This window comes from Telopea speciosissima, chromosome 6 (genome assembly GCF_018873765.1).
Source record: "Telopea speciosissima isolate NSW1024214 ecotype Mountain lineage chromosome 6, Tspe_v1, whole genome shotgun sequence".
Lineage (NCBI taxonomy): Eukaryota > Viridiplantae > Streptophyta > Magnoliopsida > Proteales > Proteaceae > Telopea > Telopea speciosissima.
The window spans coordinates 2,909,404-2,981,492 of NC_057921.1; the positions used below are offsets into that span (position 1 = coordinate 2,909,404).

The window sequence follows — 72,089 nt, forward strand, 5'->3', positions numbered from 1 at the left end:
TTGGTGCAGGAATCATCTCAAGAATTTTCCCATAAGAATTAGGGCAAATACAAGAAAAGAGTAACATCTCTTTCCATCATCCCATAGAAAGAGGAAACCATTCCATAACCGAATGCACAGCGGAAAGAGATCGATTCAGGTTTCTTTCGCATTCCAAGATTATCAAACCATACAAGACTAACCACAAAAGAGTTAGTTAGATTTTCTAACCTGAAGAGCCTCAAGTGTTGCTCCTCCTTCAGATAGTTGTTCTTCCGCCAATGAGCACACAAAGAAAGATGTTCTTGAACCTTCTTGATGCAACCAAGATTCCTCAAGCCAATGCAACAATCTTCTCCAAGGATGTAAATCCAAATCTTGAAAACAACCTAGGGTTTCACCAAACTTGAATTCTCAAAACTCAAATTGAGCAAGAGAACAAAGAGAGAGAGAGAGAGAGAAAATCAGCAAAGGGGAGGGGAGAACAGACAAACCGAGCCAAGAAGTTTGGCCGGCATCTCCTCTCTTGTGTTTATATGGGTGTGGGCTCTAAGAGCCCCTCTTGCAATCCATGTGAGAGTCGGACTCTCTCCCTCTCTCTCTCTCTCTCTCTCTCTCTCTCTCTCTCTCTCTCTCTCTCTCTCTCTCTCTCACACACACACACACACACACACACACGCACACCACTTGATCCCTATACCACAAGACGGTATGACTATAGTGTATACATATGCTCCACTTTTCCACCAGGATCAGTGATGTAGTATCTAAGGCTAACTCATTCACAACGATAATTCAATAGATCGAAAGAGAAACAGTAAAATATTAACAATATCAAAGTTTGCGAAAGCTACATTGTAATATATATATAGTTTATCCAAAATGTTTACAAGTTCTTCCAATTAGGACGTATGTATTAAATACTACTTAATTAATACATCATTCATGAAAGGAAGCAAAAGAATACATGAAGTATCAAAAGATGACCACCCGGCCAAAAATACTGTTCCCATGGGAACAAACATCGTAGTAGCAGTTTGGCCCATGCTCCTCAACCTCAAGAGTCCACCAGTCATCACTACTACCCTTAGGAATCACATATTCTGAACCACCCGGCTCCTACACACTTGCAACAACATCTAAAAGAAGATTTCCTCGAGGAATGAGCTTCACTAAGCCCAATGAGTAATCAGATTATACACACAAACACATATATATGTAAATGCACAGATATCATGATGAGTGAATGCATTAGTTAATTTTCCACCTAACATCACATCGTAAGTTAGGTATAGTGCTACTGCAACACCCTAGGTAGCATCCCTGACTCCAATCCCTCACACAGATGGTAGCCCGACGATGACAAACCCTAGTTGCGCTAGGAGCCTACCGGTCCAGGTATCTAAATCGGCCTCGATAATCCTAGTACCTCGATCGGTCTTACTGGTTTACCCAACAAGCCCCCAATGTTTAATCCTACTACCACGGTTTAGGTCCTAAATTGGGATCGCCGCTCCTAGTACCTCGATCGGTCCTGTTGGTTTCCCCAGGAGGATTATCCAACACATGAACCCCTATTGGCAAGGGTCGTAGCACTGCGTCTAAGTCATCCTAACTAGCATACAACTAAATGCATATTAGAGTACGCATATATGTAGGCCAGAGGTTGAGTCTATAGTACCTCGCTCAGTCTCAGTATCCTCTTGCCCCCTCTAGCTTATACATGCATATATAATTTTATTATCACATGGCGATCCCAAGTCTAACGCATACTTATGGCACTTGGATCCCATTGATCACATCCATCTCACAATCACCATTCATTTCAACAACTCATCACATAACTATCATCCATTCACTATTTACATGCATATCTGAACTAATATACATATTCGCATTCATAATCACACCATAGCAGTTTGAATGTAAACATAACTCCTAAGCATCCAACGTTCAACATGATAGCATCCTACATAGCTAGCTTTAGACTAACATTCATATGGGACATGAAATTCCAATTAGACAAGCATAGTGATTATACATCATTGACATATTAAGCATAGGAAATGCATGAATGGCATTCACATATTATGAGTGTGAAACATTCCAAAAATAAGGTCAAGTATCCAATTTCCTCATCTGGTGTTTTCAATCGATTATCCGATTCATGGCCCAAAACCCTAGATACTGGTAGGTTCTCATGTGTATTTAAGTACCCTAGGCATGAGCACAAACATGAATTAATTAATGTTTAAACCCCCACTAGAGAGGGAGTCTTCAAAAGATTCCAAATTCTAAAATTGGTTACTGGCAAATACATTTTACCCTGTCCGGCAGATGCAAATATTGTTAGAGTTTGTATGTGTTAGAGTTTATATGTTGTAAGGGTATTTTAGGGACTAGTTAGTTTACTAGTTGCCTTATATTGTAATTCTCTTTTTTTTTCCTTTTACCTCCCTAGGGAGGAATATGTAATTTGTTCTATTCTCATTAGTGGAGTAATATAGGTGTGTGAGAGACATTCTCTCTAACACACAATTTTCCACCATATTCTCTTTCTCTCCAATTCTTCATCTTCATCTTCTTCTTCTTTTATTCTCTTTCTATCTTCTTCTTCTTTCTTACCTTACATCCATTACCTAAATCTCAACTTGGTATCAGAGCATTCTCTGATTTTGATTTAAGAGTCATTCTACCAGCTCTCTTTCTTCTCTCCCTCTCTTTGGAACCCTAGGTTACAAAGGGGTTCCAAGGAAGGGGCTGCTATGTGAAAAAACTTTGAAGGAATCATGCCATATGTCTAGATGAAGACTATGGAAGCACCAACAAAGGTATTTAGGTGAAGATTTGACTATTTGAATCTCAAATCAATAAAGGAATGTTCAGACTGGGTTACCGCCAGCTCCTGATTGTATAGCTTGTCTCTTCTTCACCCTACATTTGTTTAAGCCCAATCTTGGTTCATTGGAGTCGCCCTAGGCTCCTCTTTCAAGCCCCCAAAAGCCTGATTGTAAAGGGAGAAAGATCAAGACTTGCAACTCATGTTTATGCTGCTGCTAAAGTACTGCCAACATCTCCTTCCTTTCTTTTGATTCTCCTCTATTCCAACATATTTTGCAATAGGGGTAGGCTTGTTAGAATCGCCCAGAGGCATCCTTTAAGGTTCTTAGGGACTCGGCTAGTGATATGGAATGGTTGTAGAACATAGTTCTTTTCTTTACAGCTTCACAGGTACCGCAAGCTTCTGGTTTACCTCTTTGTTTTATCTATACAGCCTTGTGGTGTGCTGCATGGTTGTTGTTGGTTGAAGGAGTACTTTATTAGAGTGTTTTTTATTATTATGGAGTGAAGCTAAGGTGAACATAGTACATTTGATTCAACTATTTTTAAGAAACTATTGCTTGTTTCCTTACTCGTGGTGGAATTGATTGCTGATTTATTTCTGTAATTGGGTTGAGTGTGGTCTCCCCATTTGAGTTGAATACTTTTCTTTTGAAGTGTGACTGCTTTATGTTGATAAGGAAAGTGGTTTGAGCTTCTCCAGTTGTGGTGTTGCATTTCTTTGATCTTTGAGTTATTCACTTTGTTTGACTATTGGACTATGTTCTTTCTTGGGTTGAGAATATCCTCCCCATTTGACTGGGTATTACTTTCATCTTGTCAGTGTGTTGTTTAGAGAAGTGAATCAACAAAGGTTGTTTGGAGCTTTCTTGATAAGCATTTGTCTCTGTTTGGGTACAGTGTGTACTCCCCATTGGATTTAAGTATCATTTCCTTTTCTTTGTTCATTCCTACATTATGTCAGCTCTTGGAGGAAGAGGGCAGGGTCCACCCCAAGGAAATGACAGAGATAGGTTCCGCTGTGACCACTATTGGAAGTTTGGACACACACGAGAGAGATGTTGGGCACTTCAAGGCTATCCCCCTAGTATACCAGGCAGCAGGAGAGGGGGAGCCAGAGCATGCACCTTGTTGACTGAGAATACACCTATTCGACCTCCATATGGACTATAGACAGACACTGGTGCACTTTTAGCTTCTTCAACTTCCACTTTATAGGCCTCTACATTTGGCCCTTCTACTACCTCTAGGTGGGTCATTGACTTTGGAGCCACTAACCACATGACCAACATATCTCAATATTATGACTCTTACTCAACCTATTATGGTCAAGAAAAGGTTAGAGTTGTTGATGTTCCTATTCTTCTATTTCTGGTAAAGGCATTGTCTGTGTCACTTCTTCTCTCTCTCTTGACTCTGTTCTATATGTTCCTCAGCTTCATACTAATCTCTTATCTGTGAGCCATCTAACCAAATCCTTGAATTGTTCTGTTACTTTTTTTCCGTCTCATTGTGTTTTTTAGGATTTGGTGACAAAGAGGGTAATTGGCAGAGGAAGTGAGGAAAAGGGACTCTACCTTCTTGATATAGGACCATCTCTTGTTACGACTACTCAGTCCTATGTATGTGGGCGTAATGACAATAGTAATGACTCTGTGATGTTGTGGCATCAGCGTTTGGGTCACCCTTCTTTTGGTATTATGAGGGCAAAATTACGTCACTTGTTTTCTTCCATTCCTTCTTCCCATGTATTTAAGTCTGAACCCTGTTTATTTGCCAAACATTATTGTTTGAGTTAAAAAATTACCACAAGCGTACGGCTCAATCGTAGCTACGGGTCGAACACAAGGAGATATACGTCACTCTATTTAACTAACATAAAAGTAATGCAAAGTGAACCAAATTAAAGTGTTAAATTAAATTAACTAAACTAATGAAAATTAATGCATCCTAACTCATAAGCATCTAACAAAATTAAGGGATTAAATTGACGTCCTAACACATGAGCATCTAACCTATCAAACTAACGCAAATTGGAAGGAATAAAAACAAACTATAAAACTAATACAAATTGAAAGTAATGAAAATGCAGCCACACATCCACAACCACATAAACAAAATAACCACATAAAAAAAAGAAATAAAAGAAATAGCTGGAGAAGAAGAAGAAGAAAGAAAGAATGAGATAGAGGAGAGGGAGAATGAGATTGAGAGTTTAGAGAATGCAAACCTAGATGTGCTTGAACCGGATTAATTGAAGAAGCTTGAATGAATACTTGCATGAACTTACCATGGCCTCCTCTTCTAAATCTCCAAGTCTTGTCATCAACATAGGAGCTTAGACTAGGAAGCTTTAAACTAAAACTATTACAACCATATTGAAGACATTAAAGCATAAACTAATCCTATTACAACCATTAACTAATCTTATGAAAGCAAAATTAAGAATTTGAAAGAACTAATCTTATGAAATCAAACTAAGAACTAAAGCCAAAAATAGGAGAAGAAGAGAAAATTTCACTAAGTGAATGAGCAATATTACAAAGGAGAGGGTAGGGATATTTATAGGGGGAAGAGAGGAGAAGAGAGAAGAAGGAAGTGTAGGAGAAATATTTCCTAAGAAAAGATAATATTCTCTTCTCCTTCCTCTTTACAATGCCTTGAATCCTAAGAAAAAGAAAAAAATAGAAAGAAGAAAATACAAAAAATCCTAGCTACATAAACCTTCTATTTCTAGAAAAGTAAATTTCTAATTTTAACTTGTGCTTCCTTTTCTTTGTAGGTGTCTTCTCCAAGCAATGAGATCAAGGCATCTTTGACCTTTCAACCTTCCATAGATGAGAGAATATCTTTCAAAATAAATCTATCCCAAGTAGAATTCCAAAAGTGCCCTTGAAAAGTTGGAGGAGAGAGAGAGCAAGGGTGATGACTAGGATTCCACTCACAATTAATGAAATGTCAAATCTGTCCTTCAAAAAATGTAGAGAATGGGATGCTTATATGGGTCTCACTGTTGTATTCCTTACGAAAAATAACCCAAAATAGACCCAAATTTTGTCCAATTTGGAGTTCGGGAGCCCAAGATATCTCAAGTTGAAGTTGGACTGCTCAGAGCCTTCCAAATGGAATCTTTCGGCTGACAGAAAGATAACTTCTAATAATTGAGCTAAGGCCCCTGGAATCCGAACTTCCGCTTTACTTTGTCCCCGGCTGACTATCAATAATTACAAATAAACCCTTATCCACGGAAATGGTTGTAACTTCTTCGTTTCAATTCGGAATCAAGTGCCGTTTGAACCGTTGCGAAGCTGACTTGACGGGCTACGCATCCATACTATTAACACCTCAAAATTATGCTAAGGGGTCTACTGTAATCACATTCAAATTTGATTGATTGACGTGATTCTTTCAGTGCTCAATCCAAACTTGATTTTCTTGACTCCTGGGCGCTTCCGGCTATTCTTAGCATCTTTTGCTCCATTTTCACAAGAATTCACCTAAAACCTGAAAAGCACAAGAAAGCACTGAAATAACTCTGTCCAATGTGGTAAAATGTATGCTTTATGCCCTAAGATTTCACACATAAATGTGCTCATCAGATTCCCCCACACTTGAACGTTACTTGTCCTCAAGTAAAGCAAAAGAAAAACTAATCTAGAATGCAAAAAATCTCAACTCACTTTCGTAGGAATCATAGTTGCACTTAGCATGTGCAACAAGCCTTTGAACCCCTAGGTTACCCCTAGTGGACGAGTTGTGTCTCATGGGTGTTTGCAGTGAATATACACCCAAAATTCAATTGTAAATGAATGCTGCAAATTTTAATCATGGCATAAGTAGGACAGTGCACATAATCCCAAAAAGTGCTCAACTAAAGATTAAGGAGCCAAAGGTTCCCCCACACTTGAATTTTATCACCCATATCAATTCAAGTAACAAGCATGCATCAAGATTAAGGGATCTCCTCATATCTTCTAAACACTACTCACCTTCAGGTAAACCACTCATAGCATCGATGGAACTAAAGACTTAGGCTTTGAGTATTTTTTACTATACTTTTTTCCAGGCATTAAGACAAAAGCTTTTTTTCTTTCTCAACAACAAACTCTATTTCTACTCCACTACTGTTCCCTGAATGACATGGTGGAGCATACACTAGACACCCAAATACTTGGTAGCTTCGTTTTTTGCATATATCCATAAGACATTGAGACATTGATGCAAGAGTTTTTTTTTTTGAGTTTCCTTCCAAGGAATTTCGATCAAGTCACCCTGCTTCATGAGGCACAGTGCCCTGTCTAGTCCCAAGGAATTCCACTTTTCTTTCTTGTTCCTTTCTTCTTTTTTTTTTCTTTTTTTTTTTCATTAACTTTCATGCCTTGCCTTGCCACAAACAAATTGGTCTCAACTACTAGCCAAAAGATCAAGGGGTCCATAAAATACATAGAGAAATCTAGCCATCAAATGAAATAATGCTCATATTTTCCAACTCAATCCCTCTCACCGGATACAAACCAACTATCATCCTTGAAAAGGGATTTTTTTATTATTTCGCATGCTAGGGCACCTAATTCCCTCTTTCTCTCGCTTTGCAATCAAAGAGATGTATGCACAAATTCAAACTATTGCCACAATCAAAATTCAGCAATTAACCCCCCCACACTTAATTCATGCAATGTCCTCAATGCATGCAGAAAAGAAAGAATAAGGACAAGGGATGAGATGAGGGGGCTTACCAGATATAATCAATAAAGAGGATCATGAAGAGTCATGACCTCTACAAGAAGTACTAGGGTAAGCAACAGAAACCTCAATCCATGGTCGGTAAATGTATAAAGAGCTTCAAAATCAAAAAATACTCGACCACGAATTTTAGTAAAGTGAGACAGAAGATGGAAGTTAAGCACAACATGAAAATCTGCCCACATGGGACAGTAGAAAATGAAGGCAGTGAATAATAATCCATGTAGACAAATCCTCACATTCCCTCCCATGGTCAATATAAAATGCATGTCATTATCACAAAAACCAACCAAGAATGGATCGCAATAAACATCAAAAGGAACATGAATATCAGTAACCCCATCAAGATAATTATAAAAAATGGGAGGTTTACTCAAATCAATCCTAGCATTAAAACTATCCGCTCTTTGCATAACTTGGGTTGCCAAATAAGGATCATGATAATCTGCTTCAAAAGCATCATGACTAACATTGTCTTCCTCAATAAAATCATCAAGCCTAGGAAGTTTGGACCAATCAACATACGGGGCAATAATGGGAGAATCAAATATGAAGGGTTGAGGAATGGAGGTGGATAGGGGTTCAAGGGGCTCCAATGGTGGTTGGATGCTCCAGACCTCAGATAAGGTGGTATCATCAACACCTTCCAATTCCTCCGTACAGCCCTTAAATCTCGAATCAAAATCAAAAAAGAAAGTCTCATCATCTGGAAATTTCTGAAGCACATGTACCTCTTCATCCATATCAGGATGCCTGCCCAACCTGAACACATTAAAATCCACAAAAGTATTACTAAAAGAGAGCTTCATAAGACCATTCCTGCAATTGATTAAAGTATTACTGGTAGCAAGGAAAGGTCTACCCAGAATAATAGGGATTTGGTCCTTGAAGTTGGCAATAGGTTGGGTATCTAAAACAATAAAATCCACAGGAAAAATCAATTTCCCAACCTTCAACAGGACATCCTCAATCATTCCCTTAGGAACTTCTTGTAGAGGTCATGACTCTTCAAGCTGAAGAGTGATTTTGGTGGGTTTCAGCTCTCCCAATCCCAATTGTTGGTAGACATGGTAAGGTAATAGATTCACACTTGCACCAAGGTCCAATAAGGCATGATCAATGGTGGTGGTGCCTATAGTGCAAGAAATGGTGGGGCTTTCAGGATCCTTATGTTTGGCTGCTACTAGCTATGAGATGAGAGAACTAATGTTAGCAGTCAAGAATGCCTTTTTGGGCACATTGGTGGTCCGTTTTTGGGTGCATAAGTCTTTGAGGACTTTAGCATAAGCGGGGACCTGAGCTATGGCATCCAGTAAAGGAATATTCACCTGAACCTGTTTAAAAATATCCAAAATTTTCTCCACCGAAGGAGACTTTTTACAAACCAACCTATTTGGGAAAGGAGCAGGTGGGGTATAAACTCTCTCAGGGGTGGTCCTTTTTTCTTTCTCAACAGAATCATCTTTGGTTTCCTCAACCAAATCATCTGGAATCTCTTCAGGTTCATCAGATGAACTAGGAACAGTAGGCACTTCAATGGCCTCATCAGAAGGGGGAGAGTTAACAGGAGTATGAGATGGTAAAGACTGAGGTATACTAGCCTGTTGATACTCACGGCCACTCCTTAAAGCATATATTGCATTGACCTGGCTAGAAGGCCCTTGATGTTGTTGGCCTTGTGCAACATTGAGTGGAGGAGCTTGGGTACCTTGCTGAGTGTGAACCTGATGCCTAGGATTTGGCTCAGGTTGGCTAGGTAACTTTCTTGTTTCCCTCTCATGTACGATGGTAACAAGCTGGGTGAGTTGTCTCTCTATATTATTTTGAGCTGTCATGAGATGGGTTATCTTGTTTTCCATCTCACTCATTCTTGTTGCCTCTCCTGTATTGAAAAACCCTGGGGGTGGCTGATAAGGAGCAAGGAGAGGTGGCCTAGCAGAATTAATAGAAGGTCCTACATGAGAACGAAGGGGGAAGGAGTTAGGAGATATTCCATGGCTTTGTGGTGCATAGTTGGGCCTTGGGACACCAAGCTAGCCTTGATGGTTAAAGTTGGATGGGCCTGCTTGGCCCCCTTGATTCCAGGAGAAATTGGGATGATTTCTCCATCCTAGATTGTAAGTGTTACTATGTGGATTGTTTTGGTAAAGGGCACTTACATTCTTGGTGTTGGAATTACCCACAAAGGTATTGGGGCATTCCTCCATAAGATGTCCAGGGGTATGGCACCAACTGCATATTGACCCATGGTTGACCTGGTTAACCGATATAGGCTCTTTAAGAACTATGGACTCCAACCTTTTTATGAGGCTATCAAGTTTGGCCTCTTTTGCTGTCATACCCTCAATAAGATATCCCTTAATGGTTCTTTCAACCTCTCGGGAAGATTCCCACTCCCTTGTCTTATCAGCCAAGTTGGTTAAGAATGTCCATGCATCATTCTCCTCAGAAAAAGAAGTAAAGCCTGCTGGCACAAGTAAAGCCTGCTGGACACATGGACTCTACAAGTTGCTTGGTCTGATAACCAATACCCTCATAAATAATTTGGCATAGCTGCCACAAGTCGAAAACCATGGTGAGGGCATTCTAAGAGGAGGTCCTTAAATCTTTCCATGAATTTAGAAAATGACTCATGTGGTTTCTGCCTGAACTAGAGTATGTCACTCTTGAGTTTATTAGTCTTGTAAAGAGGAAAAATTTTTCTCAAGAAGACTGGTAAATTGATCCCATGTGGTAATGGAATTAGTAGGCATTCCATAGAGCCACTTCTTGGCCAGGTCTTTCAGGGCAAAGGGTATAAACCTAAGCCTAACTGCATCATCAGTCAAATTCTGGACCTTAATTAGAACACAGACCTCCTCAAATTCCGTAAGGAAAAGATATGCATCCTCATTAGCCATCCCATGGAAATGGGGTAGCATGCTAATAAAGTTGGTCTTGAGTTCATAGGTATTCCCTGTAACAACAGGCAGACTAATGCATGAGGGTTGTGCAGCCCTGGTAGGGTAGAACCTATCCTTAAGAGTCTTGGGTTGTTGGTCACCTATGGTCAAAGGTGGGGTCAAAGGTGGTAGAGAAGGTGGTCTTCTAATAAGACGATTACTTGAATCACAAATCCACACCTTAGCCACCTAAACAAATATGAGGTCTCCTTTAGAAAAATTAAAGAAAAATAAAAGACTTAAAAAAATTACTAAAAATAAGAGGGAGCCCAAGGTAGATAGTGCATCTATCCCTCAAAAATCGAAACAATGGTTTAAAAGCTGTAAGGATGCCATATAGGTTGACAACAAGGGAACCCGTATAGTCTTCTATAGCCACCTACGGGCGACTCCAATGTGGATTCTGATGTAGAGTGGAGGTCTACTATACGTTTATGTTTTCAACGCTCTCACTATGTCGCTTTCCTGTTATCAAGAGTGGTCACCTCCAAAGATAAATCACATGCCAATCCACCCAACCAAGTCAAGATATAGGGTCATAGGTAACTTAATCCTATGAGGGACACCAAAAGATGAAGGGTTGAAGCATATGAAGGACTTTAGATTGGGCGCACACTATTTGAAACAGAAGAGAAACAAGAAGAGGTTTTCAAAAACTGATTTTTTTTGTTATTTTTTTTTTTAGAAAAAGAAGAGAAAATAATAAACTAAAACACTTCGAACTACTTAAAAATCAGAAAAATAAAATGGACAATAATCTCCCCGGCAACGGCGCCAAAAACTTGTTTGAGTTAAAAAATTACCACAAGCGTACGGGTCAATCGTAGCTACGGGTCGAACACGAGGAGAAATACGCCACTCTATTTAACTAACTTAAAAGTAATGCAAAGTGAACCAGATTAAAGTGTTAAATTAAACTAACTAAACTAATGAAAATTAATGCATCCTAACTCATAAGCATCTAACAAAATTAAGGGATTAAATTGACATCCTAACACATGAGCATCTAACCTATCAAACTAATGCAAATTGGAAGGAATAAAAACAAACTATAAAACTAACGCAAATTGAAAGTAATGAAAGTACATCCACACATCCACAACCACATAAACAAAATAACCACATAAAAAAAAGAAATAAAAGAAATAGAGGGAGAAGAAGAAGAAGAAAGAAAGAATGAGATAGAGGAGAGAGAGAATGAGATTGAGAGTTTAGAGAATGCAAACCTAGATGTGCTTGAACCAGATTAATTGAAGAAGCTTGAATGAATACTTGCATGAACTTACCATGGCCTCCTCTTCTAAATCTCCAAGTCTTGTCATCAACATAGGAGCTTAGACTAGGAAGCTTTAAACTAAAACTATTACAACCATATTGAAGACATTAAAGCATAAACTAATCCTATTACAACCATTAACTAATCTTATGAAAGCAAAATTAAGAATTTGAAAGAACTAATCTTATGAAATCAAACTAAGAGATTAAGGGTTTGGAGAATGAAAACCTGGATGTGCTTGAAAAGGACTGAAATTGCTCCCTCTTCTAAATCTCCAAGTCTTGTCATCAACTTAGAAACTTAGGCTAGAAAGCTTGAAACTAAACTAGAATTATTATAACCATAATGAAAACATTTAAGCAAAACCTATTACAACTATTAAACTAGACTTATGAAATCAAAACTAAGAACTTGAAAGAACTAATCTTATGAAATCAAAACTAAAAACTAGAAAGAACTAATCTTATGAAATCAAAACTAAAAACTAGAAAGCCAAAAATCATAATTTAGTAGAAAAAGACGAGAAGAAATTCCACTAAGTGAATGAACAATATTACAAAGCAGAGGGTAGGGGTATTTATAGGGGGAAGAGAGGAGAAGAGAGAAGAGGGAAGTGTAGGAGAAATATTCCCTAAGAAAAGAGAATATTCTCTTCTCCTTCCTCTTTTACAATGCCTTGAATCCTAAGAAAAAGAAAAAAATAGAAAGAAGAAAATACAAAAAATCCTAGCTATATAAACCTTCTATTTCTAGAAAAGTAAATTTCTAATTCTAACTTGTGCTTCCTTTTCTTTGTAGGTGTCTTCTCCAAGCAATGAGATCAAGGCATCTTTGACCTTTCAACCTTCCATAGATGAGAGAATATCTTTCAAAATAAATCTATCCCAAGTAGAATTCCAAAAGTGCCCTTGAAAAGTTGGAGGAGAGAGAGAGCAAGGGTGATGACTAGGATTCCACTCACAATTAATGAAATGTCAAATCTGTCCTTCAAAAAATGTGGAGCATGGGATGCTTATATGGGCCTCACTGTTGTATTCCTTATGAAAAATCACCCAAATTTTTAATAGACCCAAATTTCGTCCAATTTGGAGTTCGGGAGCCCAAGATATCTCAAGTTGAAGTTGGACTGCTCAGAGCCTTCCAAATGGAATATTTCGGCTGACAGAAAGATAACTTTTGATAATTGAGCTAAGGCCCCTGGAATCCGAACTTCCGCTTTATTTTGTCCTCGATTGACTGTCAATAATTACAAATAAACCCCTATCCACGGAAACAGCCGTAACTTCTTCGTTTCAACTCGGAATCAAGTGCCGTTTGAGCCGTTGCGAAGCTGACTTGACGGCCTACGCATCCATATTATTAACACCTCAAAATTATGCTAAGGGGACTACTGTAATCACATTCAAATTTGATTGATTGGCATGATTCTTTCAGTACTCAATCCAAACTTTATTTTCTCGACTCCTGGGCGCTTCCGGCTATTCTTAGCATCTTTTGCTCCATTTTCACAAGAATTCACCTAAAACCTGAAAAGCACAAGAAAGCACCGAAGTAACTCTGTCTAATGTGGTAAAATGTATGCTTTATGCCCTAAGATTTCACACATAAATGTGCTCATCAATTATCATTCTCCTTATCCTTATCATGATCATAGATCTGATTTTCCTTTCCATGTTGTGCACTTTGATGTTTGGGACCCTCTCCCGCTACCTCTTTGTCTGGCTATCATTATTTTGTTTCTTTTGTTGATGACTATACCCGGTCTACTTGGATCTACTTGATGAAACTAAAATGTGATGTTTATGCCTTTAAAAATTTTTATCAACTCATTTATACCCAGTTTCGTACTCGCATTCAAATTGTTCATTCTAATAAAGGGGGCTTCAACAGTTTTTTACTGATCATGCCATTATCCATCAAGTTGCTTGTGTTGACACCCCTCAATAGAATGAGGTGGCTAAAAAAAAAAATCGCCATCTGTTGGAAGTCACTAGGAGCCTCCTATTTGGCATGCATGTTCCCAAGCCTTTTTAGTCTGCAACCCTTCTTACTGCTACCTTTTTAATTAATCGCATGCCCTTTAAACTTCTTAGCTCCAAATCCCCTTTAGACTTGTTGTTTCCTCAGACTTCTGCTTTCTCTCTTTCTCCTAAGGTGTTTGGGTGTGTCTACTATGTCCATATCAATAAATGTGCTCAGACCAAGCTTGACCCCAAGGCACTCAAATGTATTTTCCTTGGATATTCCTCCTCTACCAAGGGGTATAAGTGCTACCATCCCTCTTCCTGAAGGATATTTCTCTCCAAAGATGTTACCTTCTTTGAATTTATCTTCTTCTCATCATCCTCTTCAGGGGGAGAATAGTGGAAATAAAGAGGCTATTTCTATCCTTTTCCATCCACCTTACCTACTTCTCCATTTCTGTTTGATATTGGGAAACACAAAGAAGGGGTTGTTGTTGATACGAGCAACGACAATGAGGTTGTTATGGAAACTGGTTCTAGTAATGAAAAGAGTGGTTCTGGTAATGAGAAGGATTACTACATTCAGTACAAAAAAGGCGAAGGCTTGAAGAGTACAAGAAAGAGTACCTGCCCAGAGCCCTCTTTGGATCCTCATCCTGAGCTCCACCATCCTCATTCAGGTGATATCCCTTCTTCTCCTTCTGATTTAGACCTTCCGATTGTTGTTAGAAAGGAAAGAGAGCTTATACTAACCCTATTTCCCAGTTTGTTTCTTATGATGCTCTCTCTCCCACAAGTCTTGCTTTCACTGTTGCTCTTTCTTCTGATTCCATCCCCAAGAATCTCAATGAAGCTATCTCTAACCTACAGTGGAAGCAAGGCATGTCTGAGGAAATGATGGCTCTTGAGAAGAATGGTACTTAGAAATTAGTAGATCCTCCTAGGGGTAGAGTCCCAGTCGGATGCAGGTGGGTCTATACAATCAAGTATAGGTCTGATGGTGCAGTTGAGAGGTACAAGGCAAGGTTGGTAGCCAAAGGGTATAGTCAAGTGTATGGGATTGATTTTCAGGAAACATTTGCTTCTGTAGCTTTACATAATTCTATTTGTGTTCTATTATCATTGGCAGCCAATAGGGATTGGCCTCTATTCTAGTTGGATGTGAAGAATGCATTCCTCCATGGTGACTTAGAGGAGGAAGTATACATGCAGCATCCTCCTGGATTCAAGTTCCCTTCAGTTGAAGACAAGGTGTGTCTCCTCAAGAAAGCTTTATACGGTCTCAAACAGTCTCCAAAAGCATGGTTTGAAAGATTTAGGCAGGCTATTCTAAAGAATGGATACTCTCAAAGTCAAGCTAACCACACCTTATCTACCCGGAGTAGTAATGGTACCATTACAACCCTTATTGTCTATGTTGATGACATTATTGTGACTGGTAATGATAGTGTTGAGTTAGCTAGACTAAAGTCCTACTTGGCTCAACAATTTGAGATTAAAGATTTGGGTCCTTTGAAGTATTTTTTTTGGGAATTGAAGGGTCAAGGTCCAAGAAGGTATCAACATATATCAAAGAAAGTTTGTTCTTGACTTGTTGAAAGAGACAGGGATGTTGGGCTGCAAATCAGCGAGTTCTCCTATAGAGCAAAATCAAAACTTGGAGAAGATTGTGGTTTCTTTCTTGTTGATGCAGGGAAGTACTAGAGATTAGTGGGGAAACTCATCTACCTATCTATGACTCGCCCAAATATTTCTTATGCAGTGGGAGTTGTGAGTCAGTTTATGCATGCCCCCAAGAGTGGGCACTTGAATGTTGTATACTGTATACTTAAATACTTAAAGTCCTCCCTAGGGAAGGGACTATTGTATGCCAGGCATGATCACCTGAGGATGTAGGGCTTTACAGATGCTGATTGAGTTGGATCCATCTCAGATAGAAGATCTACTTCTGGTTAGTGCACATTTGTTGGTGGTAATTTGGTTACATGGAGAAGCAAGAAACAACCTGTTGTAGCTAGATCTAGTCCAAAGGAAGAATTCAGGGCAATGATACATGGAGTTTGTGAACTTATATGGCTGAAGCGATTAGTTTAAGAGTTGGGGTTTGCTGCAAATGATCCTATGTGGCTCTATTGTGACAACAAGGCAGCTATAAGTATTGCTCACAATCCGGTACAACACGATAGAACTAAGCACATCAAAGTGAACCGGCATTTCATCAAGGAGGAAATAGACTCTGGCTGTATTTGCACTCCTTTTGTGAAGACAGGTGATCAATTGGCGGAAATCTTTACCAAAGGGCTTTCTTCTCTCTAGTTTGGTACCCTATTATGCAGGCTGGGAATGCATGATACTTATTCTCCAGCTTGAGGGGGAGTGTTAGAGTTTATATGTTGTAAGGGTATTTTAGGGACTAGTTAGTTTACTAGTTGCCTTGTAATTCTCTTTTTTTCCCCTTTTACCTCCCTAGGGAGGAGTATGTAATTTTTTCTACTCTCATTAGTGGAGTAATATAGGTGTGTGAGAGACATTCTCTCTAACACACAACTTTCCACCGAATTCTCTTTCTCTCCATTTCTTCATCTTCATCTTCTTCTTCTTCTTCTTCTTCTTCTCTTCTTCTTCTATCTTCTTCTTCTTTCTTACCTTACATCCATTACCTAAATCTCAAGAAACATTCCAAAAATAAGGCCAGGTATCCAATTTTCTCATTTTGTGTTTTCGATCGATTATCCAATTCACAGCCCGAAACCCTAGATACCTATAGATTCTCGTGTGTATTTAAGTGCCCTAGGCATGAGCACAAACATGAATTAATTAATGTTTAAACCCCCACTAGAGAGGGAGTCTTCAAAAGATCCCAAACTCTGAATTGGTTACTGGCAGGTACATTTTACCCTATCCAACAGATGCAAAAATACCTTGCATCTGCTAGAGACTCATTTGCCGGTAAAACACCTGAGAGTGTCTGGTAGTTACAAATGTCCGTGTTCGGTAGATGCACTCCTAAGTTCCATCTGTCAGTGAACCCAGTTTGTAACTGTCAGTGTCTGCTGAGTTCACAAATGTTGATTTGGTTTTGTGATCTTGGACTTTTGACTCAAATAAGGCATACCCCTGGGTCTTGGGTGGTTCCCTAACCATGAGGATCACCTCAATCTAGGGTTTTGCTCATTCAAATCCCCTTGAATTCCTAGGTCTTTGATTTACATTGGTTTTATCATCAAGGGATAGAAGGATGAATGCATTAGGATGCTAATAGAGTTAGGGAAACTCACTTAGAGATCCAAATGTGACTTACACATAGCCCTATGTGTGACATTCCCAAACTAATAGAAAATCCCCAAAATTACTTGTTCTCAACCGAGGGTTTCCATAAATGGGTTTAGTAGTAAGTGTAAAGGAGGATGGGGATCATGAGGGTTTATTTAGCCTCTCATAAATGGTATCAACACCTTCCATTAATGGCTCTCTCACTTAGGTTGGTGAAGTTCCATTAATGGTAGGACATTCCCCAAACCTAAACCCAAAATGAAATTAATAGAGGGAGAGAGAGATAGGAATGGAGTCGAAGATACTCACCAAAGTAAGGTGAGCTTGTTTTGTGCTCTACCTCCCCTTCTTCTCTTCTTTACTCCCTAAATTTATTTAGTTCTCTCAAATGAGGGAAATGGCCAAATAGTGAAATGTTTTCCACTTTAGAGCACATGGGCACTAAGGCCTATTTGGTTATGTGCCTAACAGTATTCACAACATTTCTCATTACGTCACCCATTAGCCCTTATAGATTTATATGCTAAGTACCACTTAGGGTGGCATGACCCTAATACACGTAGTCTAGGTTAGCATCAAGTAGGGGTAGACCCTACTAAGGGTTAGGTGGGGCCCACATCCATTTATTATAGTTTATTTGTATTTGTAAGTTACTAGTTATACTCAGAATATATATACTAAGTGAATTGCAGCTCAACTAACCGAAGTCTTCATTCGGAACTCCGAAGAACTTTCTCATCTCGATGCATGCTTCGCAAAGACACCAAGTGTCGATGTTGCAAGTTACTGGATTCCTTCTTTAGTACTCTTCACTTCGGGGACTAGTGATTGGAGGGAAGTCAATGAATTTACCGTCAACAAATCTTCCCCACTCTTGACTGAGGAATCTCTCTTCGACAGGCTTTCCCGTTCTCGGGTCAATAATCTTATGTGTTGGCTTAATTGTTAGCTTGAATAGCTTGTTGGCGTAGGGAGCATCCTAAGCTATGCTACAATACACACACAAGTTCAAATTAGTACAATATATCCATGTTCACCCTTCTTTCCAACCAAGAGAAAAATATGAGGAAAGCAATATCCAAACGCCACACATTCAGAGCAAACTGGGCTGGGGCTAACTTGTAGAAATAGAAAAACAAGGTGAAGAAGGTGGAAGGGCAGGCGGAGACTGGCGTCAAGGTGATCCAAGTAGAGGCACATCTCATCCCAGCTCCTAAAATTGGCCCTCTCCCCTTCCCTTGCCGCCCTAATTCCAAAAGAGTAAGGAATGTTGTACATGTCTCTAATCCCAACCAGGTCTGCCTCCTTGATGGAACAAGGGAGGTCCCTAGCCGCCACCTCAAGGACGGGGTCCGCACAAGCTGCAGTTGTAGCGCATGCCTCAGTGAAATTCTCCCCCTCATCCCCCTCGACAATAGGAAGGGCAGGGGACTGCGCTGAAACAGAAGTATGCAACTCATTAGACGAATCCAACTGAGACTGCTCCGAGTCAGAACTCGTGGTTGAATCCTGTAAGGAGACCTCGGTGGCCAGAGGGGCCGAACTACCAGAAGCCATGAAATAAATAAAAGGCAAAGCGACTTACTGATCACTTGGGCCGAGCAGAGCAGAATGGCCATACCACCAGTGACCAACTGAGCACACCAGAAAAAAGCAGAGCGCCGGACAAAAAAGTTTCTAAGTGAAGAAGAAAGAGCTCCCACCTATTTATAAAGAAAAGGTAAGGGGAGACCAAAGGTCACCTCGATTGAGCTTCCCAAGCAAGGCTGACGTGGCACCCCCTCACATTCTGAGAAAAGATTAACTTCCATAGTTAATGCAACTTCCAAATTAATTACATTAATGAAACAAAAATGGTGCGGAAGACTAGGCGACCAAGAGTAGGTACCTGCGGCAACACCCGCCCAGCGGTCGAGCAAAATGCACCGAGCAGGTCCTTGTGGCAGTGCTTGCCCAACAGCAGGGCAGAACATCCCAAGTAGGTCCTATGGCAACGCCCACCCAGTGGCTAAGCAGAAAGCGTCGAGCAGGTCCTCATGGCAATGCCCACCTAGCGGCCTGGCAGAGCGCATTGAACAGGCCCAACGACAAACGCTCGCATAGTGGCTGGGCAGAATGCATCGAGCAGGTCCTCGCGACAGCACCCGCCCAGCAGCTTGGTAGAAAGTGCCGAACGGGCCTGCAACAAACACCCACCTAGCAGTTGGGTAGAAGCGCTGAGCAGGCCTCATGATAATGCCTGCCTAGCGGCCGGGTAGAACACGCCGAGCAAGCCTCGCGACAACCCCCGTCCATCGGTAGGTTAGGACATGCCAAATATGTTACCGCCAACGCCTCGGGCTCTAGTCTACCAGACCCAACCGAGCAGGCCTGCATGGCTAGGCACCCAGATCGGCAAAACCAGCCGATCATATTTGTCCGACTAGGCACCTAGACGGGCATAACCCGCTGAGCAGATCTGCTTGGCTAGGCACCTAGAGGGCAAAACCCGCCGAGCAGACCTGCCCGACCTGGCACCTAGAAGGGCAGAACCCGCAGAGTAAACTTGCCCGGCCAAGCACCTAGAAGGGCAGATCCCGTCGAGTAGACCTGTCTGGCCAGACACCCAGACAGGCAGAACATGATGGGCAGATTTGCTCGGCTAGGAAAAAAACAAAAAAACCCTACTCCCTTACACTTATTATGTGTTCAAGGGAGTGGGGGGCATCTGATATGCCTAAAAATGACTAGCCAACAAGCAGTCGACATGTGGCAAGATCTCATCAAGTAACCCACGAAAGGGATTAGGCAACGCACGACACAGAACTTGCCTTGGGGGGCATGCAATTGACTCAGAACATGACTCTCAGAGCCGTTAAAACCAACGACACATAGGAGGGAATTCCGTTTCCTAAAAGGAGACATCCCCCTTCATCAAGGCAGATAACCGACCCCACTATCGCTACGTGTCAAAAGATGGGAAGCAGGGAGGTTATCAATCGCCTCGGTAACCGCTCCCGGTATAAAAGGATAAGTGGGACCCAAGTAAAACCATTTTAACTTTTGGACTTACTACTCTCTCCATACCCCTTTCTAACAACTTATCTGTGCGTCGGATTGACTTAGGCATCAGAGAGTCCCCTCCGAAGTCCGCTCCGAGTCTCTTCTATGTCTTAATTCCCTTTGTAGGATGCACACGTCATCAGGAGGCTTTTGGGTGGCAACATTCTGTAATGGCAGTACAACATTTGTTGGTATAGAAGTACTCCAAAATAACAGAAACACAAAAAACTATTTCTAACTTAGAAACAATAATTTGAAATAGAAACATTGCCATATACAACCTAGTACGGTGTAGTCATTTCTGTTTTCTGATTTTGTTTTCTTTCTCTCATAAAAATAAATGCCCCCTTTTACAAATAAAAATAAATAAATAAAGGAAAAATGAACGCCATCCGATTGCACAACACATGTACCTATGCCCAAACACAGTCGCGAATGCCCGGCGCACCCCCTTGGAAAAGCGGAAAGAACTAGGGGTGTGCCGGTCATTTTGCGCGCGACCAGTTAGCGTTTTTATCCCATAAATAAATGCCCTCTTCTGAAAACATGCGCAGCTTCCCCGTTGCAAGGTATTTATTAGAGGGGGTCTCCTCGTTCGTACCATTAGAAGTGGCGGCAACTTGTGGCGCGAAAAGAAGATGAGTTCAGACGCTCCATTGCCCAAATGGGCTTCAGAGCCTTGCATTATGGGCATCGATGAGGCTGGAAGAGGCCCTGTTTTAGGTGGCTTAAGGCTTACCTTACCCTTCCTTCAGATTTTGATTATAATCTGCTTTTCTGTCATGGGTTGATTTGTTTGCTTCACAAATTTCTTTCATTAGGTCCCATGGTCTATGGATGTCTGTATTGTGCCGTCTCCTATCAAAAGACTCTAGCTTGCCTGAATTTTGCAGGTTTGTTTTCAATTCCTTCCTTCGTGCCAGTTACTTTGATTTGAGATGCGTCTTGAGAAATTTCGTTCTAACTTGGTATTTGTGTAAGATGATGTTTTTGTCCTCGTTAAATATCGTATCTTCTGGTGAAAAAAATGGGGTTTGATCAGTTTCTAGAAGATGATGATTTGTATTCTAAGAAAATGTAGGATGTGGATTTAAAGAGAACCTGTTGGATTTAGTGGGGTATGAAAGTATATATATTATTGCTATACTAATCAGTAGTGGACTGGTTTTGAAATTTCCGTTATTCACACATTTAGGCTGGGAGGGATCTTCAGAAATGGAATCAGGGAAACGGTAGAGCGGTGTTTGTTTTTCCTGTTATTCTTCTTTTCATTGGTTTGATATTGCAATCCCTTTAATTTGAGATTTGTTTTTATCACTTGCTTAAAAGAAAACAAAAAGGGAGGTTTTTTTTTTTGAGTTTCTCTTTTGGTCCTTCCTACCAAATTTATGTCATAGAAACTAATTACCAAAAGAGAGGACTTTGTTGCTCGATTGAATGTTAATGGTTATGATGAAAGTCTTCCTCAGCATTGTCACTTGGGCAAAGGAATAGGCATGGGACATTTGTTAGAGGTCCAATAATAGGTGGGTCCACAATGGTCCATGATCAGTTTGTAGAGTTCGTTCTGTCAGTTGTTAATGGATAAGTTGCATTTCAGTTACGTCAGTTCCTAAGTAATGGAATAAGTTACAAGTCTAATCAGTTGCTAAGTAATGGAGTAAGTTGCATGTCTAGGAGTCATGGAGCCATCCAGTGTTGGGTAGTTGGTTGCAACATTCACGTTGTGTCATTGGTTATTTAAAGCAAGTTTAAATGAGAATATCAGACAGAATTTGCCAGCAAAGACTTCTATCATCTCTTTGTCTCCTTTTTCTCTAAACTCTTAACGTTCAATACTCCACACAGTTGAAGAGGCCAGGGACAGGCCAAGGCCTGCTCTAAACTCCACCAAGAGATCAGGTTCTTAACAGACTCTTGCCCACTATCCCTTCCCCAAACCCTGTTGGCTTCTTTATTTGTGGTTAGTTTTCTTGATGTAGTTGCATTAGCGTGGTTGGACCGGAATGACCCACTTTGGAGATCCAAGCTAAGATGCAACAAGCCCAACCTGGTTTTTTGGTCAAAAAGGGGGTTGTTAGATTACATAGGACTATAGGAGCAATCTTTAATTTCTAATGGTGGGTAGATTACGTAGGAGTTATTTGGTAATTTTCCTTATTTGAGTTTATTTCCTAGGTGAATAATTTTCCATATTGAGCAGCGTTTCTTTTATTTATATGTAATGTAAGCACATATGTAGGAGTTGTTTTTTTTTGGGTGAATAAAAATTTCATTACTAAAGAGAAGCAACCCTAAAAAAGGAGGGAGGAAAACAAGAACCAGCAGCAGAAGCTCAAATAGGGGAGCCAGCTGGGATAAGGGAGAGAGAAGAAAGACCCCAAGAAACAACAATTAGTCTGTTCCTTGGGGTGTCAATACAAGAAGTAAGGAGCAACCAAACTAAGCTTAGATTTGATTTCAAAGAGATGGACTCCCAAATCGATAAGCGGATCTGGATTTGGAGGTCCATTTCGAAGATTGCGTTCCATCCAAATGTGGCTGATGGAGGCTGAGAAAGCCATCTTCCCAATCACGTCACAAAGAGTAGAACCACCAAAGGTCATGTCAACCCAAATCCATTCACGATCAAAAGGGAGAATCCTCCTATTTCTTGGCCAGCATTTGGAGAGGATCCCTTTCCAGATAGAGCGGGAGAAGGGGCACTCAAAGAATAGATGGTTTGAATCTTCAATTGCATTCCAACAAAGGTCACAATTGGGAGAAACCATAATGTGGCGATGTCTGAGGAAAGCTTGCGTTGGGAGACAGTTGGAGAAGACTCTCCAAGTCGTGAAGCTGTGCCTAGGAATGTGGTGCTTGAACCAGACAAGCTTCCTCCAAGGAATGAGCGGGAGCCGAGTTCTAACAAGATCCCAAGCAGATTTGGAGCTGAACTTACCCAAGGAACTAGGCAGCCAAGAAACACAGTCATCCCTTATGAAGGGTCTTCTGGAAATAGAGGGTAATAAGTTCCAGATTGGGGTTAGAGCTGGAGTAGATGAATCAGGGGGGTCTTATCCGTCGGCATTAAGAATATCGGCCACCAAGGCATTTCTAGGCAGCCCAGAACCATAGATCAATCTAGGGCTGACATGATGTATCAGGATTCCCAAAGGATGCCAGTGATCTAACCAAAGCTGAGTGGAGTTCCCATTACCAATGTGAGTTTGGATAGAGTTAAGAACCAAGGGTCGGACATCCATAATTTTGTGCTAGGTCCAAGAAGCATCAGAAGATAAATGGACAGTCCAGATAGAGTCAGAACGAAGAAGGCCTGAATATATCCACTCTACCCAAATACTTTTTGCCTTGGACACAATCTTCCACAACAATTTGATAATGCCGGCTTGGTTCACATCCTTTATCCTTCTGATACCCAACCCTCCTTCCACGAAAGGATGACACACAGAGTCCCAACTGATAGGCCGAAGGAATCTGGTAACATCAGAGCCTTTCCAAAGAAAAGAAGACATGAGTGATTCCAGAGACTTGATGATGGAATGAGGCAGCCCATAGATACCTGACCAATAAATGTAGGAGGCTTGGAGGACAGACTTGACAAACACCAGACTACCCGCATAAGAAAGAAGTTTGCCCTTCCAAAGTTGAAGCCGTTTCCTTATAAGATCCAGCATAGGAGTGCAGTGATGCGCCGAAAGTCTTGCCGGGATCAAAGGCAGGCCCAGATATTTCACAGGAAGCCGACCAATACTGAAACAACAAATATTCTTCAGACCTTCTTTTACCTCATCAGGAACTCCAGTAAGGAAGAGAAGAGACTTGGTGGGGTTGATATGAAGCCCGGATAAGTCTTGAAAGTGCTGCAAACAGTTCATGATGGACTCAAAGGAGGCTATGGAGGCCTTGGAGAAGATCATGAGATCATCAGCGAAAGCCAGGTGAGAGAGCTTGAGGGCTTTGCATTTGGGTATAGTGGAGATGAGGTGTTGGTCCGTGCATAATTGGATTTCCCTGGATAGAAATTCTAAAGCTAAGGTGAAGAGGTATGGGGATAAGGGGCATCCTTGGCGCACACCAACAGTAGAGGCAAAGTAGCCAGCTGGGCTGCCATTAACAAGCACAGAGAACCTGGGGGTGGAAATGCAGCAATGAATCCAATGGATGAAAACCATAGGGAACCTCATCTTGATCAAGACATTTGCAATAAAATCCCATCTCAGAGAGTCAAAAGCTTTATGGATATCGATCTTCATAAGAGCAGCAGGAGAATGATTTTTTCTTTCAAAACCTCAGACAATCTCATTGCAAAGGAGGATATTATCTGAGATGCTTCTACCAGGAATGAAGGTAGACTGATTCTGACTGACAAGCAGATCCACCACCTTCTTGAGCCTCAAAGCAAGGATTTTAGCTATGAACTTGTAGATGAGATTGCAAAGGGAGATGGGCCTGAAGTCTGTCATCACAGAAGCACCCTCCTTCTTAGGACTGAGGCACAGAAAAGTATGATTCACCTCAGAGATCTGGTTGGGGTTGAAAAAGAAGCTTCTAATGGCTTTGATGAGATCCTCCTTTATGATGTCCCAAGTTGCTAAAAAGAAGCCCATGCTAAAACCATCAGGTCCAGGAGCCCGATTCAGCTTAGTGGAATGGACAACGGCAATAATTTCATCTTCATTGGGAATCGCATTGAAAGACTGAATGAGATCATCGGGAATGAACTTGTTGATCACATTATCAGGGAATAGATTAGCCTCATCCGAATGACCCGAGAAGAGATTTATGAAGTAATTTACTGCCATGTCTTTGATGTCTTTCACATTTGTTATTGGAGAACCATCCGGAGCATCCAACTGAAGAATGGAGTTGTAGTTGATTCTGGATTTCAAGGAGCGATGGAAGTAGGCTGTGTTAGAATCCCCTAAATCCAGCCCACTGATCCTGGACTTGTTTGAGGAAATTTTCTTTTGATTGAGGAGCATGGCTAGTTCAAGACCGGCAGTTTTTCATCGGCTAATTGGCTATTGAGGTTGTCCCTTTGAATTTGAAAGTGGATGTTAGCAAGCTTGTCTTTACATTTACGCACGTTTTGAGAGACATTTCCGAAGATACTGGTATTCCAAATTTTGAGGGCAGATTTCACATTCCTAAGCTTCCTTGCCAAAGCTAGGAGAGGGGAGGAGAAAGCTTGGACAGGCACATCCCACGCATCCTTCATAGTGGTCAGGAAGGTGGGGTGAGAGGACCACATGTCAAAATATTTAAAGGGCTTTGGACCAAAGGAGTTATAAGGTTGAATGGACAAGAGGATGGGGCTGTGATCAGATATCCCTGGAGTGTCAAAATTGGCAAAGGAAGAAGGGAAAGAGGACAGCCAAGTTTCATTCACCAAGATCTGATCCAGTTTACAGTCAATTCTGGAAGTATCAGCCCTTTTGTTGCTCCAGGTAAAGGGGAGACCTGTCCACCTGAGATCATCAAGGCCCAAATCCTCAATGCAATCATTGAAATCAGAAATAGGTTGAGGGTCCAAAAGGTGTCCTCCCTGTTTTTCAAACCCATATCTGATGACATTAAAATCACCACCAATACCCCAAGGTAAAGAGCCAATGGGACCAGCAAGGTTGCGGAGATCGACCAAAGAGCTTGCCTCGAGAATGGGACAATTGAAAGCATACGTGATGATGAAAAAGTAGGAAGATTGGTTAAAGCGATCCGAGAAGTTAAGTGGATAAATTGGTCCGAGGAGGAGAGCATTGAAATTTTGATTTTTGAGGGGTCCCATAACACCCATATACGACCATCAGGGTGATGGGCAAAATTCGATAAGAAGGACCAGCCAGGAGCAATGGAGGAGCAGATCCTCGAGGAGTTTGGTTCTTTGACATGAGTTTCAAGCAAGCAGCAGAAAGTTGCTTGATGATGCCGAAGAAGGGAACGAACAACAGCATGTTTACAAGGGGAATTAAGACCCCGAGTATTCCACACGATGCCAAGATTCATTGGGAGAGCTTAGAGGATTGCAACTCAGTCCCTAGAAGTCGGGACATAATGCGGCACTACGAGAAGCGAGAGGGCTGCGGTGCGCGCCGATGATATGAGGTGGCGATGGGAAGAGCAAGCGAGAGGTTGGAGGGGCTATAGAAGCTGAAGGGGTATTGAGAGGAGGAGAACCGGGTAAGGACGAAGGAGAAACAGGGCAAAGAGAGATCGGATCAGAGAGGCGAGAACCCGACCCGGTTGGGTTAAGAGAGTTGTTGGGCGACAAGGTGGGGTGGGGTCCAGAGGAATCTGACGAGGCTTTCTTCAAATTTTTTTTTTTTCTTTTTTTCCTTCTGGCTCTTGTCTTTCTTTTTGGATTTACTAGTCTTAGGTGAGGGTAAAAGGGGGATTTGACTAATAAGAGATAGGGAGGGTGGAATAGTCAAAAGGGGGGGGGTGGCCCACAACGGAAGAAGCTGCGTTATCAATAAAAGGGGAAGTATCGGGGGGAGGAGAGTAAAGAAGAGGAGCAGGGGGACAAAAAGGAGAGGCGAGGTCTCTCGCAGATGGAAAGGCTTCATACTGCAGAACCGGCAAAGGTTCTTCCACAGCCACCAAGGGGTCGACTTCAGAGATGACAAGGCAAGCAACTTCAGCAGTCGACGGCTGGGTATCAACCTTAGACATACGAGAGCGGCTTCGATGGGCAGCAGAATCGATGATCTGCTCAGAGCAAGTGACAGGTTCCGTAGGGGAGTCGTCAGTTAAGGCAGCAAATCGGTTTTGCCCAATGGATAAAGGGTGGGAGCCAAGAATGCTGTCTTGTCTGGCTGCAGGGGCATTCCGGTGCCGACGGCGAGCTCTCAAACTAGTGCTCCCTCTGGAATGGCGGAAATCCGAGGGGAGGGTGGGTTCAGATCTTTGCACATAGACCTCAGGTGGACGAGAGGCTTCAGGAGGAGCACAAATAGCTGAATCGTGTCCAAACTTCTTGCAGACCAAGCAGTGGGGGGGCTTCCACTCGTAATGGACTTCCTGTTCAAAAGAATGGTCATCACCATCATTCATGGTGATGAAGGATGGAAGGGGGTCATCTGCTAGAACTTCAACGCAGATTCGAGCATACGCGAGGCGCAATTTTCTCATGGTGCGCATGTCAGAGAACATCGGTTTTCCTAGGACTGAGCCCATTGCACTAAGACCATCCGTACACCAGAAGTGAAGGGGAAGGCCTGGTAACGAAACCCAGAGAGGGATGGAGGAGAGGTCGACGCGGCGGAGCTGCAAGTGTCGATGCCACTGTCGAAGGAAGATAGGCTTCTTGCCGACATGCCAAGGACCACCTTCAAGCACACGGATCTTATCAGAGTCGTCAGAGAATTTGAAAATGAAAAATCCATTGTCCAGGAGATAGATGTCGAGGTTGCCGAGAGCTTTCCATTGCCGAGTAAGAGAAGATTTGACAATGTGGAAAGCAGGTCTGGAGTCGAGGAAGTGACCCACTCAACATGATTCCCAGATCTTTACTTCATTGTCTAGAGCACCAGTGGAGCAGCAAGCAATTTTAGAAGAACCAACCACTAAGGGATCAACGAAATGAAGGGAAAGACCTTCATTCGCAGGGGAGGAGGCGAGAGGCGAAGAGAAGAAGGAAGTCCAACTTGGAGCAGGGACAGAGGGAGGAATGTCTGAATCAGAGGAGGGGTCAGGGATTGGTGGAGGAGGGTCAGGGATTGGAGGGGGTGAAGGGGAAGGCATGCTTCCGACAGGGGTGAGAAAGTCAAGTTACCGGAGGAGACAGGTTGCCGGAGAAGAAGGCCAAGTAGGATGCCGGAGTGCCATCTCAATCAATGATTTGATTTCTTCTTCAGTTTGCTTCGGTTGTTATTAGCAGTCATATACTCATATTGCAATTGGACAGGTTTGAGAAAATGAAGCCCCATGACGTAGGAGTAGTTGATTAGAATTGAATTGGATAGTGACTTGAAGTTGAAATATTCTCACGGTTGTGAGCGTAACACATATTGTTCTCTTCCCTTTGGTTCGATTCTTCTTTCCTCTCAGGTATTCATAACTTCCTCCTCCTTCAGTTCTTGTTTTATCTATATTCTTCCGACATATTCCTTTGTTTCTTGTTCTTGTCCTGTCTAAACGATATTGACATCCCTCCAACTTTTGTATCGATCTCCTTGGAACTCTATCAATGGGAGCTGAAATTTAGAGGTGTAGCTACTTACTTAGGCGACCTAGGTTGCCAAATATGAGACCAAACAATTGTCTGGACTCTGGACTCCGGACTGGATGTTCCAACTTGAACTTCAGGTCTGGTTCTAGTTCTTGCACTACATCAAGTTGTAGATATTAACACCCTATTATTTCATTATCTATTGGGTCTAGGGTTTGATTCAGGTTCACACCCTATTATTTCATTATCCAATGTTGTTTCAATTGGTCAAGGATTAGTAGTGTTCTGATGGTTAGGTTGTGCTGGGCAGGTTATGGGTGGTCTAGAGAAGAAGAGAGTGGTTAGGGTTTGATTCAGGTTCACACTTGTAGATTGAAGAACAGACTTGAATTTTGTTGATGTAGAATAACTCTTGAAACCAGAACTTGAATGTAACAGCAAAGGAGAAGAAAGTAACCAATTAGAACCACCCGGGCTTCCCACCACAAGGTGTCAATCGGGTCAAACACCAATTCCGTCAGCCTTGATCAAACACAAGACAAAGGTCTTCTTGGAGAAGACAAGTTGCAGAGCAACAGCTTTGAGAGTTGATTTTTTCAAATTGTGAGGTGAAAGAGCCCCACAAAAATTACTTTATTTATAAGGGCCATAAGGCCTTTTGCTATTCAGCCTAGGAGCCAAAGAGCCCCTAGCCAGCCTCTATTACATTGCCAGCAATTAAAAAGGTCATGTGACCAATTTAAGTAGTCACATGACTACTAAGAAGCCTAGCCGATTCTATGAGGTGACAATTATGTTGTCACATGACCTACTAAAAACAATTAAATTAATTTCAAATTAAAAAGGGTTATGTGACTACTTAAGTAGGCACATGGCTATTACATCAAAATAAAACTAAGTATCGAACTAAAACAGCTAATCCTCTATGTAACCCATATTTTAGGTCCATAAAAGTGACCTATTACATTGGAGACCCATGGGATCAAAGGCTCATGTATATAACCCAACTCTAGATTTATTCCTAAGCAAAGAAGTCCAATTTGGTGATAAATCTGCATCACCTATGCTATGCATGTCTTTCCTCACCACTTCTACTAGAATCATATTAGGTCTAACCTGGCTCTTTTAGTTCCTTCAATCTGAATCAAATCGCTCTTTTGTACTGGAGCATCCAAAGTCCTCCGTTGAACATGGCAATGCCACCTCAATGACTTTCTTGTAGCTTATCATGTATCGACGTTACTCCCAAATCAACTCTAATATGATCATTCCTTACTTTATCTTTCTTAGTTTTGCCACTCATTCATCTCAACATCCTCATCTCCGCTACACTGAGTTTATTTATATGATGCTTCTGAACTACCCAACATTCCACACCATCCATGATAGCCGGTCGTATGACTAAAAAGAGCATTCCAATGCACAAGGCTCCTACTGCTGCACCATCTGGGAGGGGCAAATGTATGCAGCCTTAACCTAGAACCTGCTGCAATGAGGGGGTAAGGCTGTGCACATTTACCCCTCACAAACTCTGTAGTAGCGGGAGTCTTGTGCACTGGAATGCTCTTTTAGTCATACGGCCGGCTATGATGTATGGTACGGAATGTTGGGCAGTTAGAAGCATCATATAATAAACTTAGTGTACCGGAGGTGAGGATGTTGAGATGGATGTTTGTCCTATAAAATTTTTCTTTAATTTTTAAAGGAATATGTCGATCACACAACACTCTGGATGCACCTCTCCACTTCATACATCTAATTTTTTTTTGGGTAAATATACATTTAATTTTAATTCTCTGTGAAACATCAACTTCTGTATCACCTTCTTTATTTATGATTGCACCCAGATATCTAAAATAATCATTGTGCAGAATCTTCCTCGTCAATTTTCACCACCTCATTATCCGTCCTAGTGAAAGTTACATACCATATACTCCATCTTTGTTCTACTTATCTTCAAACCTTTTGATTTCAAGGTTGATCTCCATAACTCTAACTTGGTAATCCCAAATTTTGTCTCATCCAGTAAAACAATATCATAAGCACAAACATACACTATGAACCTCATCTTGGATGTCTCGAATTAAATCATCTATGATGAGCACACACAAATAAGTGTTTAAAGCTGATCCTTGATTAATCCAATTGTAATTAGGAATTCACTACCTTGACTCCCCACAATTCTTATACTAAATACATATCTTTAATTATGTCCACATATATACTTGAAACACTTCTCTAGTACTTGCTAGATTAACTCTCTAGGGACCCTATCATATACTTTTTCTAGGTCAATAAAACCATATGGGGATCTTTCTTGCAATCTCTAAATCTTTCCATGAGTCTCTAAAGTAAATAGCTTTTGTTGTGGATCTTCTTGGCATAAAACCATGTTGTGGATCTTCTTGCCATAAAACCAATTTAGTTCTCCGTAATAATAGTTTCTTGTCTCAGGTGGGTTTCAATAGCCATCTCCCATAATTTCATAGTATGACTCATTAGTTTTATGCCTTTATAGTTATTGCAGCTCTAAATATCACCTTTATTTTGTAAAATCAGAACCACAATGCTCTTTTATTCATCTCACATTTTCCTTGTGCTCATAATCTTATTAAACAGCTTGGTTAGCCAAGATAAACCACAGATTCTTAAGCTCTTCCATAATTTCATTGGGACCTCATTTGGCCCTGGTGTCTTGCCTACTTTCATCTCCTTAAAGCTTCTGTTACTTTAGACACCCTAATTATATATATATATATATATATATATATATGTTGATGTTGAAGAATGACGCATCGACTCGATCTATGACCCGGACTTGGACCCGAATAGAATAAAGTGTCCAAGTTCGTTATGCACATGTTTAATGTGTTAATTGTGTGATTGTGCAATCATACCATATTTGTAATATCCTCAAGATTATAAATAAAGTGGTAGCCTCTGTCTCATTGACAAGCCAATCTATTCTCTCTTCTCAATGTGGTATGAGAGCGAATCTTCTTTTTTCTTTTTTTACAAAAACGGTACTTCCCGCTGCTGCCGAGGCTTCGCCCTCTTGGTTGAACATGGTTGACTGAATATGTGATCATGCATGTTGCACCATGCTAACCCTCCCTGACCACTGACCATCAACTACTGCTTGCCACCATTACCGCCACTGCCGCCATGGTGTTTTCCGTTGTTGCTACCCCTGCGGCCCATGTCGCCCTCAGCTAGGGCCCATTTTTTTCACGCCGCTCTTGTCAGCCAGCACTTGCTGGCCTGCTGCCAGCCTTGTTGGCCCCCTTTTCTGGTACTGCCTGCTATCGTCGGACCTTCTATGGTCCTCCCCTGCCTGCTTCTTCCCTGCGAGGCCCTTCGTTTGCCTTTGCTGATTACTCTTGACTCTCTACAAGCCCATGCGAACCTTGTCGGTGCCTTGCTGGACCCCTATCAGTTCTCCCAGTCTGCTCTAGGCACCCTGTTGGCCATCCCTGCCGCTGCTACGTGACTGCCCAATAGTATTTTTCTTATTGCTGACTTCCTCTCTTGCTGCCTTGGTGATTATTGGCCTCTCTACAGCCTTTTGTTGTGCTGCTGTTGCTTCTCCCTTCTTGTGGGTTCCATCTCCTTCAACTATAGTGTTTTTGATTGGTTTGAACAAGGGATTCTATCACATTTACTGTTACTGGGAGCGGTGATCGGTGTCACCCTGTTGCTCCTCAACAATGTCCTACTCTACAACCCGACCCCACTAAGTCGAATTACTTAGCATGATCTCGCGCCTGCCTCCTTACCATCCGTGGTAATCATTTTCTGGGCTATATTAATGGTGATACCCCTATGCCCACTGACTCTCCGGTCAAGGACAATTGGTTAGATAATGACGCCTTGATCATGTCATTCTTGTTGAACTCCATGGAATCCTCCATTAGTTCCACATTTGTCCTTCTCAACTTAGCCAAGGAGTTATGGGATGCTGCAAAGAATACTTATGGTCAAACCAACAATTATGTTCAAATATATATTCGTCGTCAAGCTCAGGAAACTAAACAGAAGGATCTCTCTGTGTCTGCATATTATTATGCCTTGACGACTTTATGGCAACAGTTGGACTTCTATCACCTTGTTACCATGACCAGCCCTACTGGTGCTGCCACGTTTGCGAAGGAACGTGAAATGGAATGAGTCTATGCTTTCCTCATTGGTCTTAATTCAAAGTGTGATTAGATAAAGATTCAAGTTCTCAACAGGAGTACCTTTCCAACTTGAGACTCAGCTCTAACGTATGATGACCCAGCTTGGCTCTTCCTCTTCTACCACGGCTTCCTCTCCATCCCCTACTTCACATTTAGCCCAATCAAGTATTTTTCTTGCACCGTCCCATACTGATTCTTCGTGGGTACTTGATTCTTGAGCCTCAGATCATATGACCAGCTCCCCGGACCTGTTTACCTCTTATACCCCTTGTTCGGGCAAAGATAAGTCTAGGTCGCTAATGGTTCACTATCTTCTATTTCTGGTAAAGGGTCTATCTCCTGCACTCCTAGTATTTCTTTATCTTCTGTCTTACATGTTCCCTATCTTTGTGCCAACTTGCATTCCATTCACCGTCTTACTACTGACCTTAATTATTCTATTCATTTCTTTTTTTCTCATTGTGTTTTTCAGGACCTAGCGGTGGGAGCATCGATTGGATATGGTAGAGTGTAGGATGGTCTTTACTACTTGGAACAAGGTCTTACTACTACTCCTTCCACGGTTTCTGCTCGTATTACTGTAAAGACAGTGCTCTCCGACAGAAGAGAATATGTAACTTTGGGGAGTCACACGATATGTGTAACTCTCCTCTAAACCTCAAATATATATATTCACTCAAGGGCAAAATAGGAAACAAATAAAAATAAAAGAAATAACTTAAACAACTCAAAGAACTAATCTACCCTCCTCACTCCTCTCTCGGTATTAGCTCTTTGCGCTAATACCAAGCTCACGATAACACTACCCCTCAAGCTGGAGCATAGATGTCAATCATGCCCAACTTGTTACAAATATAATCCACTCTTGCACTTCCCAAAGACTTTGTGAACACATCTGCAAGTTGTTCTCCTGTACGGACATGGCCAGGAGAAATTAAACCTTGTTGTAATTTTTCTCGAACGAAATGACAGTCAACCTCAATGTGTTTTGTCCTTTCATGAAACACCGGATTTGAAGCAATATGGACAGCAGCTTGATTATCACACCACAGTTTCATTGGAGCACCATCGACAAAGCTAAGTTCAGTCATTAATTGTTTTACCCACATCAACTCATAGGTAACATGTGCCATAGCCCTGTACTCTGACTCTGCACTGGAGCGAGCGACAACTGTCTGTTTCTTACTCTTCTAGGACACCAAATTTCCACCAACAAATACACAGTAACCTGTAGTGGATCGCCTATCAACCGGAGATCTAGCCCTGTCAGCATCTGAAAAACCTACTATCCGCCCATGACCATGATCACTGTAGAGAAGACCACGTCCAGGAGCCTTTTTAAGATAGCGTAAGATATGCATAACAACCTCTCAATGAGACGTCCGAGGAGCAGACAAAAAGTGGCTCACCATACTAATAGGAAAAGCTATATCAGGCCTAGTCACTGTGAGATAGTTCAATTTTCCAACAAGCCTCCGATACTTCTCTGGATCACCTAAGGCCTCACCATTCTTTGCAACAAGTTTTAAATTAGGATCCATAGGAGTATCTAGAGGTTTAGAATCTAGCATTCCTGTTTTTGACAGAAGATCAAGAACATATTTCCGCTGTCAGAGCGAAATCCCTTTCTTCGACTGAGCAACTTCCACACCCAAAAAATATTTCAACCTTCCTAGGTCCTTGGTCTGAAATTTCTGCTGCAAGTGTCTTCAAATCATTAATTCCAGAAACATCATCTCTTGTAATAACTATATCATCAACATAAACCACAAGAAACAATTTTCCAACCTCAGAACGGCGGAAAAATACAAAATGATCACTATCACACCGTGTCAGCCCAAACTCTAACACAACTTCAGTGAACCTGCCGAACCAAGCTCTAGGGGACTGTTTTAGCCCATATAGAGACTTTTTCAATTGACACACCAAGCCAGACTCCCCCTTAGCAATAAACCCAAGAGGTTGCTCCAGATAAACCTCTTTATGCAAATCACCATGCAAGAATGCATTCTTGACATCAAGCTGATATAGGGGCCAATGGTAAGTAGCAGCAAGAGAGATCAAAATGCGAACAGAAGTAAGTTTTGCCACAGGAGAAAAAGTATCCAAGTAATCCACGCCATATACTTGGGCATAACCCTTGGCAACTAGGCGTGCTTTCAAGCGAGCCAATGACCCATCTGGGTTCTCCTTCACCACATACACCCAGCGACAACCGATAGCAGTCTTCCCTGAAGGTAAGGGAACAAGATCCCAAGTCTGATTTTCTTCCAATGCCAATAATTCCTCATCCATAGCAGCCCTCCAACCTAGACTAGACAATGCCTCTGCGATAGACTTAGGAACAGGATGGTTGCCAACAGTATGTAAACAAGAATGAAAAGTGGAAGACAAACCATCATAGGAAACAAAGTTAGAAATGGGGTGTTGGGTACAAGCCCTAACCCCCTTACGACAAGCAATAGGAACATCAAGATCAGAAGAAGGTTCCAAAGGAGGAGGATCATTACCTATTGTAGGATTTGTCGGCAAAGGAGGAGATGGTGTAGAAGTTGATGTAGCAGGGGTCCAAGCACATACTTTCCATTGGTGACGTTTATACACACTAGGTTGAGGTGCCGGTAATGAGGCAGCCTGCAGAGTATGGTGAATAGTAGACCAAACAACAATAATAGGAATATCATCATCTAAGTCAGACACAGTACTAGAAGAATGAACAAACGGTGTAGACTCAAAGAAAGAAACATCAGCGGTAACAAAATATTTTCGCAAGTCAAAAGAATAACAACGATAACACTTTTGAGTGCGAGAATAACCAACAAACATGCACTTGAGAGCCTTGGGATCCAACTTGGAAACACCAGGACGATGATCATGAATAAAGCAAACACTATCAAACACATGAGGTGGCAAAACAAATAGTGGTGCAGAAGGAAACAACAAAGAAAAGGGAATACCACCACGTAAAACTGAAGAAGGCATACGATTAATGAGATAACATGAGGTTAAAACAGCATCAGCTCAAAAAGATTTAGCTACCTTCATTTCAAACAATAAACAACAAGTAACCTCCATCAAATGTCTATTTTTCCTCTCGGCCACACCATTTTGCTGTGGGGTGTAAGCACAAGAGGGCTGATGAATAATACCACGCTGAATCATAAATTCAGCAAAAGGAGCAGAAAAATATTCCTTAGCATTATCACTACGAAGAACACGCAAAGGATGTGAAAATTGATTATTTACTTCATTCACAAATGCACAGAAGATAGAAAATAACTCAGAACGCTATTTCATTAAGTAGATCCAGGTAACCCTGGAATAATCATCAACAAAAGTTACAAAGTAACGAAAACCCAAAGTGGAAACAACAGGACATGGATCCCAAACATCTGAATGAACTAAAGAAAGTGGTTGGTCAGACTGTTTATTGACTCTAGGAGGATAACTCACACGGTGGAGTTTCCCAAACTGACATGACTCACAATTAAAACTAGAAATTGACTAAAAACGACCATTAAGAAGCTTCAAACTCTCCAACGAAGGATGACCCAAACGATAATGAATCTGGTGGGGTGACGCCTCACCGGTACACGCCATAGATGAAGTGTCCTCAAGTATGTAAAGTCCCCCCGATGCACAGCCTCTACCAATCATCTTCTTCGATGAAAGATCCTGAAATACACAAAAGTCAGAAGAAAAGGTTACAGAACAGTTATGAGTTTTAATGAACCGACTAACAGATAAAAGGTTAAAAGGAAAATCAGGTACATAAAGAACAGAAGACAAAGAAAGAGAAGGCGTTATATGGGCAGTACCAGTACCAGTCACTTTAGCCAAGGAACCATTAGCTAAAGTGACACTCGAAGAGGATTTTTGAAAAGAAGAAAGTATACCTGAAATGCCAGTCATGTGCTCGGAGGCCCCTGAATCAATAATCCAGGAACGGGAAGAGACAGTCGAAAGGCATGCAGCGGCATTACCTGTCTGAACAAAGGTTGCAGTTGGAGGCTGGGCTGACTGAGAAATCTGGAAGTGTGTATAACGGGCATATTCATCATCAGACATCTTCACAGTCTTACCTTCAGGATGTGGAGATACAGGAGAATCAGTTGTAGCAGAGTTGGCAAACTGTTGCTGATTTGGTTTGCCATGAAATTTTCAACAGAAACGTTGGATATGTCCCGGACGACCACAATAATGGCAAGTGTGCACTGAACCACTAGAAACATCAGAATTACCTTGAGTACTCAAGGTAGGTGCCTTATTAGAAGAACCAGCCCTACTACCACGACCACGGCCACCACCACCACCACCAGAACTGACATTACCACCACTACCAGTCCCACTGTTGGGCCCACGGTTGGATGGGAAAGAAGCCAGGGCTGAAGTATCACTATCAGTAGTATGCTCCCGAGAAACACGAAGAACCCTGGAAAAAGTTTCAGACAAAGTGGCTACCTTGTCACCACCAAGAATTTGGGAACGAACAGAGTCAAATTCCTTCCAAGGCCTCCCAAAAAACCCATAACAGCAAGTTGTTCTCGCTGGTTCTGCATCTGTTCCACATTGGCAGTGATAGGAAGTAAGGAATTGAGCTCTTCATACATTCTCTTAAAATCAGCAAAATATTGGGTCAAAGTACGACCCTTCCGATCAACCCTGTAGAAACTCTTGGGACAAGTCATAAATGCGGGAAAGATTGTTTTGTCTAGAATACAAAACATTAAGATACTCCCACAACTCTTTCACTGTATCAATGTGTGTTACCAAATCTACAATTTGGTGATCCATGGAATTCAACATCTGTCCCAAGATACGAGCATCAACTGTCTCCCACGAAGGGTCATTCTTAGGCTTAGTGTTGAAGAGGTGTTGGTGCCGATCACGGCCAGTCAACACTAGCCTAACAATTTTCTTCCACTGCAAAAAATTTGTAATCCCTTCCAACTTCTTCTCGGTAATACGATTTGAAGAGGAAGAAAAAATTTCTGTTGTGACTAACTTTGAACCTTAAGCCGATTTTAATTCAACACCCATTATGTACTTGATGAAGTGAAGGATAAGTAGAATGAAGAATACAGGAAGCAGGGACAGAAATCGACAAAGATGAAAAACCCTGATAGAAGTCGATAGAGGCAGCAAGGGCAGCAATTGATCCCCTCAAATAAAACCCTGATAAAGGTAAAAAGATGCAGCAAAGGTAGCAATCAATCCCCTCAAATAAAACCCTGACAAAAGTTGATATAGATAGTAGAGGCAGCAATCGATTCCTTCAACCAAAACCCTGACAAAACCTTCACTTCATCGAGAAACTCCTTCAAATATTCCTCAAACAAAAAGAGAGACCTAGTTCTTAATTTATATCATGAACTAGTCTCTACACAATCCCAAAAACAATCCCAAAATACAGCATAGGGTGCTGCACCCCTTCAAGCAGAAAATAGAAGAAACCGCAGGGTCTTCAAATCTTCAAAGAATTCTTAAATCTTCAATTGAGTACTGTAGATAAGGGAAGCAGTGATCTACGAAATCTGTAGCAGTCCTTACAGCTCTAATACCATGTGAATTAATGGAGAAAAAGAAGAAGAAGAGAAACCATGAGAGAGAAGAGCAGAAGAGAATATGTAACTTTGGGAAGTCACACGATATGTGTAGTCACATGATATGAGTAACTCTCCTCTAAACCTCAAATATATATATTCACTGAAGGGCAAAACAGGAAACAAATAAAAATAAAAGAAATAACTTAAACAACTCAAAGAACTAATCTACCCTCCTCACTCCTTTCTCGGTATTAGCTCTTTGCGCTAATACCAAGCTCACGATAACACTTCTCATCTTCCTCGTATTTTTGGGTGTGTCTGCTTTGCCCACAACTCTTCCCCTTCTCAATCAAAATGTGACCCAAGGGCTTTCATGTGCATCTTCCTTGGGTATTCTGCTTCTCAGAAAGGTTATAAGTTTTATCATCCTCCCTCCAAAAAAATTGTTTGTTACAATGGATGTGACTTTTCATGAGGATGAACCTTATTACCAGTCTTATCTTCAGGGAGAGGCTAGAGAAGAAGAGAATCCTCTGTCTCCTTTTGTCATTGATACTGTTCATCTTCAGGGGGAGCATGCTGATGAGATTAATGCTAAACAAAAGGATTTCATTACCTACTCCAGACATAAGAGAAAGACTATCCTAAACATACTATGTTCATTTATGCCTCCCGAGCAGATTCTACCAATCCAAGCAATTGGTAATGAATCTCCTCCTAGACCTGATAATTGCCCAACTGCTCTTAGAAAAGGAGTGAGGGCACCAAACATCCTATTTCCAACTTTGCATCTTATTAGTCATTATCCCCCTCCTACCGTTCCTTTGTTTCTTCTCTATCTTCTATATCTGTAGTATAGGGTTGGAAGGAAGCCATTACAAACCCAAAATGGAAGAATGCCATGGTAGAGGAAATGCAGGCCTTGAAGAAAAATGATACTTGGGAACTCGTGCCTTGTCCTAATGGAAAGAAGGTAGTTGAATGCAAGTGGGTATTCACAATAAAGCAACATGTAGATGGAACCATTGCGTTGTAAGGCCAGATTGGTTGCCAAAGGATTCACTTAGACCTATGGCATTGATTACCAGGAAACTTTTGCCCCAGTAGCAAAAATGAACTCTATTCGAGCCTTGTTATGTTAAGCATAGGGGGTGACATGCAATATTGAATTGAATGGAAACTTGTGTGTATCTTCCATTGATATGAGGGGTAAATATATAAAAGATTACAAGGGATCAATCATCCCAAATTAGAGACTAATTACATCCTAAGATGGTGCTGGTTATATTGGAAAGAATCAAAGGAGGATCAATCAAGATCAATTATCCTAGTCAGCATATATACAAGATATGAAAACTCATATGGTAAGACTCCCCCTCAAGTTGGAGCGTGAAGGTCACAAACGCCCAACTTGGAACTTAGATGACGAAATGGTTCGCGACCGAGTGACTTGGTGAAAAGGTCAGCCAATTGGTTTGAACTAGCAATTTTGGTTGGTTGTAAGAATCCCTGTTGAAGTTTCTCACGAACAACATGGCAGTCGATTTTGATGTGCTTGGTTCGTTCGTGAAAAATAGGATTAGATGCTGTGAAGAGCCACCTGATTGTCACAGAATAATGGTGCGGGGGAAGGAGATATGATCCCGAGGTCTTTCAACAAATATGAGATCCAGATAAGCTTGCATGTGGCAACGGCCATGGCCCTGTATTCTGCTTCGGTAGAGGAGCGTGATACAGTGGTTTGCTTCTTGATCTTCCAGGAGATAGGACTCGAACCAAGAAGGATACAATAACCAGTCATGGATCTCCTTGTAAGCGGACAAGTGGCCCAGTCAGAATCACAATAGCCTCGGAGCTGTAACGACAAGGTAGCAGAATAGAAAATACCCTGTCCTGGAGTGGCCTTCAAGTATCGTAACAATTGATGAGCAGCATCTAGATGAGGCTGGCGGGGCTGGTGCATAAACTGACTGAGAATGTTGACTGTGTGAGTGATGTCAGGGCGAGTAACTGTTAGATATATCATGGTGTCGGCTGCCGACCTGACACGCGAACCCTCCTTTTTCCGGACTTGGGACCGGCAGCAAACGTTGGTGGAATTTTTCATGTTTCAAACATAACTCTCTGCAAATTACAATTATAGTTTTGAAAATCAGATCATCTTGAACCATCCCTTACTTTCGGGTTTGTTGGGTTACCAGAGCCAAAACTGAGGATTGAAGCAGAGGCATAAAAAGCAGCTGAATCTTTGGTGGTATGGTACCCCCATTGGTTGATACCATGATTTCAAGGTGCAATTAAATCATTCTATTACATCTATGTAGTAATTTACTGGGTCATACATTGTACAATAAACTTCTGAAATCTTCATGTACTTTTGTAATCCAAGTTGTGAGATTAATATTATAATTTGAGTATGATCCCGACTATTTAGTGTTGGCTAAGTCATACATTTTCACCTTGAACATTCTATTTTGGCCAACTCTTAGACTATGGGAGATGGATGCCATTGACTTTTGATTTCCTTTTCTTTGATCAGGTCCCTCCCTCCCCCCACCCCGGGGGGCATTTTCATAATGAACAATTCTGCATTCAGTTGTTACCGATGATTCTTTTTTTCCTGCAGATTCGAAGACTCTAAAAGCGGAAAAGAGGGAGGAAATATTTGATAGTTTAAAGTCTAATAGCTCAATTGGATGGGCTGTTGATGTTATAGATCCGAAGGAGCTTTCAGCCAAGATGCTAAAGAAGTCAGTTTAGGTTAACATGTACCAACAAAAAGACTCATGTGCTTGCTTGTACCTTCTAACAAGAGTTTCCTCTTTCCATGTACACAGAAATAAAATAAACCTAAATGAAATATCACATGATTCTGCCATTGGTCTTATTGCTAGAGTACTTGGTATGGGAGTTCTTCTAACTGAGGTAAATACTCTCTTTTTATAGTTAGATGGAATTCCTATTAATTTGTACTAATAATTATACTTTGAGCTGACAAATTTGATGTAATCCCCTTTAAATTTTCAATTCCTAAATGTTTGTATTCGTAGTGGGTTGGATCTGATATGGTTCTATGGAGATCTACCTAAGGATCTGAATTCATTTTGTCTAATTTGGATCCAGGTCTGGCCTGATCTTTATTTAAATGGATCAACCATCTATCATTTATCTTCTTTTTCTCTCGCTCTTTCGCTAATGGTAAGATCTGCTCGGAAAAACCCCAGGCAAGTCCTGGGATCCTGGTGAGCTTCTCGCTCACTTCGAAGGCCCCCAAAGCTTCAGCAGCTGGTCCTTCTTCAGGTCTGAGAAGCCTAGTCTCTCGGTGATTAGGCAGAGAAGAAATTTCCTGCTCAGGTAAGTAACCCACACCTGCGATTATCTTACCACCTCCACATCTCTCTCCAACCCTGTTTCTCTAACCATCCTGTACCCATTCTGTCTACCCTTCTTCGTCTTTCGACTTTCGACCTTCAACCTTCAACCTTCAACTTCTCTATCGCCTGGAGTTCGGTCGTGCCTACATACCGTCGAGTCCCTTCACCTATAGAGACAAACCCTGATATATCTACACCCCTGATTTACCCCTGATTTCCCCATTTGCAATCCCTGCTCTGCCTTTATCGACCAACAAACCCACAACCCTCTTCCCACGATTTACATATACCCACCATATAACCCCTCTATAACGATTCATCTATACCACCATCAAACCCTCTACCCACGATTTACCTTCACCTAACCCCAGCACCGACCCTATCTGTACTCACCTCCGATCATCTCGCGGCACTAGGGCTCTGAGGCCAAGTACCATAACCTGCTATCCCAGTTTCTGCCATTACCATCTTCCCATTCCCACCATCCTTGAGACTGCATACGTGTGAGATACTGACTGTTTTATGTTTTAGGCGTTTGCACTTCTGTATTATATTTTATTATATCCTTCCTCTTTCTTTGTGTTCCAGGCCTAATCTGAGCTTCGTGTGCTTAATCATCTTTGCTTGTTGAGTTTTAATCACTGCTTTACCATCTATGTGGCATGCTCTGCTTGTTTTTGCACCTCTTTCTTCCTACTGAAAGTGCCTTTAATGCATTAGGTGTATCCTCTCCGTCTTACCTTTCTTTTATTTATATCTATTTTCTTATATGGGTGAGTCATGTCGGCAGCCGGCACCTTATTATACCTGGCTAATCACCTTTCTGCATGGATCCTTTTGTTGTATGATTTCTTTTCTCTTGATCTCATGTCTTTACGTCCTCATTCTTCTAGGGCACCCCCCGTAAGCGACACCCCGCCGTTGCCCGAAAGCGGTGATAAGCCGACATGGGCAAGTGAGAGGAAATTTATCAGCCCAAAAGCGTAGGATTAGATTAGCTTCCTTGAACATTGGATCCTTAACGGGTAAGAGCCTGGAGTTGGTAGATGTTATGAGGAAACGAAGGATAAATATCTCTTGTATCCAAGAGACAAGGTGGAAGGGTAACAAAGCTAAGATGGTAACAAAGCTAAGATGTTGGATGACTTCAAACTTTGGTATTCAGTAGTTCTTAGTAATAGAAGTGGAGTGGGCATAATTGTGGACAAAGATCTAAAGAATGATTTAGTAGAGGTCAAAATGGGGATTCAGGATTATATCCATCAAACTGGTTTTGGAGAAAGAGTTTGTCAATATTGTTTGTGCCTATGCACCCCAAGAAGGATGGGATGAAAGTGGTAAACATCTTTTTTGGGAAAACTTGGATGACCTCATACAGGGTTTTGGCCAGGATGAATCGATTATTATTGGAGGTGACTTGAACAGCCATGTTGGTAATGTAGCTCTAGATAAGCAAAGGACCTACTAGAGGCTAGATATCCAGGATCTAAAAATAAAGGAACCAAGGGGTTGCTGGTTCTGCAGTTGCAATAGGGCAGAATTGAAGTTTAGGTCAATTTCTAGGGTTATGTGTAGGGTGTTGAGGTTGGATCTTACTTAGTAATGATAGGCAGGTCTAGGGGAAGCCACTGGTATAGGTTTGATGATGTTTAAATAAAAAATTAAAATTCAGAAATTTAGGGTTAGGGTTTCGGGTTTTAGGAAAAGAGAAAGTGATGAGTTTTAGGGTTTATAGTGGAGGGTTTGGTCTAGGGTTTAGGTCAAGTTTCCCAAATAGTGAGAAGGATGTTCCATCCAAATATGGGGGGTTTTTAATGGCTGGTTAGGTCTGGGCAGGTTTGAGGTTGTTTTAGGTTTTAATGGAGGTGAGGGGGATTCTAGGGTTTAATGTAAGGATGGGGCAGGGGTTATTGTCGAGTGTAGGGGAGGGGGTTAAGGGTGCTGTGGATGAAGTTTGGATGAGATTGATGGAGGGAATTGGGCTGTACAGGTTATAGATGAGGCTAGGGTTTAGGAATTCAAATAACATAAAAGGGGGGCTGTAGGGTAGGCTGTAGAGGATTAGGAGAAGAAGGGAATGACTGAAAATATTAAATACTCACTGGAATTGCAGGTTCTTCAATGGCAGCAGCTGAGAACTTAAAAGGATAGAACCACCTTCAAACTTAGGGATCCTCCAGGCCGTCACGGCCCAAGGAGTCGTAGGAAATCCACCCACCCTTTCCACCTTGATAGAACCACAAGGATGCAAGCTCTCAAGGAGCAGCAGCAGCAACAATGGCAGCAGCACAAAGTCTTAGTTTTTTTTTTAATTAATCAACTGTGGGGGAGCCTCCCACGATATTCAATATTTATAATAAAAGGCCAATGGTCAAATCCTAATCTAAGCAAAACACTCCCTCACTAAATTGTAGAGGGGTGGGGACCTAATAAAACAACTTAAAAACTTGAAATAAAAGACCTTATTGTCCCTGACAACTTAAAATAAAAGACTTAATAAAAATCACTTAAATTGAACCATGGTTTGAACCGGTTCAATTTAAGTTTACAAATAAACTGAAATAAAAACTATGGAAAATACTAAAATGCAAACCTAAGCTACGGCTCCCAAACTAAGCGCTAATTTCAGGGCTGCTTCTTCTTCTTCTTCCTTCGGGTGTGGGCACTTGGTGCTGTATCAACTCGCCTCGACGTGAAAACATTCATCTCCGATGAATGGTTGGAGGTCATGGATGGTCATTCAAATCAAGGTCAAGCTTCTTAAGATCATCTTTAGCGGGTGGCTCGAACATGTAGGCGGACAACAGCTCTTTGATGGCCGGGGAAGGCTGGACTTCCGGTTGGGGAGCAGTCTCTTGAATCATCACATGAATGCCTCTTGAATCATTACCCAAACCTTCGTAGTAATCAGCCACATTATCATTATTGGATGGGGGATAAGCATATAGGCCATTTTCTTCATCATCATCGTGGGCTTCGTCCTTTTCAACCACGTTGATGGTCTTCTTCCTGTGTGGGCAGTCCTTAGCAATATGTCCCTTTTCCTGACAGTAGAAACAAGTGCAGGGTTCATTACGTTCCATAGGAGCTTTGCCCTTATCATCAGCATGTGGGGGAGCAGTAGAACGAAAGGTGCTGCCTATAGAGGGACCTTGTCGTGAGGGGCTAGCGCCGGTGTAGCTTGGCTTAGAAGTATAAACCAGCTGTTTACTTGAAGCCAGTAGCTCCTCTGCCTTCAAGGCCTTCTCAAAGCAATCCTGGATGTCTGTAACTTTGACCACGCCAATTGCTCTGTTTATCTCATTTCTCAAACCCAACCTGAATCGTGAAAGCATCTGGATGCCCTCCTCTCTAATGCTAGTGCGAGAAGAAAGTGCATCAAATTTCTTTATGTACTCAGATATAGTCATGGTCCCTTGGCGTAGGGAGTTGAATTGATCCTGTAACTGAGGCCTGAAGTGCCTTGGTAAGTACTTCTTACTCAGGTCGTATTTCATGTCCTCCCAAGTGCGGGGTGTAGTCCCGTTAAAGTTCATCTCCCTTTTGGTGGTCTTCCACCACTCACGTGCTGGTCCAACAAGTTTAGTACAGACTAGCTTCATCTTCCTCTCTTCAGACAAATCATACCAGTCAAAATAATCGTCCAGGGCAGCAAGCCAATCATAAAATACCTGAGGGTCATGATCACCATCAAATTCTTTCAATTCAAGCTTCACCTTCTGATAGTCAGTGCGGCGCCGATTAGGACCTTGGTCTCCAGTGAAGTAGGATCTCATGTACTCCTCAAAAGTGGGCTGGCGACCTCTATTTCTGTCCGGTCTTCTCTATCTCTGTCTCTGTAGCCTCTGTGTCGATCTCTGTATTCTCGGGAAGGCTCACGGGTACCTCTGGTTCTGTCCCGATGATCTCTGTTATGGTCTCTATCATCTCTGTCATCTCTGAGTCTATCCCTGTGATCTCTGGATCCATCTCTATGACCCATGTAATCATCTTTGGGATCCCCATCTCTGTCAGGTAGCCTCTGTACCAACGAATTGAGTTGGTACCTGTCTTCATCTATGGGTACGTTGCTGTCTCTGCCAAGGGTGACTCTCTGTTCTTCCAATTGTTGCAATCTAGCCATGATTGCATCAGCTATAGCCTTCTGGGCTTCAGTTGCAGCCCTTTGTTCAGCAGCAAGCTTCTGAAACATTTCTAACATTGCAGCCATAGGATCGGTTGGTGGATTCAATAATGGATTTCCATGCTGATCCATGGCTTTGAGCTCTGATACCACTTAATGTAGCTCTAGATAGGCAAAGGACCTACTAGAGGCCAGATATCCAGGATTTAAAAATAAAGGAACCAAGGGGCTGCTGGTTCTGCAATTGCAATAGGGCAGAATTGAAGTTTAGGTCAATTTCTAGGGTTATGTGTAGGGTATTGAGGTTGGAACTTATTTAGTAATGATAAGCAGGTCTAGCGGAAGCTAATGGTATAGGTTTGATGATGTTTAAATAAAAAATTAAAATTCAGAAATTTAGGGTTAGGGTTTCGAGTTTTGGGAAAAAGAAAGTGGTGAGTTTTAGGGATTATAGTGGAGGGTTTGGTCTAGGGTTTAGGTCGAGTTTCGCTAATAGGGAGAAGGATGTTCGATCCAAATATGGAGGGGTTTTTAATGGCTGGTTAGGTTTGGGCAGGTTTTAGGTTGTTTTAGATTTTAATGGAGGTGAAGGGGAGTCTAGGGTTTAATGTAAGGATTGGGCAGGGTTTACTGTCGAGTGTAGGGGAGGGGGTAAGGCTGCTGTGGATGAAGTTTGGATGAGATTGATGGAGGGAATTGGGCTGTACAGGTTATAGATGAGGCTAGGGTTTAGGAATTCAAATAACATAAAAGGGGGGCTGTAGGGTAGGCTGTAGAGGATTAGGAGAAGAAGGGAATGACTAAAAATATTAAATACTCATTGTAATTGCACGTTCTTCAATGGCAGCAGCTGAGAACTTAGAAGGATAGAATCACCTTCAAACTTAGGGATCCTCCCAGCCATCACGGCACAAGGAGTCGTAGGAAATCCACCTACCCTTTCCACCTTGATTATCCACAAGAATGCAAGCTCTCAAGGAGCAGCAGCAGCAACAATGGCGGCAGAACAAAGTCTTATTTTTTTTATGGGTAATTTACACATACCACCCTTGAGGTTTGATGAAAGGATAATTTTACCCCCCAGTTTTGAAAAATTCTGCGTACCCCCCTGAGATTTGCAAACAGTAACAAATAAACCCATTCTGTCAGTTCATGACTAACAGTGTTAAAAATAAAAGGTGAACTGACAAAATTACCCTTGCAAAAAAACAAAAAAAAAACCTGCAACTCATCTTCCCCAAATCGATTGGGGAAGATGAGTTGCAAGTTTCAAAACCCTTTCGATTTCCATCTCCTGCCGATCAATCTTGTGGATACGCCCGTGGACGACCTGTCAGCAAAGACGATAGAGGAAGACGAAGATGACGAGTTCGAAGAAGGATTTGGTTGCGACGAAGAGGATATGGATTATGAAGAAGAAAATTTTGTCGAGGAGGATGAGGTTAATGACCAAGACGGTGATGGAGAAATCCATCGGATGAAAGATCATTAAGAGTGAAACATGGATCGTTCTGTAATCCTCCTTTTCCATTTCTTATTTTTCAGAAGAAATGTTTATTAAAATGGATTAATCCAATCTGTATTGACCCTTGGAAAAAAAAAAAGGGAGAATCCTTTTAATTTGATTTCTCATTTGTCGTTCTATTTGTATTATCCAGTTATGGAATTGAATCGTTTATGATAAAAAAGGAAAAAAAGCTCTTGAACAGACTATGAAATCAAGTTTCATCATTTCGTCTCCCGCCACCACCGGAGCATCCTTCCTCTATCTCTCCGGCGGAGGCTTCCAATCCTTCAACCTCCTCCTTTTCTTCTCGCCTTCTTCCTTTATGTGCAATTCTGATTGAGCATTCGATGTTTCTGTAGAACAGAGGTTTACCAGATGACCTAGAATGTAAGCTCTTGAACAGACCAAACCCTACGTTGTTCTTGCAATTGACATTAGAGAGAGAGAGTGAGAGAGAAACGAGACATGTTGAGGTCGTCAGGAACCATTGCTTCGAGGATGTTGAGGCTGGTGGCGGCCTCATCTCAACAATCCATTCTCTGCCACCGAGTAATTGCAGCCTCACCGGAAAGCCTTAAACGTAATTTTTCATTTTCGTTCAATGATTCATTCGTGCCTCGATTTCCATCTCCTGCCAATCAATCTCGTGGATATGCCCGTGGATGACCTGTCAGCTAAGACGACGAAGAGGAAGACGAAGATGACGAGGAGTTCTACTATGGAGTTTATTATTTTATTTTTAATTATCCAAAAATTAATTTGGATTTTTACGAATGAAAATTGTAGGTTTATTTTGCAATTGTGTTCTTCCGGCGGGTTTGAATACGATGAAGGTTCAGAGCACAAAGTGGAAGATGGGATTTGTGGAGGTGAGAAGAAGAATCTGAGAAATAATTCAAGCAGGTTCATCCCCTCCTCTTCTTCTTCTTCATTCTGATACACCGTCGTCCGGTTGTGTAGTGGTGGGGTTTTTGAAGCCGAGAAGGCGGGGGAAGTCGATAGCAGGGCTAGTGAGCCTGTGTTGTCGAGGGAGGAATCAATACTAGGGTTGCATGGGTTTTGAAACCTGCAACTCATCTTCCCCAAACGATTTGGGGAAGATGAGTTGCAGGTTTTTTTTTTGTTGTCAGTTCACCTCTTATTTTTAACACTGTTAGTCATGAACTGACGGAATGGGCTTATTTGTTACTGTTTGCAAACCTCAGGGGGGTACGCAGAATTTTTCAAAACTGGGGGGTAAAATTATCCTTTCGTCAAACCTCAGGGGTGGTATGTGTAAATTACCCTTTTTTTTTATTTATTTTTATTAATCAACTGTGGGGGAGCCTCCTACAATATTCAATATTTATAATAAAAGGCCAATGGCCAAATCCTAATCTAAGCAAAACACTCCCTCACTAAATCGTAGAGGGGTGGGGACCTAATAAAATAACTTAAGAACTTAAAATAAAAGACCTAATTGTCCCTAACAACTTAAAATAAAAGACTTAATAAAAATCACTTAAATTGAACCATGGTTTGAACCAGTTCAATTTAAATTTACAAATAAACTGAAATAAAACTAAATATGGAAAATACTAAAATGCAAACCTAAGCTACGACTCCCAAACTAAGCCCTAATTTCAGGGCTGCTTCTTCTTCCTTCAGGTGTGGGCACTTGGTGTTGCATCAGTTGAGAAGGATCGTAGAGGATATGAAGATGCTCATGGTGGGTACGGGGTTGGGGAGAGGAATGAGGAGGTAATCACAATCCTAGACTTTGCGGTAGCGTATGATCTTTTTGTTGTAAGCACTTTCTTTGAAAAAAGAGAGGAGCACTTAGTTACCTATAAAAGTAGGAATCACACCAGCCAAATAGATTTCTTCCTAACGAGAAGGGTAGATAGAATGGTGTGTACGGACTGTTAGGTTATCCCTGGGGAGAGCCTAACCACCCAACATAGAATACTGGTCTTGGATATGTGCCTCAGTGCACAGAAGCCTAGGAGGGAACATATGTACCCTAAGATAAGGTGGTGGAGATTAAAAGGGGAGATCCAAAGGATATTTTTTGATAATGTGGTTAAACAAGGAAAGTGGGACTTTGAGGGAGACACTAATGCAATGTGGGACGAGATGATGACTTGTATTAAAAAGGTTGCCAAAGATGTGCTGGGGGAAGCGAAGGGTAGTCGTCAGGCCCCTAGGGAGACTTGGTGGTGGAACGTTGAGGTCCAAGCAGCCACTAAGTCCAAGAAGGTTTGTTTTAAGACTTAGCAAAGGACTAAAGAATCAGAGGACAAAAAGAGGCATTATGAGGCTAGAAACAAAGCTAGGAAGATCGTGGGGATGGCTAGGGCGAAGAAATATGAGGATCTTTATACCAACCTAAACACTAAAGAAGGGGGAAAAACTATTTATAAGATACCTAAGATGAGAGATAGGAGAGCAGAGATCTCGACTAGGTGAGGTGCGTCAAAAGTGATGATGGAAGAGTGTTGGTAAGGGATGAGGATATCGTGAAGAGATGGGATGTGTATATTTGTGACCTACTAAATGGAGATAGGTCGAGTAGAAATGAACTAGACGATTAAATCTTTCATCAAGACACCACGTGTCATAGATACGTAAGAAAGGTTAGTATGGTGGAGGTTAAAGATGCTTTAAGAAAGATGAAAGCAGGTAAGACTACAGGCCTTGATGAGATTCCAATAGAATCGTGGAAAACCTTTGGAGGTTGTGGGTTTTATTGGTTAACCAATTTGTTTAATAGGATTATGAACACTAAAAAGATGCCAGATGAGTGGGGAGGAGAAGTATCGTAGTCCCGATTTACAAAAATAAAAGTGATATCCAAAGCTGCAATAACTATAGAAGCATAAAGCTTATGAGTCATACTATGAAACTTTGGGAGAAAGTTATTGAAGCCCATTTGAGATGGGAGATCCATATCTCGATGAACCAATTTGGCGGCTCATCGAAAGATATAGAGATGGTAAGAAGGATCTCCATATGGTCTTTATTGACTTGGAAAAAGCCTATGATCGAGTCCCTAGAGATTTAATCCAACATTTTCTAGTGAAGAGTGGGCTTTCGAGTAAATATGTAGACGTGATAAAGGATATGTATGAGGATGTGGTGACTAGTGTGAGAACTGTGGGAGGTCAGGGCAAGGAATTCCCAATTACGATTGGGCTACACCAAGGATCAGCCTTAAGCCATTATCTTTTTGTGCATATCATGGATGACCTAACCAAGAGCATTCAAGATGAGGTCCCATGGTGCATGCTCTTCGCCGATGATATCGTTTTGGTGGATGAGACAAAAGCAGGGATTAACGCTAAGTTAGAGCTTTGGAGATCAACCTTGGAAACCAGAGGTTTTAAGATTAGTAGAACGAAGACGGAGTATATGATGTGTAATTTTAGTCACACTATGATGGATACTGACATGGTGTGAATTGAGGAAAGAGAGATACTGCAAAGTGACTATTTTAGATATTTGGCGTCAATCATTAATAAAGCAGGGGACATAGAAGATGATGTTTCACAGAGAATTAAAGTGGGATGGATGAAGTGGAGAGGTGCCTCCAGAGTGCTGTGTGACCGACGTATTCCTTTAAAGTTTAAAGTAAAGTTCTATAGGATTGTCGTACGACCAGCTATGATGTACGGGGCAAAATATTGGGCAGTTAAGAAGTGTCATATTGTGAATGTGGTAGAGATGAAGATGTTAAGATGGATGTGTGGTAAAAAAAGGAAGGATAAAGTAAGGAATGATCGTATTAGAGCTGACTTGGGAGTTGCTTCGATCAATAACAAGCTTCGAGAGAGTCGTTTGAGGTGGTATGGCCATGTTCAACGAAGGCCTAGGGATGCTCCAGTTAGGAGTAGTGATTTGATTCCGATTGAAAGAGCTAAAAGAGTGAGGGGCAGGCCTAAATTGGCCATCGGAGAAGTTGTGAGGAAGGACATGCATAGTCTAGGTCTTGTACCAGGTATGACCTCGGATAAAGTCTATTTGGAGGGCAAGGATCCATGTAGCAGGCCTTATTTAGCTGAGATTCTCCTGACTTGCTGGGCTGTGCCTCTTTCCTCTTACTTTTATCTTTCACTTTTCTTTTGTTTTTACATCATTCATTCATCATTTCCCAATCTTCACTTATCTCATTTCCCTTCCCTCTTTTTTTATCTATTCATTCCCTTATTTTGTCTAATCCTCAGTTTTACCTACTTTGTTTGTTTGAATCCATGTAGTCGACCCCATTAAGTTGGGATAAGGCTGACCGAGCTTCTTCTTGTTGTTGTAATAATATTTATTAGATAATCTGGATTTCTATTATCTGATTGCATTTTCCTTTTTTTTTTTTGTTTTTTTTTGTTTTTCTTTTTGTGGTGGGGGGAGGGAGGTGGTAGAGAGATTGAAATTGATATGGATCAGATTCAAATTAGATTGACCTGCTCCATTTAATATGCTACTAGATGTGTCTTTTCGCTCATGTTGATGACAAAAGTTAGCTCCTCATTGAAGCCTTAGTATGATCCATGGGAAACAACTCTTTTCTTTGCCTATTTGTGTGGTTATGTGTTGTCCGTGCATGCGTGTGCGGGTATGTTTCTCTGTGTATCTTGTGTTGGGTGTGTTTGAGAGAGAGAGAGAGAGAGAGAGAGCATCAGCACTCAAGTTCATTTATGAGAAGTGGATATGTATTCTAGCAAGTGATCCATGCTCCTAAATTGTGGCAAATAAGTGCAATTTGATATCTTCACTTAGTTTGTCTCTGTGTTGAGGAGCACTCAAGTTCATTTATGGGAAGTGGACATGTATTCTTGCAAGTGATCTGTGCTCCTAAATTGCGGCAAACTAAGTGCAATTTGATAGCTTCACTTAGTTTCTCTGTGTGTTGAGTATTTCATGTTAGAGCAGCACTCAATTGTGGCAAACCAAGTGCAATTTGATATATTCACTTAGTTTGTTTTTTTTTTTTTAGCCCGAATATTCTCTGGGACCCGGGCTGGTCCCTAGGATTTTATTAATATCAAATAGAATGAAAGCAATACAAGAGGGGGGGGGGGGGAAATACCTGCCTTATCCCTGGCCCAACTCAACTGATACTCACACATCAAACACAGCTGCTCCAAAGAGCCTTCCCCCGACCCCCCTGGACACCCTAGGCTAGTGCCTAATAATCGGTAATCCCATAACATCTTCGCGGACAATCCGTCGAAGCTCATGAGGCAGGTTTACCTCCCCATAAAACACTAAACTCCTCTCCCTACTGCAGGCTAAATTCGCCAAACAGTCCGTAGCTCTGTTTCCCTCACGATAGGTAAAAGAAACCGTTGAACCCAGTGAATTAACCAACTCCAATACCTCTTGAAACCAGTACCAACATTCCCAGCTACCATGTGTTTTCTTTGCTATGCTCGAAACTGTTGTCATCGAATCAGAATTGACCTGAAAGTCCTTAAGCCCCAGGCTTTCAGAGATGCCCTTCCCTGTTTCAAATTACCCCACCACCCCCTCCTAGACCGGGATTGCCTTTACAGGCCCCGTCCACATTAAGTTTGATGTCCGAGGTGGGAGGGCACCATGAAACAGGGATTGGCATTTTCAGCGCTTTGGGGCAGTGCTTTAAACCAAAGAACTGTAAAGTAATTTCTTCTTTAAAGGAAGGAGTCTTACCTAGAGATAAATTGAAAGGCATTTCAGCAATCCATCTTCTTATAACCTTCACGATGCTGCTAGCCGGTCGCCCATTTTCCCCATGTATTCGGTTGTTGCGTTCTTTCCATAATCCCGATACAATGAAAGAGGGCAGCAAGCCTATAATCATGCCTAGTAAATTACTATCCTTCGCATGATTGTGCCAGTGCAATATACGACTTCGAAATCCTGCAATGGAATCAGTTCCACGTCACATAAATGTGAAAAAAATTCCCAGACTTTGCTTGCCGTTCCACCTGCAACCAGCACATGAGGTGCCGTTTCACACCTTGGCTGACCACAACACAGACACTTCGATGCCAGTGGCACCCCCATCCTCATGATAGCATTGTCTGTAGGGACCCCCCCCCCCCACACATAATCTGCCAAGAAAAAAAACCCACCTTGGATGGGAGAGTTCGGTTCCAAAACCATTTTGCAAATAGCTTGACACTAGAGCCTTGTCTTACTTCATTCCAAATTGATTTTGTTGAGACCTTGCTATCACTCGAAGGGGTCCACACTAGGTAATCCTCCTTATTAGAAAGAAAGAACTTACCGCTCAGTAAGCTATTGCGCACCGTATCTGAATCGATCATGTTCATGATCCCCATGTTCCACGACCCTTCTCTATTTAGTACCTCATTAACACGGACGGAAAGGTCCAGCTGCAGCGCCCCATCTACAAAATCCATCAGAGCGCCCCTCCCTGACCAATTGTCGACCAGAATAAAACTTCCCCTTTCCCCAAAAACCACAGCGACTTGGCAAGTATGAACTCCTTTTGGTGAAGAGCCTTCCTCCATGAAATTGATCCGTTTACCTTAGAATCAACCAGCGCAAGGTGTTCGTGTTTAAGGAACATCGCCTGGAAGAAAGTACACCATAACGAATCTCCAGAAATGGCTCTCAACAGACCCTTCAACCGCAGAGCACACATCATGTCTTCTAGTCGGCGCAGCCCCAGCCCACCTTCAGCTATAGGCATACACTTTGTTCCATCTCACCCAGTGATGGCTCTTTCCCCATTCAGAATTACCCCACAAAAAATCAGAGCAAACACCATTGAACTTCCTTATCACCGTTTTAGGGATATCCAGGGTGGAAAGAATGTGTATCAGCATAGAGGCCAAAACATGTTTCAAAAACAATTACCCTCCCTCCTGCAGATAAGAGCTTCCCTTGCCAGCCTGCCACCTTCCTTCGCAATTTTGCTAGGACATCATCAAAGTAGCTTACCTGAAGCCGCCCCGTGTAGAGCGGGGCACCCAGGTAAGTGATCGGCAGCCTCTTCCTAGGAAACCCCGTTATCAATTCTACCATGCGACACCTGTGAATCGACGCCTTCTCACTCATGATAAAACAACTTTTGGATTTATTGACCATCTGCCCAGAGGAATCTTCGTACCTATGTATAAAACCACAAATCTGCTTCAGAGAAGATTTGAGACCCCTTGAAAAAATAATAGTGTCGTCTGCGAATAGACTGTGCGAGATGCCCGGGCAACCCCTAGGGAGGCTGACGTACTCCGCCCTACCCTCCACAAACAGTGACCTCAAACCATGGCTCAGCACTCCTCTGCAATAATAAACAGAGCAGGTGACAGGGGGTCACCCTGGCGCACACCCCTTGAGGATTTAAAAAAACCTGCAGGACCCCCTTCCATGACAACAGAGAACCAACAGTTTTCTTTGTCTTCTTAATCAAATTAATCCACTCGGTTACAAAGCCAAATTTATTTATCACCTTATACAAAAAGGCCCATTCCAGCCGGTCGTAAGCCTTTGCCATAGCCAATGTAAGAATAACATTACCTCCCCGTGTCCTTCTGTTGAGATCTTGAACCACCTCTTGCACCAAAGTAATATTGTCCTGGATGATTCTTCTTTGTGTGAACGCTCCTTGTTCCTCCGAGATGATGCCAGGAAGGATTGTGGAAAGCCTTGTCGAAATAACCTTGGCAATGATCTTGTATGAAAAGTTGCACAAGCTAATCGGCCGAAACTCAGACATCGCCTCTGGGTTCTCTTTTTTTGGGATTAGGACCAAGTTAGCAAAAGTGTAATACCGTGGCAGCATTCCCCCCGGAAAAAATTCCTTGACCGCCTCCCAGACCTCTACCCCGACAATGTCCCAACACGCTGTGAAGAAATACCCGGTGAACCCATCCGGGCCAGGAGCACTATCTACAGAGAGACCAAACACAGCTGCTTTGACCTCCTCCATCGAAGGTTGTTCCTTAAGAAACCCATTCTCCGCCGAGGTCACTAGAGTTGGAATGTACTGCAGCAGATCCTCGTCCTATTGACAGTTCTGAGTGGCAAACATGTCAGTAAAAAATCTCACCGCCTCATCTGCTATGTCCTTCGGGTCGGAGAGCCAAACACCTTACTCATTCTTAATTTTATCTACCCCCTCCGCATCCTTCGCATCCTAACCGTGGAATGAAAAAACTTTGTGTTCCTGTCCCCCTCCCTGAGCCATCGGATTCTGGATTTCTGCCGCCAGAAAATTTCCTCTTGTAATAAAACATCACTCAGCGCTTTCGAGGCTTCCTCTAATTCACTCTTCGCTGCTGGATTAGGGGCAATCTCAAGATCTATTTCCGCCCTGCAAAGCCGGTCCTCCGCCCTTCTGACATTCTGATGTATATTGCCAAAGACCATTTTATTCCAATCTCGTACACGCGAACGAAGGGCCTTCAGTTTGAAGAACAAAGAGTGAAGGGGCGTTCCCGAAACCGGTGCTGCCCAACACTCTTTGACACAATCCATAAAGCCGGGGTGTGATAGCCACATCTGTTGGAATCTAAACGGACTGAAGTGAGGCGTTACCTACTCTGCCCACTCTAAGAGGATGGGTGCATGGTCTGAGCACACCCTGCTCAAATGCATTATGTTACTCACTGCAAACCGGTCTGACCAAATTCCATTAAAGAGGAAACGATCCAGCCGCGCCACTACTTTACCCCCGCCACTCTGGTTATTAGACCAAGTGAAAGAATTACCCAGGAAACCCCCATCTGCAAGACTTGCATCATTCACGAAATTCCCAAATTCCTCGGGAGAAATAGAACATGCTGCTCTACCCCCAGCCTTTTCCGCTGGGTCAAGTATGGCATTGAAGTCCCCTCCAATCGCCCAAGGAAGAGTGGAACAGCACACATCCTCCCAGAGATCCTGCCAAAGCTGCCTCCGCAGTGCATAACGCATGCACAAATGTGAACATGCACTTATGTGAGCCCTGAATGGAACACTCCAGTGAAACAAACTGCACATGCTCCTTCACCACCCTGACTTGTAAATTATTCCTCCAAAAAACCCAGATTCTTTTACCCATGTTCACTCCATTAGAATATACAGACTCCATCCCTAGTCTCCTCATAAGACGAGATGCCTTAGAAAATTGGATCTTTGGCTCTGCCAAGGACACCAAATCAACCTTTTCCATATCCACCAGAGCCTTCAAATGCCTCAATGTCGGCTTGTTCCCCACACCCCTAATGTTCCAAAACAAGACGATCATTGTACACACGGCGAGGGGGGGGATTCGGTCTCATGGAACTAGTAACCACTCCCGAGGCGCCTGACTGAATGTGCCTTCTTCGCGTGTCCTGGCTGGACTATGTGACGTATCCTTTGCACCCTGCGTACCCTTCTCCACCTGCGCTCGAGCCATGAACGCTCTGAAACTTCTCTCTAAGCCTTTACTGGCTTCCCTCAAATCCTTCAAAACTGTCTCCTTTTCCTGCACCACTCCGGCGCTCCCAACCCCTGAATCATCCTTGGTGGCGGGGGGGCTTTTCTCCCACTGTGTATGCATCTTTGTGCCATCAGACCTAGACTGTCCTTGCCTGAACTTCCCTCGCATAATCAATTCCCCTGACTCCCTCCCTTGCTCCCCTTCAGAAACAGACTCCATGTTTTCGGTGCTGATCACCGATCGTGTCCCACGCCGAGGCCCTGACCTTTCCACCACGCGCCCAGTGGGTTTCCATCGCTGCCTCACATCTGCGTGATACGTCTCCGCTGGGATCTCAGATGGTGCAAAACCACTAGGTTCCTCTTCCTCCCCTTGTGTGCAGGCTGACGATGTCACCCCTTCAACCAGGTCGTCTCTCCCCATCCCTTCGGAGTCCTCAACGCCACCTAGGGCCTCAAGGGCCTGCAAACCTCCATCACCATCTACGGTCCAACGTTCCCCCACACCCTGAAAGAATGTTACTTCGGGGGGACCCAAGGGATGCTTCTCACTAGCCACCTGGACTTTGCGACGACACTCCACCACGTGCCCTAGTTTGCTGCAGCCCATGCAAAACGCAGGCAATCTCTCAAAGACAACCTTCTGAAAAAACCCTGATGCACCGCAGCCGATCCAAATCCGTTCTGGCAATGTGGATCGCAAATCCACTTCAAAGCAAGCACTCGCCGCGACCGTTCTAGAACACCCCGACATTGCCCCGTCCACCCTAAAACCTTTCCGATTACTCCAGCCACCGAAAGGAAATAGTTCCCTTGATACAAATTCACCGGTAGGTTAGGGAATGAGACCCATACAGGCACCATTGGCGATTCCAGCCCTGCCTTAAACGACCTGGTCCACTTGAAAATCCTGATAGGGAATCCCTTGATCACCAGATATTCTTTCAACCAAACCCTAACATAGTCTGCATGATTCACAAAGTGGAGAAGAAGATGTCGAGCGTCAAGCGACGAAACCTGCACATCTGCCGACAGATGGAACACCGCCTGTAAGGCTCGCTTCACGTCAAACAGAGAAGGTCTGCCGTAGGAGCACTTCGCCACGAGAGCCAACCTAAACGGCTCCTCCAACTTGGCTAATTCCTCCTCCGAGAAGAAAATCGCAGTCGTCCCTCTGTGCGTCGTTGGTTTCTTCACTGCAATATGAGGGGCAACCGAGGCCCCACGAGATACCACCGCCGAGAACGAGGGGGGCTGGGGTGCCACCGATCAAGAACAGTCTGGTGGACGGGCCCCTCCGGCGCCGGGAGGCCCTTCCATCACCCCAAAATGACGGCGCAAGCGTGCACCTGCAGAACTATTCACTTAGTTTGTCTCTGTGTTGAGTCCCAGAATACTCATTTGTTGACTATGTATGCATTTCATCTGATTCTTACTGGGCGTGATTCCAGACTCAACCTCCAATATATTAGGCATATGTTTAAGCCAGACCTCAATATTCTGTAAAGAATATTGTACCCAGAACTAGCTAGTGGGGCCTAGGTCCATCAAAGGTATTGGGTACTGTATTACTTGGCCCTACACAAGCAATCTCAAATGGTCCTCAATTAGGCCTTTTATTCACAATTTTAGGACATTCTTGAATATGGGTGCACAATACCAGTGGATGTTATAAGATCGAAGGGTTAGATTGTTAGCATATCAGTGTGGGATCATTGAAGGGTTGTCTATTAGATGATATTCACCCTTGTTTTGTTCTTTTTCCTATTTCTCCTGAATGCCTTTATTAAATGAGTGATATTATTTCTGGGTATTGCTACAAAATTCTACAGGTCTATGTGGATACTGTTGGTGATGCCGAAAAGTATACTATAAAATTGTCTGAAAGATTTCCTGGTGTCAAGTTCGTCGTTGCAAAGAAAGCTGATAGTCTCTATTCAGTTGTCAGTGGAGCAAGTATAGTTGCAAAGGTGATTTGTCCCACTCTTCTGAAGCCCTTCATTAGAGTTTTAATAAGCATCTCTAAGTTAGATACTTGTTCCACCATATATAGGTGACAAGAGACCGAGCTTTGCATGGCTGGGTGCTTGAAGAAACAGCAGAGAAAATGCATAGGAACTTTGGATCCGGTTATCCTGGAGGTTTGTATGTGCTTCGGGGTTTTGTTGTATCTTGTTACATGCATTTATTTTTAATAATTTGTTTTTCATTCTTGTGTTCAGATCCTGAAACTAAAGCTTGGTTAGAACATCACAAACACCCAGTATTTGGATTTCCTACATTGGTCCGTTTCAGTTGGGGTACATGCACTTCCTACTTCAAGGACAATGTCGAAGTCCTATGGTGAGTCTAGCCTGCTCCACACAGTTTCAATATTTGTTTAATTTAGTAACTGCATGTGCTTATGTTCATGTCTTGTGAGGTACCATTTTAATGGATTGCACGCACACAAGTTGTGGACAATATCTTTATTGCCTATAGTGGCATACTGGTTTTAGCTTACCATCAGGAACCAAAATAGGCAAGAATTTTCCTCTGCACTGCTAATGCTAGCAGTTTTATCTCAAAAGAGAAAAAAAAATATATACTGGATTCTTAGGGATTTGACGCCATTCAGTTTTTGCAGTGAGCTCATAGAAGGGATGGTGCAATTTGAGTGTTCTATGTGGGATTTATAGGAGGCCCTTGTTACAGTATGGCCTTAAACACACTGGCATGTGTCAACATTGGTGCAGATGTATGCTCTGCTAGGAACCCATGCTCTTCTGCTGATCCTTTTTTTTTGTTGGTGTGGTTCTAGGGAATCTGATAAGGTAGATGAGGAAGAAGGCTCCTGTAGTCGAAAACGCCAATTGAAGTTAAGTAGTCTTGGTTTCACGGGATCTAAGAGGAAGGTCGAGGAAGTTGAATCTAGTGGTAAAGGTCGTTGCATGTTCTTCCAGACGCGCAAACTTGAGCAGATGACTCATTTCTGAGAAACAGAATTATATTGTTTTACCTAGTGGATTTTTAGGTGTGTTTGTTACTAAGTTACCAGAATTTGTTGGAAGTCCAAATTTTTTTAGTTTTAATATAATCAGCGTTAGAACTGTATATAGTCTTCTAGATGAGGGCTTAGCTTTGGCAACTTCTGTGGGCCTGGATTAGGAAATTGATGAATTTTGAACCAAGACTAGAATGACTAGTTCAAACTTGGGCTTGAATTTGGCCCTAGTTGACCTATGGCCATGCAAATATGCTGAAACAGCTTATAAAAAAAAAATTCAGTCAGATGATCACAGAGATTTATCATGGATGATTGTTCTTGTAATCAACTAAAAGATACCCCCTCTTCTGTTCCCAAAAAACCATCTTGTTTTAAAAAAATCCCACATTTTAAGGAGGAGGTTGTTAATGCATTAATCACCCACTAATTGATATATATATATATATATATATATATATATATATATTAACATAAAAAAAATTAAAACCTTGTTTCGAGTATTATAACCCTATATATATATATATATATATATTCATATAAAAAAAATTAAAACCTTGTTTCGAGTATTATAACCCAATTGGCGACTCTTTTGTAATAGACGGAAATAATTATGACAAGTAAATATATATATAAAATGAGTTTTTTTTTGGTAAATAGAATTTCATTGAGAAGCAGTACTATAGGAATATTAGACTACATAAGCCATGGAGTGGAATTTGGCTAGATTGTCGTACACTGATCTAACATGGCCCTCGTAGCTAGAGAAGTGGCATCCCTAGGAACAAAAACAAACTAACAGGACTCCACAAACGAGAAAAGCCTCCTAATATCCGAGATCACAACAGATAGATTGGATGGCACTTTCTTGGTAGAATCCACCAGCAAATCCACTACTGCCTTACTATTTGACTCAAGCGCCAGATGAACCACGGCCTGGGCAATCCATTCGAATAAGCCTCAACCTCTCCCACTTTAACATCCTGGAAGAAAGCCAACTCAGATTTAGCCACTATTGGTGTCCCTTTCCAGTCTCTAACAATCCAACCCAACCCACACCTGCCATCTTTTGTTGGTCAAACAACGGTCCATGGGATCATTATGGTTCACTATGGCAAACCAATATACAGAAAAATTAGGAGGGTTATCCCATGGTGTCCCATGAGTGCCCCATTAAATTTTAGGGTTTCCCATGGTCGTCCATGGGAACCCTGGTGCATCCCTAATAGAGTTGCTCCTTTCCTATTACGTTCCATAAAATTAATTATCACAATAGGGACGGAGAAATTCATCTCTAGTCCATCACAAGGCAAGAGGGATCCATCCCATACTCGAATGCGCAGCGGAAATTAATCGATTCGAGTTTCTTTCGCATCCCATAAATATTAATAATCAATAAACTGAAGGAATTAATAAAGAATTGCTAACCTGGTGAGCCTCAAGTGTTGCTCCTTCAATAGACAGTGGTTCTTCCTCCAGTGAGCGCTCCAAGCAAACAGATCTGAATCTCCAATGGTGCTACCAAGGTTCTTCAAGCCAATCCCAGATGCTCTTGAACTCTTCAGCATAGATCTAGGGTTTCACAATCCCTAACTCTCAAACACAGATGAGAGAAGCAAGAAGAAGAAGAGAGATCACAAAAGGGAGAGAGAGAGACCAAAAACGTAGGAGAGACAGTGTCTGCCAAAAACGTGGAGAGCTGCCTCTCCCTTCTGTGTTTTGGTCCCCTATTTATAATAACAGGGTTTAATTAAATCCTAGATAGATTTAATAGAGTCCTAGTGAGAGTCTAACTCTCTCTCTCTCAGTCTGGCAGTTCTGTTTAAACTCAGAGTGCTCCAAAGGTGAAGAAGCAGAATCTAATAGGGAAAGTTTTAATTAGATTATTTATTTAATTATTAATAGATAATTACAATCAGCACCATATCCATTAATTAAATAAAGAGCCAATTAAATTAGTAAATTCCAAATAACTCCCTATATGATAACAATTATCATATACAACCCCCCCCACTAATCAACACCATCATTATGGAATCTAGGGCATATACACATGTACTGCCAAACCCCAATCCATAGTACGTGTCCATATACGAGCGTCTGTGCATCTGATCGGGTCCCGTAAAACTCGATAAAACACTTTGTTCAAATAATTATAAATAATGTATCATTTTATGTAAAATAGATTTTGCAAAACCATTTCCAAAACGGTACTGGATCCAGATTCTGATCCGACCATGCACAAACAGTCTCTATCTTGGTGTTCTCCAATCGGACAGTGGTGACCGTGTTGGATAACTCCTTCACTTACAAAGTGTTCACGCATTCCCAAAACACCGGCTTTGACTCGCTTAAGTCTCAATCATTGATGAACCAAAGAATGTGGTCACACTTTGCAGCGGCAAGGTTCCCTCAGGCATAGGGTGTCGGTGACACATGTCTATCCTTTTCTACATCTGGCAGTAATACATGAGGAAATCGACAAAGTAGATTCTTTGCCAATATACACATCAAACATGTGAGCACTCGCATTCGTACCCTGACACCACATGTCTAGGCATACCCAATGCGACGATCATATGATAAGGGTGCCCAGCTCAAACCCTAGTCGTGACTACCATTTTAAGTAAAACTTAGGGATACATAATGCTCAAAAAGTTTATATCACATGTGACAATATCAAACTAAAATGTATAAATGTTCAATACAGAGGTGAACCGGGTTGAACCGGGTTTGATGGACACACACTTGTCCAACATCTTTTGGGTCTAAGGAAGCATTGCAATTGACTTTTAGAGAAGGACGCATCGATGGAATCCATTTAGCGGGCGGACTAGAGGTCACAATAGGGGGCGGAGAAAACCTTTTTTTTTTGGGGGGGGGGGGAGGAGAGGGAGAGGGAGAGGGAGGGGGGAGGGACTGAGAGCCCAGGAACTCCAAAGAAGCAAGAGTAGCAGCTTGGATGACCTCTACTAGAGTCCAGTCGCAATTCCCAAAGGCAAGATCATTTCTGGATCTCCACAGGTACCAAGCAATGAAGCTCACTTGACATTCCACCTTCCTAGCAACTTGTTTCCTAGAAGAAAACAATAACAACCCAGTCTTATCTCAATTAAATGGGGTCGGCTACATGGATCCTTTCAAAAACAAAGTAGGAAAAACTGAGGTCCTCATAAAGGGAAAGGAAAGTAAGAGAAACTTAAAAGAAATTGGATAAGCTAAGTAATGGAAAGTGAAAGATGTTAGTAAGAGGAAAGAGGATAGCCCAGTAATTCAAGAAAATCTCTTGCCCTCCAATAAGCTTTATTTGAGGTCATACTCGGTACAAGGCCTAGACTATGCATGTCATTCTTCACAACCTCACCTATGGTCATTTTAGGCCTACCCATAGCTCTTTTAGCTCCCTCAATTGACATCAGATCACTTCTCCTTACTGGGGCATCCCCAGGCCTCCGTTGTACATGGCCAAACCACCTCAAGCAACATTCTCAGAGCTTGTTGTTGATCTGGGCAACTCCCACATCCGCTCTAATATGTTCGTTCCTCACTTTATCCCTCCTAGTTTTGTTGCACATCCATCTTAACATTCTCATCTCTGCAACACATAGCTTCGCTATATGGCACTTCTTAACTGCCCAACATTCCACCCCATACATCATAGCCAGGTAGACAACATTCCTTTAAAGAAATGTGTCGGTCAAACAGGACTCTGGCCGTCCCTTTCCACTTCATCCATCCTACTTTAATTCTTTATGAAACATCATCATCTATGTCACCTTCTTTGTGTATGATAGACCCCAGATATCTGAAATAGTCACTTGGCGTTATCTCTCGCTCCCCAATTTTCATCATGTCATCATCCATCATAGTGTGGCTAAAGTTACACATCATATACTCCGTCTTTGATTTACTAATCTTAAGGCCTCTAGATTCCAAGGTTGATCTCCACAACTCTAGCTTAGTGTTAATCCCTGCTTTTGTCTCATCCACCAAAACGATATCGTCGGCGAAGAGCATACACCACGGTACTTCATTGTGGATGCTCTTTGTTAATTCATCCATGATAAGCGCAAACAAATAAGGGCTTAGGATTGATCCTTGATGCAACCCAACCGTAATTGCGAATTCCTTGCCTTGACCCCCTACAGATCTCACACTAGTCACCGCACCTTCATACATATCTCTAATTATATCTATATGCATACTCGATACCCCTCTTTTCGCAAGAACATACCGAATTAAATCTCTAGGTACTCTATCATAGGCTTTCTCCAAGTCTATAAAGACCATATGGAGATTCTTCCTGCTAGCTTTATATGGTTCCATGAGCCTCCTTAATAGGTAGATAACTTCTGTTGTGGATCTACCTGGCATAAAACCAAATTGATTCTTTGAGATATGAGTCTCTCTTCTCAGTCGGGCTTCAATAACCTTCTCCCAAAGTTTCATGGTATGACTCATCAGTTTTATGCTTTTGTAGTTATTGTAGCTCTGGGCATCACCCTTATTTTTATAGACCGGAACCACAAAGCTTCTTCTCCAATCAACATGCATTCTCCTTGTGATCAAAATCTTGTTAAATTACTTGGTTAACCAACCTACCCCACATACTCCTAGGGTCTTCCACACTTCTATTGGTATCTCATCTGGTCCTGAGGTCTTGCCTACTTTCATGTTTCTTAAGGCTTCTTTAACTTTCGTCACACCAATCTTTCGAATATATCTATGATGTGTGGCGTCTTGATGAGTAATGTTGTTAACCTGTTCGGTCAAAATTGAAATATCTCCATTTAGAAGTCCACAAATATACTCATCCCATCTCTTCACAATGTCCTCATCTCTTACTAAAACTCTTCCATCCTCCCCTTTTATACATCTCACCTAGTCAAAATCTCTACTCTTCTTTTCTCTCGTTTTAGCTGTTTTATAAATAGCTTTTTCCCCTTCCTTTGTGTTAAGACTCATATAGAGCTCCTCATATTTCCTTGCCCTAGCCATCCCCACCTTCTTCTTAGCCTTGTTTCTGGCCTCAAAATATTTCTTTTTATCTTCTATTTCTTGAGTCTGTTGCCATCTCTTAAACCTCTCTTTCTTGGCCTTAATGGTTGCTTGGACCTCCTCATCCCACCACCAAGTCTCCCTAGGAGCTTGACGCCTACTCTTTGCTTCTTCAAGCACATCTTTAGCAACCTTCTTAAGACAAGTCATCATCTCGTTCACATCACATTGGTCACCCTCAAAGTCCCACTCTCCCTAGAGCCTCCCCTTTTAGTGTCCACCATCTTATCTTAGGTCTATAGGCTTCCCCCTCTCATGCTTCTGTGAACTGAGGTACATATCCAAGACCACCAGTCTGTGTTGGATGGCTAGACTCTCTCATGGAATGACCTTACAATCCTTACACAACCTTTTGTCTGCCCTTCTGGTTAGGAAGAAATCTATTTGATTGGTATGAATCCCGCTTTTATAGGTAACTAAGTGTTCCTTCCTTTTTTTCAAAGAAAGTGTTCACTATAGATAGATCAAAAGCTACTGCAAAGTCTAGGATTGAGGCTCCCTCCTCATTCCTCTCTCCAATTCCAAACCCTCCACGGACACCATCATAGCCTCCCAAAAGAAGAGAACCTTTTAGTTTTGGGAGATCCAGTCTGAGAAATGAGTGTTGGGCGAAGTCGGTGGCCACAAGGAAAGAGAGGAGCCGAACTAAACACCTTTTGTGAAGGGGCAATGCAATAGAATGTGATCTATGGATTCCAATTCCTCCTGACATCTAAAGCATTGAGGGTCCAGCTTGAACTTCTGTTTCTTGTAGTTCTCCCCAGATGCAAGACTGTCGCCACAAGCCCTCCAAAGGAAAGAACGAATTTTAGGAAGAGTATTGAGGTTCCAAATACCTTTCCAGACCTCAAATGGAGTAGAAGCCCATCGACCTAGTGTAGAAGAGGAGGCTCTATTAGCTTGAGGAAGGCCCTCGAAGTTACACAGGAGGTGATATGCTGACTTGACTGAGAAGCACCCATTCTTAGCAGCTCCCTAATAAAGAGAGTCCTCAACCGGGAAAATAGGGAGTTAGATGTTTAAAATTGCCTTTCGAATTCACCTGAAAATAAATGATCAATAGTCTCCAAGTTCCATTGTCCCGTATCCAGAGAGATAAGCTCCGAAACCATTCTGAACTCCTCCACCATCTGTACATAAGGGGGGAGTTTGAAACCAGGTAACTCTGGAATCCACCGATCCTTCCATATATTGACATTCTGGCCATTACCAATCCTCTAACAAAGACCAGCCTCAATAATAGATCTGCCTTCTAAAATACTTCTCCAACCCCAGGATGGGCTATGACCCAGCTTGGCTTGCATAAAGTTAACCTTGGGGAAGTAAATATCCTTTAGGAAGAGAGCCCATGTTGATTCAGGTTCAGAGAATAACCTCCAAGCTGCTTTAGCCAAAAGGGCCTTGTTTTGGAGAGAGGACTCCCGGAAACCTAGACCACCATTCTCTTTAGAGAGGCACATTTTACTCCAAGCCATCCAATGTGTTTTCTTTAAGTCCCTAGTGTTGCCCCAAAAGAAATTTGCTGCCATACTAGTTGATCTCTTGTGATGAGACATTGGAAGTTTGAAGTGGGAGGCGGAAAAGTTTGATATGGGGAGGGCTGAAGCTTTAATCATAATCTCCTTGCCGGCATATGAGAGAAAGCGTTGGGACCATCCATACAACCTCTTGGACATGCGATCACGAACATCATGGAATACCCGAGTCTTTGAGATTCCAATCGTGGAAGGCAAACCCAAGTACTTTGAGGGCCCATCTCCATAGCGGATTTTTAGAATTCTCGAAAACCACCTTGTGAACTTGGGGACGGTGTTGGGGCTAAAGCAAAGGCTTGACTTCTTAGTATTCACCGCTTGACCACTAACTTTACAATAGGTATCCACCAGCTCTTTTAGATTATGGACTTCTTGAAGATGGACCTCTGAGAAGAGTAGGTAATCGTCAGCAAATAACAAATGAGTCATAGGAGTACCCCTGTTCTTAACGCTGATGTCTTTAATGAGATTACTTTCCATAGCTTGCTCCATGAGACAACTTAGAGCCTGAGAATACAACACAAACAAAGTAGGGGAAAGGGGGTCTCCTTATCCCCTAGAAGGCTTGACAAAGCACCTAACAGCCCCATTTATAAGTAGAGTAATGAACCGAGGTAATGCATGCCATAATGAGAGAGGTGACCTTGTGGTTGACCCAAAGCTTGAGAGATTCTGCTCCACAAAGAGCCATTTTATCCGGTTGTAGGCCCTTTTCATATCTAACTTAAGGATCACCAGCCTTTTCTTTCCTTTCTTCTTCTTTTTCACATAGTGAAACATCTCATGGGCAGAGAAAATGTTGTCCAATATGAGACGCCTGGAACAAAGGCAGACTGAGAGGGAGAGATCAGTTGGGGAAGCACCATCTTCACTTTGTTGGCAAGGATCTTCGTGATGATCTTGGCGCTAACTCCACACAGACTTATGGGCTTGTACTGATCCAGCTCCTCAGGACACCCTGTTTTGGGGATAAGGCTGATTAGGGTCTCATTACAATGAGTAGGAAGATAACTTGTCACGCCCCCATTATAAGATAGGAATAAAGCGCAGTCAAGGGGTGACTAGGATGACACACATCATCCCCTTTCTTACCAGGATCACTGACACAGTGTCCCAGTCTATAGTCAACAATCAAGGTCAAACATAATAATCACAGTTTACAAAAAAGGAAGGGTAATTCCATATCAAGACAGAGTAATTACAAGCAAAAGCGACTTAAATAGCAGTTACTATATGTTCAGCTAGCTAGGTGATACAATAATAGTTTAACACTATTTGTTGACTGACCATGATGTAACTACTCAAAAGAATATAAAGTATTACAGATAAATGTTCATAATGGGCACAAAGCCCCAAAAGAATCAAAAGAGGGGACAATCCCCAACATCATCAAGGCTCATAGGCACAATCATCACAGGGGCATCCGTCATCGTGTTCCTCTGACACAGCCTCGGGTTCCTCCATGCCAATACCATCATAGTCCGTTGGCTGGGCTTCGAGACCAGCCAGGTATCCACCATCTGCATCAAAATTTAAAAGAGTGTGTACACAGGGGGTTGGCTCCACTGAGCTAGTGAGGTGAAGGGGAATGCACAAACACACAATCACAAATAGTCCATGATGAATGTAATGTTAATAGATTTGCCACCTAACAAACAGTCTAAGTCAGGGTATATGCTACTATGATAACTCGGGAGACACTGTGGGTCACTTAACTTATCGCTACAATGAAACCTTTATTATCACTGGGGAACCTACGCCGGTCGAAGCCACCAAGACCACCCCCCGATGATCAGTGGTCATCCTTGACCTGGCCTCTCTTCCCCACAGGTAACAAGGAGCCCGATCACCCAACACCTAAACCCCTGTTGGTAAGGGTCGTAGCATAAGGAAGTGAATCCTAGCCGCAGATATACCACATGTTAGTTCTATCATCCCGATAGGTATTCCTGGTGCATCAACGTCAAATTCCATCTAGTACCCGGATACCAGCACGGCATGGCGCATACAAGGCAGGATGGCAATCAAGATATTTCATAAGCATTTTTAGGGTTCTGACACTGGCATACCCGACACCGTAACCCGATATAATAATGTAAAGTAAACATATCCACATCACATTCATTCGTAACCAATATAGTTCATATGCAAGGATGCAACATGTTCATAATGGGTACAAGCATAAGAGCAATTATATGATTTATACATATATATATAACAAACCCAAATATCACCCAAAACCCACTCACCAGTTGTTTGATCGTTGCTTGGGGTGTTTAATAGGATATACCTCAGTGCACGCTCCCACATAGGTTATGAAGTCTGGGGATGTGTGAGAATAGTATTAGAAGAGTATAGGTGGGTCCCATGATGGGTCCCAACAGTTATTTTGAGGTTTAAATCAAGATAGCACGGACGAACGTAGGGACGGAGGTAGCCAGGTGAGTCCGTTCCTGGCTCCATCCAGGCATATAGTGAAAGAGGTGGGACGAATTCACGGACGAAACTTCCAGGTGAATCCATTCGTGCATCCGTCCGGACCCTAAAACATTCCCGAGAGCGAATGGAACTACGGACGGAACTACCTAGTGAATCTATTCCTGGCTCCGTCCCAGCCAGTTAACCAGACTATACAAAATGGATCAATGGATGGAACCATGATGATGGATCCGTTTGTGGATCCATCGAGTCTCTTTCCGAGATTTGGAAGGATTTCCACCTCCAACCTTCCATACATGAGACCACATGGTTCCTAGGGTTAGGGAGGTGAGCCCCAAACTTCGTTAGGGTCCAAAGCACCTAACCCAACATGGGCCTTAGAAGATTAAAGGGATTTTGTTATGCCCACACCCGAGAGCCTATTTGTTTATTATTTATCCTCGTGGTGTGTAGACTATGCTGCCTTATTTGTCGGTGAGCCTTTCACCGTGATGGTCAAAGGGTAAGTTACTAAACCTATTTTATTGCTTGTTTCCTTCTTCTCGAAGTCCTTGAGGTGTGGGCCCAAGCCTGGACCTTTTTGATACTTTATCTGTCCTTTTTGTTGTATAGGATGCAGGGTCCTATGTGCATCCGACCCTACATCTGATGCTGCTGTCGTGGCTGTTTTGAGTGAGACCTTATGTAGAGCCCACATACCCTTTATCGAGGGTGTTGTTGGTGCCCTGTCATGGTTGACTACTACCCTAGCCTCCCTTTTAGTTTGGTGACCTCTTAAGTGGGCCCTTGGGCTCAAGTCATGCTTGAAATTGGTTAATGTACTTTAGACATTAAAAGACCTTAGCCAAACAAGGCCCAAGCTTTATTCTAAAATGAAGCCCATTGGGCCTATGTTGTATTTATAATGGAGTTTAATTGAGTTTACATGGGTAATGTGTTTGTGGTTCATTAAGAGACTCTACCCACACAACCCTTAAGTGGACATTTAAGCTACCCTACCCAAACATGCCCTAGATTTATAACTAAGAGGCCCTAACCAAACATGCCTTAGTAAGGCATTTTCTATAAATAGGATAGCTAGGGCAATCCCTTAGCCATTTCCCATTTCTTCCTAGCTAACCTAAATCATAGGAGAGGGGAGAGCTTTGAAGCAAGGAGGAGAAGAAGGAGAAGAAGGAGAAGAAGAAGGGATCAGTTGCTTGTGCTTGGGTCTCCTTGGTGCAGCCTTTGTGTACCTCAAATAGGTAGGCCAAGTGCTCTTTCCTCATTTCTCTTTTTTTGTTGAGCTTAGATGGTTCTCCACGTTTCAGTTTTGAGCTTAGATGGCTCTCCTTGTTTCAATTTTGAGCTTGGGGTTCCTCTAGGAACCAAATGGTTTAGCCTGAGCTATGTTTTTGGGACTCCATTAATGTGGTACAGTCCTATTAGGACCTCTATTTTAACCTCCTGCTGAATCTATTTTGATTCTAGAGTTTCAACCACCAAAGAAAACCGTAAATCTGGATTTTGAGCATTTGATCCTTTAAATTCCTCAATCTTTTGATGATGGGTACTTCTAAGACCTTAATAGACCATAGGACACCCCTCCCTAGTCCATTGGAACTTAAAGAACCAAATGGGGCAAATCTGGGCTGTTAAGGACCTTAAAATCGCACTTGGGTTGCATCGGATGCAAGGTCGGAGGCACGCACTGTTATCATTAGCCAAGAAACATCTTATAATTATTTAATTTACGCTTCCGCAAACTTTGACCTATCTTGAAATGTAATATTCTTTTATCTTTCACACTTTGATATTATTGTAGTTTAATATTGATTTATGACTGTGGATTGGGACACTGTATCTGTGATCCTGGTAGCTTATTGGGGTGACGTGTGTCATCCTAGTCACACCTTTTATTGTATCTTATCCCTTATCGAGATAGGGGTGTGACAGCATAGTATCAGAGAGTGATGCTCTGCACTAACCATAGTCTAGCAAAGACTCTTGATTTACTCTACTCCACTAGATTCTAACTTAAAAGCTTTTAAGAGAATAACTAACATGTGTGTGAATTTAGGGAGAAGACACTGTTATGAAAAATAGTTGACAATAATAGCATATAATAGGAGAACAGTGTGCATTAGCTAGAACGATGGATCCTATTAATAGTTTAGTTGTTGCTACATAAACCTCCCTTGGACGTGAGTACATGGTTTTAATAAGTCAAAATGACACCCCAATAATCTCTCCCAATTGTTGAATATCAATATAAATCTCCACCCCCTTGATATAGCTGGTGACCCAATAATGAGTAGTGTCTTCACACTCAAGTTCGAGTAGTAGATCTTGGGAGAGTGAGCATTGGACTCCACCCCAATGCCTCAAATCTGGCCTTCACTTTGTAGGCCTTGAGGTCATCAATAGCAATGTCCCTACCTTCAAGAATTTCCCTAGCCCGGAAATGATCTCGATGCAGCTCATAGGCTCCCAAGGACATAACCAATGGGCATCAAAGGCTACAGGCACAATGGCCCGAGCGGGAGCATTCCTCAATCTTGGAGTCATGACTATTCAAGAACCTGCATATAAGAAACAAGTAGAGACAAATAACTGTTAATCCAAATAGTGAATATCTTTTCATAAGCTAAGGGAGGTGATCCTACATTGGGATTATAAACCTTAAGCCCCAATGAGTCGTATCCTATAAAAAAAAATACAGCAATGAGGCCTAATGTTAATGTGGGATTAATTCCCTATCTCATTTATATGCTTGACCTAATGCTTAAAAAGAAAATAAAACAAGTAGTGCAAGTATGTGCTTGAGTTAATCAAGTTTAAAACCAATAAGAAAAAAAATAAAAAAATAAAAAAAAAAACTAAAAACATTCAAGGACCAAATACTTGGATCCACCACATTGTACCAAGAGTTGAATGATAAAGAAACAACCTAAAGTTGTGTTTTTTTTTTTATTCTAAAATTTTCAAGCTAGAAGTATTGTAAACAACCAGAGTATGGCCAGGATTACTTATACTTTAAATTAGGTGAAAATCCTAAAAGATGATCATATAAACACATGCTACATTGTTCCCCAAAATAGAGCAGAAATTTTAACTACAATATGTATAAAAATCCAAAATCTTAGCTTAGATTCTTGAATGAATGATTCAATTACTTGAATGATATTTCAAACTATTGTTCTTAAATAAACAAGAGAAAAGGGAGTTATGAAATTAGGTAATCATCTAGATTATAACAGTAGAAGTGTTCTCAGAGTTTGGGGGGGGGATTATTTTTCCAAACCCCAATGAAGTTTTCCTTTTTCCCTTTTCTTTTCAAAAAAAAAAATATACAACAAAAAAAAAAGGAATTTTTAACCCCTTACTAAGACTAAGGGAATTGGGAAAAACATGTTAAAGATTTTATAATTTTCTCTCATGTTCAATTGAAAACACAACTTGGGATAGGTGGTGTAAGCGTATACTTAAGTGAAGATACGCTTTATAGAAGAAAGAACTTAAACCAATCAAGAGACATGAATACAATCCACTACACTTGAATTAAGTGAGATCAATAAGATCTTAGTCTAAGATTAAAATCCTTCCCTAAATCTAAGTATGGGGTATAGAATAAACGATCAAGTACATGGTGGAGATATTGTGCAATCCATCTAACTAGTAAACAATGGAAAACAGAATTTTTATATGCCCCATTACTTTTTCCCCAAAACAGTTTGGAACTTTAGCACA

General features: G+C 42.0%; 1 protein-coding gene and 1 non-coding gene across 2 annotated transcripts; both read left to right on the forward strand.

Moving 5' to 3' along the window:
• Nucleotides 1-10,130: 10,130 nt before the first annotated feature.
• LOC122666358 lies at nt 10,131-10,237 on the forward strand. Its single transcript, XR_006333551.1, has one exon. It is a non-coding gene; the product is annotated as a small nucleolar RNA R71 (small nucleolar RNA).
• A 10,383-nt stretch (nt 10,238-20,620) lies between these two features.
• Nucleotides 20,621-59,438, forward strand: LOC122666258 (ribonuclease H2 subunit A). Its single transcript, XM_043862422.1, has 8 exons — nt 20,621-20,783; nt 20,882-20,953; nt 40,581-40,704; nt 40,792-40,879; nt 58,178-58,315; nt 58,399-58,486; nt 58,568-58,688; nt 59,146-59,438. The coding sequence occupies exons 1-8, from the start codon at nt 20,699-20,701 to the stop codon at nt 59,318-59,320; spliced, it is 891 nt and encodes a 296-aa protein (XP_043718357.1). The 5' UTR covers nt 20,621-20,698; the 3' UTR covers nt 59,321-59,438.
• The last annotated feature ends 12,651 nt before the right edge of the window (nt 59,439-72,089 follow it).

Excerpts from the sequence above, each read along its gene's own strand:
- LOC122666258 (XM_043862422.1), top strand. The coding sequence starts at position 20,699 with ATGAGTTCAGACGCTCCATTGCCCAAATGGGCTTCAGAGCCTTGCATT. Across the intron at positions 58,487-58,567 it reads TGGATCCGGTTATCCTGGAG|ATCCTGAAACTAAAGCTTGG; the intron begins GTTTGTATGTGC and ends TCTTGTGTTCAG. Across the intron at positions 58,689-59,145 it reads GACAATGTCGAAGTCCTATG|GGAATCTGATAAGGTAGATG; the intron begins GTGAGTCTAGCC and ends GTGTGGTTCTAG.